This window comes from Alnus glutinosa, chromosome 4, assembly GCF_958979055.1.
Source record: "Alnus glutinosa chromosome 4, dhAlnGlut1.1, whole genome shotgun sequence".
NCBI classification, from domain to species: domain Eukaryota; kingdom Viridiplantae; phylum Streptophyta; class Magnoliopsida; order Fagales; family Betulaceae; genus Alnus; species Alnus glutinosa.
Window position 1 is genome coordinate 3,389,859 of NC_084889.1, and position 70,513 is coordinate 3,460,371.

The 70,513-nt window shown below is 36.5% G+C and overlaps 8 protein-coding genes across 9 annotated transcripts in view; 6 read left to right on the top strand and 2 right to left on the bottom strand.

Annotated features, from left to right (window-relative positions):
* The window catches only part of LOC133865663 (uncharacterized), a 1,485-nt gene extending 808 nt beyond the window's left edge, over positions 1–677 (top strand). Inside the window, exons 2-3 of the mRNA XM_062302085.1 lie at positions 1–152; positions 398–677. The exon at positions 1–152 is cut by the window's left edge and continues 240 nt beyond it. Coding sequence (XP_062158069.1) covers positions 1–152; positions 398–677 — 432 coding nt within the window. The remainder of the gene's footprint in view (positions 153–397) is intronic.
* Positions 678–2,490: 1,813 nt separating this feature from the next.
* On the bottom strand, positions 2,491–4,695 carry LOC133867460 (pollen-specific leucine-rich repeat extensin-like protein 3). The gene is made up of 3 exons (XM_062304232.1): positions 3,491–4,695; positions 2,982–3,331; positions 2,491–2,819 (listed from the first exon to the last, which is right to left on the bottom strand). Exons 1-3 carry the CDS (start codon positions 4,693–4,695, stop codon positions 2,491–2,493), a joined length of 1,884 nt encoding a protein of 627 aa, XP_062160216.1.
* Positions 4,696–14,679: 9,984 nt separating this feature from the next.
* LOC133865938 (uncharacterized) lies at positions 14,680–18,931 on the top strand. Its single transcript, XM_062302464.1, has 2 exons — positions 14,680–15,411; positions 15,554–18,931. The coding sequence occupies exon 2, from the start codon at positions 15,705–15,707 to the stop codon at positions 18,561–18,563; it is 2,859 nt and encodes a 952-aa protein (XP_062158448.1). The 5' UTR covers positions 14,680–15,411; positions 15,554–15,704; the 3' UTR covers positions 18,564–18,931.
* Positions 18,932–23,003: 4,072 nt separating this feature from the next.
* On the top strand, positions 23,004–28,047 carry LOC133867181 (B3 domain-containing protein Os03g0619600-like). The gene is made up of 6 exons (XM_062303888.1): positions 23,004–23,339; positions 24,571–25,159; positions 25,490–25,683; positions 26,301–26,787; positions 27,178–27,347; positions 27,465–28,047. The coding sequence occupies exons 1-6, from the start codon at positions 23,250–23,252 to the stop codon at positions 27,792–27,794; spliced, it is 1,860 nt and encodes a 619-aa protein (XP_062159872.1). The 5' UTR covers positions 23,004–23,249; the 3' UTR covers positions 27,795–28,047.
* A 1,217-nt stretch (positions 28,048–29,264) lies between these two features.
* Positions 29,265–30,126, top strand: LOC133866491 (uncharacterized). Of its 2 annotated transcripts, none has more exons than XM_062303031.1 (2): positions 29,265–29,400; positions 29,469–30,126. In XM_062303031.1, exon 2 carries the CDS (start codon positions 29,507–29,509, stop codon positions 29,870–29,872), a length of 366 nt encoding a protein of 121 aa, XP_062159015.1. In that variant the 5' UTR covers positions 29,265–29,400; positions 29,469–29,506; the 3' UTR covers positions 29,873–30,126. The 2 variants fall into 2 exon arrangements, with proteins under 2 accessions (XP_062159015.1, XP_062159014.1); XM_062303030.1 differs by having other exon boundaries at positions 29,281–29,400; positions 29,489–30,126.
* Positions 30,127–31,034: 908 nt separating this feature from the next.
* On the bottom strand, positions 31,035–37,045 carry LOC133867326 (uncharacterized). Its single transcript, XM_062304051.1, has 7 exons — positions 36,891–37,045; positions 36,585–36,654; positions 36,447–36,506; positions 35,648–35,762; positions 35,376–35,491; positions 34,937–35,061; positions 31,035–31,462 (listed from the first exon to the last, which is right to left on the bottom strand). The coding sequence occupies exons 1-7, from the start codon at positions 36,965–36,967 to the stop codon at positions 31,339–31,341; spliced, it is 687 nt and encodes a 228-aa protein (XP_062160035.1). The 5' UTR covers positions 36,968–37,045; the 3' UTR covers positions 31,035–31,338.
* Positions 37,046–48,095: 11,050 nt separating this feature from the next.
* On the top strand, positions 48,096–51,986 carry LOC133866669 (probable transcription factor KAN4). Its single transcript, XM_062303273.1, has 6 exons — positions 48,096–49,175; positions 49,308–49,384; positions 49,609–49,645; positions 49,881–49,998; positions 51,534–51,612; positions 51,737–51,986. Exons 1-6 carry the CDS (start codon positions 48,698–48,700, stop codon positions 51,887–51,889), a joined length of 942 nt encoding a protein of 313 aa, XP_062159257.1. The 5' UTR covers positions 48,096–48,697; the 3' UTR covers positions 51,890–51,986.
* Positions 51,987–58,475: 6,489 nt separating this feature from the next.
* Positions 58,476–61,468, top strand: LOC133867458 (xanthotoxin 5-hydroxylase CYP82C4-like). The gene is made up of 2 exons (XM_062304231.1): positions 58,476–59,427; positions 60,778–61,468. Exons 1-2 carry the CDS (start codon positions 58,486–58,488, stop codon positions 61,405–61,407), a joined length of 1,572 nt encoding a protein of 523 aa, XP_062160215.1. The 5' UTR covers positions 58,476–58,485; the 3' UTR covers positions 61,408–61,468.
* The last annotated feature ends 9,045 nt before the right edge of the window (positions 61,469–70,513 follow it).

Sequence of the window (70,513 nt, forward strand, 5' to 3'; positions counted from 1 at the left end):
ATCCTAGTTGATGAAGCTCATGATATATCTGTTAAAGAACAATTGACAATTATTTTGCGATATGTAGATAAGAAGGGCCATGTGATTGAACGTTTTTTAGGCATTACACATGTTAGCAATACCACGACTGCAGCATTGAAGATGACAATTGAGTCAGTACTTATCAAGCATCATTTAAGTATTAGCAGATTAAGAGGACAAGGATACGATGGAGTTAGCAATATGTTATGTGAGTTGAATGGACTTAAAACACTTATTTTGAATGAAAACTCATCTGCCTATTATGTTCATTGTTTTGCACATCAGCTTCAACTGACTTTAGTTGCTGTTGCTAAAAATCACATCCAAATTGCAACTTTTTTTTTAGCTTGGTTAATAGTGTTTTTAATGTTGTTAGAGCATCATGCAAGCGTCGTGACACATTTCGTGAAAAAAGAATTGCTGAAGTTGTTGAAGCACTACAAAATAATGAAATTTCTATTGGTCGTGGCTTGAATCAAGAAATGAATCTAAAGAGACCTGGAGATACACGTTGGAGTTCTCATTATGGTGCAATTATTAATCTTATTATCATGTTTTCTTCTATCATCGAGGCGGTTGAAGATATTGTGGAAGATGGTTTCTATTCTGAACAGATAGCAGAAGCAAATATATTGATTCACGCTACAGATTTTTGAATTTGCTTTCAATTTACATTTAATGAAAAGTGTTTTGGGGGTTACAAATGAGTTATCTCAAGCATTACAACGAAAAGATCAAAATATTCTAAATGCAATGAAGTTGGTTGAAGTTTCAAAGCAGGGTTTACAGGCTATGAGAGAAAAAGGGTGGAACTCTTTATTTGAAGAAATTTCTCTGTTTTGTGCCAAAAAAAAATATTGTTGTGCCCAATATGGATGATATGTTCTAATTTCGATCACGGAGAAAAGCTCAGAGCATGACAAATTTGCATCATTATCGTGTGGAGCTTTATTATACTGTATAGACATGCAACTCCAAGAACTTAACAGTCGCTTTACTGAGGCGAATTCTGAATTATTACTTTGTGTTGCGTGCTTGAGTCCAGATGACTTGTTTGTTGCCTTTAATAAGGATAATATACTTCGTTTTACTCAGTTTTATCCAAATGATTTTTCAGCAATTCAACTTATGACCTTGGACAACCAACTTGAAACATATATCAATGACATGCGTTCTAGTGAAGAATTTGCCACACTTAAAGGGATTGGACAACTTGCTGAGAAGATGGTGGAGATGAAAAAAGATATCACATATCCATTGGTTTATTCATTGGTGACATTGTCATTGATTAATTTGATTCTACCAGTTGCGACAGCAACTGTTGAAAGAGCATTTTCAGCAATGAATATTGTTAAAAATCGTTTACGTAATAGAATGGGATATCAGTAGATGAATGATTGTTTGGTCACGTACATTGAGAATGATATATTCAAGACTATCAACAATGAAAAAATTATGCAACGATTTCAAGGAATGAAGACTCGTCGAGGACAACTCAATTAAATTGTAAGTTACATTTATATGTTTTAAAATTAGTTTAATTTTGATAAATTATTTATTTATTGCGTTAGTTAAAATTTTTAATTAATTTTTGTTCAATTTTGGTTTTTTTTATTCATTAAAAAAAAAAAATTGACCCCCCTCACTCAAAATCTTGGCTCCGCCACTGCACGTAGGTTTCATAAATAATCTTTTACAATTACCTCCCAAATCTTTTTCAATCTAAACAAATAATTTGAGAGGATAAGATCTATGCCCATTTACCATTGTCAAGTAAGGAGACGGCCGGATGCAGGGGCGGAGGCCCCCCAAGCCAAAGAGTTTCCCAAAATTAAAAAAATAAAATAAAAAAAATAAATTTTTTTTTAAAATTTTACCCCTTATTTTTTTTATTTTCTTAGTTTTGGCCCCCCAAAGTTTTTTTTTCTCAATTTGACCCCCCAATGTTTGAAACCTGGCTCCGCCCCTGGCCGGATGGGAATCATATTGGTATCATATGGGTATCACATCGTACGTACTTGTAACGTCCGGCATAACTCAAATTTTGCATGCATGCAAATATGTGGATGTCTAGTGTTTAATGTTTATGACCCAGAAACAGAAAGGGCGGGCGATGATCGTCGATCATCACTTAACAAACACCAGCAATCGCTCCATACACACATCAAGCAGAAATAGTTAGTTCCAGAGAATAACAGAGCTAAAGAACGGATCAGAGCATTAATTACAAACAAATTCACTCTATTATGAGATTTACATTTCGAGGATGTATGGTGTCACGTAATAGTTGCTTTAAGGAGGCAATTGCAGAAGATAACGACTTCTTTTTTTGTTTTTTGTTTTTTCTAAGCAGCAGATCACGACTTCGTATCAAGCTATTAACTAACAAAAGTGGGCGTATGTTGTGAGACAGTAAAACTAGTAAAGAGAGTAAAAAAAAAGGGGGCCAAGTGATTAACGTTGCGCTATTTAGTACCCTGAGAACGTTGGTGGAGGCGGCGATTGGTAGTCGGAGCCAATGATCGGGGGTAGAGCCACGTCTCCCGTAGGAGGAGGAGGTGAAAGAGATGGGGAAGGTGGCGGTGGAGAGGGAACAGGTGGAGGTGGAGAACGGACCGGTGGTGGCGGTGGTGGTGAGTGGACTGGAGGTGGTGGTGGTGACTGGACTGGTGGAGGTGGAGAACGGACCGGTGGTGGTAATGATGGTGAGTGGACTGGTGGTGGTGGTGGAGAGTGAACCGGTGGTGGGGGTGAAAAGACTGGTGGTGGTGGTGGTGAGTGGACTGGAGGTGGTGGTGGTGGTGGTGACTGGACTGGTGGAGGTGGAGAACGGACCGGTGGTGGTGATGGTGGTGAGTGGACTGGTGGTGGTGGTGGTGGTGGTGGTGGTGGTGGTGGTGGTGGTGGTGGTGACGGGACTGGTGGAGGTGGAGAACGGACCGGTGGTGGTGATGGCAGTGAGTGGACTGGTGGTGGTGGAGAGTGAACCGGTGGTGGTGGTGAGTGAACCGGTAGTGGTGGCGGTGGTGAGTGGACTGGTGGTGGTGGAGAGTGAACTGGGGGTGGTGGTGTTGGTGGTGGAGAGTGAACTGGTGGTGGTGGTGAGTGAACTGGGGGTGGTGGTGGTGGAGAGTGAACCGGGGATGGGGGGGAGTGGACCGGTGGTGGTGGAGAGTAAACTGGAGGTGGTGGAGGAGAGTGAACAGGTGGGGGTGGTGGGGAGTGAACTGGCGGCGGTGGTGGGGGTGGTGGTGAAGGAGCAGTTTTAGGTGATGGGGTCGAGGGCTGAGCTGGTGGAGGAGGTCGATACCTAATAAAGGGTGATTCTCCGTGAGGATCAGGTGACAATGCCGGTCCTGGAGATGGTTTTGGAGGTGCTGAAACTGGCTCTGGGGATGGTTTAGGTTGGGGAGGTTGTGGCTTTTGCGTTGGTGGTGATGCCTTTGGAGAAGGAGACGGCTGTGGTTGCGGCTTTGGAGTCTTTGGTCCTCCACACTTGGCCTTGCTACAATCAACCGGTCGGCTCACCACCGGAGCGCAAACTCTTGGAGACTTCTGTTTCGGCCTTTCCGGTAAGCAGTTGCTCGTGTCATCCAACACAGCGTCCTTCCTAGACTGCGGCTCGCATTCTGGGGCCTCACCGTTGAAGTAATTGTAGGAGAAAGTGAAGTTGACCAAGCTAGGCAGACGGCAAATGTTCCCAGGAACAAACCCTGTTAGGGTATTGTGCGCAATATCGAGCTCCTCAACATTGGAAAGCCCTTTGAAAGACTTCGGCAAGATTCCAGTGAATGTGTTGGAGGCGATGTCCAAGACCGTCACGTTTCCAAGCAAGCCAATCTCGGCTGGCAAGCATCCGGTGAGGTCATTGTTCAGGAAAACAATCTCGTTCAATGTGCCGGCCATTTTTCCAATGCTGCTTGGAATGCAGCCCTTGAGATTGTTATTGGCAACCACCACAACAGAGGCAGGGGAGTTTCCGAGAGTGTCAGGAATGGTGGATGTGAACCGGTTATTGTTCAAGAACAAAGCATCGAAGTCCTTGTTGAAGAGCTCAGGAGGCAGCTCACCCTCAAAATCATTGAACCTAAGATCAAGGTATTTTAGATTTGGAATACCCATGACAACCGTAGGGAACAGACCCACGAACCGGTTGTTGCTGACATCAAGCTCGTGAAGAAGCGTAAGCCTCGAGAATGTCTTGGGAATGATCCCACAAAACCTGTTGGTGTTGATGTGGAACAAAGCAATTTCTGTCAACAAACCCAACTCGACCGGAATGTACCCGGCGATGTCAGCGTGGTTAAGATCAATGCCAGCCACAACAGTGAGCGTCGGGTCGTCAAGAGCCCGAGAGCAGAAAACACCATTGTAAGCACAAACGTTGAAACCAACCCAATTCCCCGTGATGTTAAAAGGGTCCGAGTAGATTGCCTCCTTCCATGCTTGGAGCGCAATGTATGCACGTCTAAGCCTGGTATTGGGAAAAGTTACATTCAAAACCACCTCAAATTCGTATTGATCGGGTAAATCGCCATCCTTGGGGAGCGATAAAAGCTGGCGACGGGCGATGAAGTTGGCTTCAGCATTCGACAGCGCTGAAGAGAATGATGAGAAGGAAGAGAATAGGAGGAGGGAGAGCAGTAAGCAGCAGCAGCAGCCCGAGGCCTCCATTTTGGAGAGGTTTTGCTGATCGCCGCCACCTTGGATGGGCCCAAGGCTGCTTATAGGAGTCAGGGATAAGAGGGTGAATGAAGAGGGTGTTATATTGAGAGGAAGAGCCGGCTGGCATGAAGCAATATGTGAGGCTCTGCAAGGATTTCTGTGCTGTTTTGGCCAAGAAAAGAAATGGCTTTCCTCAAAACACCACAGAATTGGTGGGTTGTTTGAACTTTATTTTTGTTAGAATTCTTGAAGGTGGCTCTAATTATAGCGTGTTTGGCAGCCTGAGTTGCCGTACTTGTGGCTATTTTTACATTTTGGATGATTGTTAGCTGCCGACGAGCGCAGACCAAGTCTTCTTCAGAACCATTAATTACACGACGACTCTCTTTCGCGTGGGAGGATAGGAGAAAGGACGTAAGAATACTACAACAGAGCATTGCTCTTATTCATTTACCCGCTTATCAAGGCCGAGTTGGCCGGCGCATGGATAATTAAGACGATGAATGTTTTTTACACAATTTTTTATATAATTTTTGTACATCTTTAATAATACCTTTTTAATATCAATAATTGAATATTTAGGGTTCACATGTAGTAGAAAAACAAATTTAATAATTGATCATAAAAAAAATAAAATAGTTAAAGTTGTGCAAGAAACATTAATTATTCAATTAAGATTTGCCATCCATAATTCTTACCATAACTTGGTGTTAATCAAACTCTAGCTAGCTTTCAACTAATGCTATTATTCCCACTAATTTAACATACTCATTTTACATAAGTAAATACATGTGAAATGTTTTAAATAATTTTTTTTAAAAAAAAAAAATAAAAGGTGATTGACATGAAGAATCACTTAAAATATATTATGTCAACCAATATAACATGAATATAATAAATAAATGTAAATAGTGACGTTACTCTACTTTTAGAAGTTTTAACGGCCAAAAAATTGAGTTCAAGAGTCCCTGAGTTGAAGGAATTTTTTTTAAAATTATTTTCTAGAGGGGCCTACATTTTGAGAAATTAAAGTATAATATCTAGCGTTTCTCTTTGTAACTTTATACACATTCTACTAGTTTGTTTGTGACTGAATTTGATGCATCATTTGATAAAGAGAACCTAACCCAGCAGCATGTCCTTAATTCCCTTTTCGATCTTATAACATAAATTTTGATGAAAAAAATGTTTGGGTATTACAACTCTTAATTACTATAGTTTCCATACAAGTTAGACGTAACAATCCACATGTAGAATCACATCAATCATGCACAACCAAATTTAGATGTTTAGTGACTACGTTATAAGCACGTGGACTTATAAAATCACGTAGCAATCTACATGCATGATACTGTCACATCACCTTTAATCAAATTTAATTGTTTAGTAATTAGTGTGAAAAGTACTGTCAAATGGACTGTTACACCAATTTGCAAGGAAGTCTTAATAAAAGTTTAACAGCACTCGGTTTGTTATTCTCAAAAGAAAACTTCTAATGTCCAAGTTTAATCGAGACCACGTAGCTCACTTCTTCAAACCAAATACCCAATGAGCATTTAGCTCTCTCCCTAAAAATGATGAAGTATTTTCCAATTTTTCTTAACTTCAAATCCTTTCAATTTTGGCGTCTCTTCCCTCTCTCTATTTCCGTATCATTTTGGGGGTGGGAATTACGAAGGCCCAACTATACACCTAAGGCCTAAGAAGTGGGCTAATGGGTTATGGGCTGAAAGTTGGACCTGGCCTGGCCCAATGTAGCTTCAACTACAAACTTTGTGTTTATGCTGAAAGATTGGGCTTGAGTTGGTTTTACCCCTGGGCCGAGTGCAATCCATATATTTGCAAATTGTTGGCAGATACATCGAACTATTTTGTTTATATATATTAAATAGTGTATTATTTTTAATGTGAAATATATTTACCTTTTTTTTTTATAAAAAATAAATAAATAAAACACTGGTAATATAGGAGAAATTAAGAAAATAAAAATAGCAATTTACACAAAAGAAAAGACATGCATTTTTGGACATTTAAATTGTGACATAATTAGGAGCAGATGTGTGCCTCACGTATTGATCAATTTGTGCAGCCTTTTTTTTTCTTTGCTTTGAAACATGCCCTGATAAAATATAATCATTAGTTATGACATTTAACGGGTATATATATATATATATCATGCATTTTTTTTCCTTGAATCATGAAAACATTCTTTTCATAATAACTTAGAGTTGATTAATTGGAATGATAATTGTTTCTATGTCAACTGCTTTGAGCAAGTCAATTCAACCATTTTCAAGTATGTTTTAAAAAACGTACTATTTTAAGATTAAATTACAATTTAAAGTGTTAAATTGTATTTTACTAAACATTTAACTGTATTTTTTAAATCGCATGTTTTGAAGCACAAATTCAAACGGAAAATAAATATAGGCTTTTTTTATAACATTTTTTTCCTTCTCTTTTGTGTGTATATATATATATACACACACAATCAATTAAAACTACTTTTACCAATATGCTATAACATCTTTTTTAAATATATATATATATATATATAGTTTGATAACGTTTATTAAGAGATTTTTTTTTTCTTTTCTGTTTTAGTTGAAATAAGTATTTAGGCGTGACATAAAAGTAAAAGCAGTTTTAAGTTTGTTAGAACATTCTTAGTAAACTTATCAAAATAGCTTTTTGGCTATTTCGATGAGTCAGTTTGCTGAAATTGTCCTCAGCAGCCTTACTAATTTGATGAAAAAAAAAAAAAATTGATAAGTGAATAGTAATCACCAACAATAATGAACACAGTTCACTCACCAAAATAATTAAAAAATTATTAAAATGTTATCTCTCTTCAATTTTTTTTTTTCCTCTTAAGCTTCACACATAGCTTATTTTTTGAAAAAGATTATTTAAATGAAATAGTGATTATTTAAAAAGTTGTGAACTAAAATAAAAAAAAAATAAAATAAAAAATTATTATTATTATTATTATTATTATTATTTTAATTAATAAAATTCGATAAAACTACTGATCGAGAAATGAGAATACTCTTCTTATGAATACTTTTGGGAACGACAAATGGCATGAGGCCGCTCCGCTCTGCTATGCAACATTAGCAGTATAATTGCAGAAAAGACGGTCAGGAAAAGACATCACCCACAGTAAAAAATTTGATAAATCATCCACAAAATTTTCATTTTCATTTTACTTCTCTCAAAAATATCAAATAAAAAACATTCTTACTTTTTTACACTTTTTACATCACATCAATAATTTTTTATTATTATTCAACCAAAAAAATTCACTACAAAACAAAACTTTTTCACTTTTCTATAAAACATTTTCAAATTTTCTATCACATCAATCATTTCTTATTATTATTCAAATAAATATTTCAATTCACAATTACTTACCAAACAAGTCCCATGACTGTCCCATCTCGTGCGTGGACCAAAGAGATGTTTTAAGCTTTGGTGGTAGCCCTCCACTGCCACTAGCCTGGCTCTCTCTCCTCCGCACCTTATAAATTGATGAACTTTTCAGCAAATTAAAGCAAAATTTGAATGGAATGAAACATCATGGGAAAAGTGATCCAGCAAAGACTATAAAAGACACAGCACCAAAGCCAGATAGACCCTATTTATTAGATCAAAAGCGACTGTTTATGCATGGTTGTAGTTGATCTTATAAACCCCACCAACCCATTGACACATGTGACGCTCTCCTTCTCCAAAACCCAAATTACAGACCACGACCATCTTTATTTTGAGTCATCGATCTCACCCATACATGGAGGCTGGAGCCATTTAGTTTGATATATGAGCACAAAGATCTTGATATAATTAACTTTATAATCTGTGACCACCAAAGGGTGGTGGTCGTTTAGTGGTCTTAGGTTTAATCTCTGAGTGGTTAGGTAAATATTAGGATATGGATTCGACTCCCGCAATAAAATTCCTCATTAATGTCATGGTGAAACTGTGAAATTGGGTCATATATGCTATGGATTGCAAATCGTAAAGGTCTATTATGTTGAGGTTCCAACGCATGGATGCAACTATGGTCTCCTCCAAGTAGATAAACAATTCTGATCACCCCCGTTTATCCTTCTAAAAAAAAACTTTATAATTCGCATGCATAACTTAAAATGTGTATTTTCTTTTGGCCATACATGATACATTCAAGTTTCTAAAGGTTGAACTAATCAGAATTATTTATATTTTAATTGAAATTGAGATGATGTAATTTACAGTCAAAATTTTTGTTTTATTGCATTTAACTGTGTACATAGTATCATGTTATTTAAACATGATGTCATATTATTTAAAATTTTAAATAACTTGGCAACATATACACCATTAAATCTATATCATAAAATGAACCCTTCTCATTTTACTTGAAATTTAGAATTTGCTAATTGTCAACCAACCAAATTATTTAATTTTGCTAATATAAGGGATGTTTAGGTGTGCGATTTTTTTGTATTCTTTTAAAATTTATTCAAAATCACGATTACAGAGGAAAAAAGAAAGTGTAACAATTATGTTTGGGAAGATGAATTAAATTAAATATATTTAAGAAAATAAAAAAAAATTATAAATTGTAAAAAAAAATAAAAAACTGGAAAAAAAATATATATTTTTGTTTATTATATATATATATATATATATATATAGACACACACATACATATTTTTTAATTGGGTTTAAAAAAAAATTGAGTTGGGTTGAAAAGTAGAGCCAAACATGATTTCTTACTTAAAAAAAATAAAAAGGTTGAGTTGAGAAAAGTTCCCAAATTGATTTGACATGAATTTCTTACAAACTGATTTGTCGAAAATTCTTACAAGCCGATCTAATAAATAGCCATGTGTCATCTAATATGTAAAAAACACATGTTTTTTTTTTTAATTAATTAATATAATAGAGATTTCAACTATTAATTCTCATTTCTTCTAATGTCAATCTCTCTTCTCCTAACATAATATTTCTCTCTCAAACCGGTAATATTTCTCTCTCAAACCGGTCATGGGAGTCCAAGAGTCTCAAACAGGTTTGAATAGATACGGATCTCTAAGCTCTGACTGATGCTCAATTCAATGGCTTCAAATCTCTCATTGTCTAATAGTTCTATATCATAGGTATAGAGAGGGACATAGTTACAATTATAAGTGTCCTACATGACTTAAGTATAATCTTAATTATGTGTATATAAACTTCATGGTGAGTTTTATTAGAGCCGTCACCAGGTCGAGTATAAGATCGAACGCAGCCAGGGACGGAAGGAGGGGGGGTTGGTAGGGGCCATGGCCCCTCTAATTTCTTTTAAAAAAAAATTATAAGGTTGGGATTTTTTTTAAAATAAAAATAAAAAAAAATTTAGCCGACTAGCTCCTACCAAAAAAATATTTTGGCCACTGGCCCCTACCCATAAGAGATCGAATTGATTGCGACTTTGTAATCAAGTTACGAAGATGACGACCTATAATAAGTTGTATTCAAATGTCTTTATATATATATACATGCATACCAGACACCCTCCTCTCGGCTCTTACAAATGAATTTTTAAAATTGAGTTTTCCTTAAAATTTGTAAGAGAGAGAGAGAGAGAGAGTGATTTTTTTGGTTCGAGAAATAGTACATGTACTTATAAACTTTTACAAAAAAAGTTTACAAACTGACATGGCATGCATATGACATTTTATTTACTAAAAAAGTTAGAAACGTAGGATTCCACTTTCACACTAAATCCAGGTGGAAGCTTCCATGGGCAGAGCTTCCATGGACGACTGGCGATGGGAGCTTGGTATAGATGGACAGCCGGCGAGAGGGGAGAGGTCCCGGGAGAGGACGGCGTGCGGGCAGCCTTATGGTTAGGGTCGGGCACATCGGCCGGAGATGAGATCTAACAAACCCACATCGGCGTGGGTTTGGTTGGTCCTGCCGAAAACCCACCATTGTCGCCATTCCCTTGCTTTGTCCTCGCTGACTGTTCTCCGTTCTCACCAGTGAATCTAGGTTCAACTGGATCTACTGGTCGGGCTTCCACCGAGCTGGTCGGTGTCGTGGTCGGCCGATGTGTTGGATTTTCGATGGTGTCTGGGTTCAATCGGCCGAAGAGAAGGACATTTTTGTATTTTAACATTTATTCCACGTAGAATGCCAAATCAGTTCATAAACTTTCCTCCGTAAAAGTTTGTAAGTACCCATACAAATTTCTTTTTTAAAAAAAAAAAAAAAAAAATCGAGAGAGAGATGGTTGCATGATGTGGGCAACAAGGATCCGTAGCACAATTCAAGGACTTATTTCTGCGTATGGGAAATTCCAATAACGAAGCAATAAACTAAAGAATCTGATCCTGGAGAAGGACAAAATAGATTGGGTAAAAGCCAAACAAACAACAAGGGTGCGTAGCACAATTCAAGGACGTATTTCTGCATATGGGAAATTCAAATAACGAAGCAATAAACTAGAGAATCTGATCCTGGAGAATGGCAAAATAGATTGGGTAAAAGTCAAACGTTTCGCTAGGCCGTTTTTTATTCTCTTTTTCCATTAATGATTCAAGCTGTGACTTTGGAGTAAAGAAAGGACAGCTGACGGTTCAAACTAAGTAATCAAGAAAATTAATTAGTAATAAAAAAAACACGTTTCACATATTAAATTGAATGTGCTCGTTCAAATAAAAATATTAAGTTGTAAGGGTATTGGTATTACTGTCCATAACAATGATGGAATATGAAATAAAAAGAAAAAATAATAATAAAAATTTAAGATACAAATTGTTTATGAGGTCCAACTATGTATTTACGTCCACATAAATACGGCTATATTCAATAATAATTTAAGGTTAAAGCATAATATATTTATAACAAAATTCTACTGAACGGACATATATAAAAAATTTCAAAATACTTTATACTAACTGGCACTATAATGTACTCTCGTATTACTCTTTATGCTAAAAAAAAAATATGAGCCACTTATTCTAACAAGAACCAACTAATAAAATTTGTTGCTAAGAGAACTTCGACAACATATTACTATTCGGAGATTAAAGTAATGAAAAAACAAAAAAAAATTGATGAAGCTTTGAAGGTAAGAAATAGGAAATAAAATATTGAAAACAGAAAAAAAAAAAAAAAAAAAAAGAAAATTATTTGCAGTTTATGAACTTTTTTTACGCTATTTGAAACCTGGGATTTTTTATTTTTTTGGTCTTTGTATTTTTTGGTTCAATGGTGATAGTGAGTCATGCGATGAGACGTTAATTCTTTTCTTTCTCTAAATTTCCATTTTCTTTTAAGTTTAACCCAAACCTTCTCTTATTTTAGAAATGGGTAGATAACTTTTGCAAACTAAAAATGTGTCTTTAGATAACTGATTGTCTGATTCCATCGTCAACCATTATCGACCTGTCTGCGTTTTGTAATGACAGGCTAATTATGGTGACAAATTATCGAGAAAAAAAAAAAGCCTTAATTTGGAAAACCGATTATGTCTTTATGTAGAAAATTTAAGATCTTTTAAAAATTTGTGATGGATATATGATATATATCATGAGAACAAAATATAAAAAGTTGGTTTGTTTTAAAAATTAGAATATAACCACATAAATAAAGTCATTAACAAGCTGATAACGTTTTTTCCATCTTCCTTTTGTTTTTTTTTTTTTTTGTTTTAGAAAAAAATTCTAAACAAAAATATTAATAAACAACCCAAAATACAAAACATTCACAAATTACTAAAACATATTTTAATCCTTGTGTTATATCAAAATACTCTTTAAATGAAAAATAAAAAAATAAAAAAAAAAATCATCCAACACAATTAACAATAGAATCGTAATTTTGACGTAAACTCGTAGGATTCTGAAGCAGTCGAAAAGGATCTAATTGAGGAATGCAAACAAATAGTCAAATTTCAAGCGTTATAAAAAGACATATAGGATTTTGAAGCTTGTCACTGTCTTTTTTTTTTTATTATTATTATTATTTTTTATTTTTAATCTAGTGAGAGTAACCAAACAGGTCCAAATATAATTTACAAGAATTCATTTTAAATTGACAAAAACATCATCATTTGATTCTTTTTGGGCATGAAAGGACGCTGCTAATTCATGGTGCAGAATCTTCAAAGCTTTTTTTTAATTTTTTTTTTTCTTATTTAATCTTCAAAACTTTGAAACAACAGTAAAATCAATGTTCTTACAATTTCGTTTATTTTTAAATTCTGGGAATGAGGCGATTTATAAACGATAAAGGGCATTTTTAGTCTATCTAGGTGACTGTTTACCTAGACGGTTTTAATGTATGTTTGTTAAGAGACATAAAATTTTATAATTAGCATAAAATAACTCTTAATTTAACCAATCATTAAATTCTGATAATTTTTCAACAGATACTTAGTGTTGACCATTATAGCACATTTATAATTAATAGTTATTTAATTTTAACCGTTAGATCATAATTGATAATAATGATTACTTTATCTCAATCGTTAGATCAAATTTGTTTAAGCAGTCAAGTAAATCTAACCGTTGAATCTTACTTTTAAGCATTTTAGGATCTAAACCAAATTACCATATCATACCGATCACACTCATCCTAAAATTAATTATCATAATATGACCGTTTTGAGCTCCGAGACATTGTGCTAAGTGTGCCATCGAGGTGCCACAAAAACACCACCGAAGGCCCCGCTGTCCAAAGGCATGCTTACCATGCATAACAAATGGTTAAAGGCAATAGCTTGAAGTGAGTTAACACTAACAAATGCCTTCATTTTCTTCTCATTTTCTTAAATAGGATCCTCTTCTTTCTAGACTCGTCAGTACCCTTTTTTTGTGAAATATTTCCAAAATAAAAACATACATATATACTCATAAAATTTTTAAAACATTATGAAACTAATTTATATATATAAAAAAGTAATTGTATTAGGAGTCTATTTTTTTTTTTTTGTTAACAAAATAGTTGTTCTTATTGATAAAATAGAACAAGATAATCCAAATCAGGATCTAGGGACAACAAGTTTCCTCGTTACAGTACCACATATGCTATCTGGGATATATTCCAACCATACATAATTTATTACGTTGGTGGTTACAGCCTTTGCCAAGGTATGAGCTGCTGAATTTGCTTCCCTTCGCACATGTATAACAATAGATAATTTGAAAGTGCCTAATTCTTGTTTGACTCATTCTATGAAATAACCACGGCTATTCAGGGATGATTTTGCAATATTAATCTCTTTAACTATATGCAAAGCATCACCTTCAAATATTACGTAAAGAAAGCCCACTTCCTTGCTGAACATCACTGCAGATGCTATTGCTTTCGCTCCATGTGGATCTACCATAATGTTTTCGGTAAAACTACGGGCTCCCAGAAAAAACCCCTGACAGTCCCAAACTAAAAATTCAATACCCGATACAACCCTTCTTTTTGTTTATTGCCGCATCTCAATTTGTTATTCACTCCGGGGTAAGGAGGTTGCCATGATATGTTGCTCAAATTTGTAACTTGTCCCTTCAGTGGGATACTGTTTGTTATATACACTCTTACTTCTATACTTTTTAGCATAATTTTTAAAATTATTCGATCAAAATATAATAATGATAAATTTAATTAAATAATAATTTTAAAAACAAATCATAAAAGTGAGCGTACGTAGCCTTATTAATTAAAATCATTTTATCCATGGAAAGATATAACAAATTTGATGAACCTTGCATTCCATAGACTGGAAAAGGAAAAATAAAAACAAATGGATCTGTTTCATGTCAATCTCAACAAGACTTGAGAGACATTCAAAAGAAATTTCGGTTCTGTTTTTAATTTTGGTTGGAGGTAGATGGACGGGTCTCGTCCACCTGGAACCAACCTTTTCAATCATTGGTAAAGTAAATGAGATTCATTTTCGATAAGTCTTATTTTACTGTCCTAAAACACCACTAATCAAAGTAGTTAAGCATATTTATCTCCGTTAACAAAAAGATCCTTATGAAGAATATGTTGGAGGTCTCAAGTCAAAGGAGCTCCCTAAACTTTTTTCAAACATTCTGCTTCTTTATTGAAGAGCATACTGCTACGTCCACTCCACTTTCCGCTGCTTGCACTCAATCTCTGGTTCACTGGTCAAACAAAAGTACGGTGTGCTCATAGCCTTAACCAGGTGGGGACAGGGAAGGGGCTAAATCGGAAATTGAAAAGAGAGAGAGAGAGAGGGGGGGGGGAAGGTGGTAGTGTAATAATGGTGGGGAAGTGTGAGAAACAGAGAGCATTCAATGCAGACATGTTTGTATTGACTGGGAGAGTAAATGAGGAATTGATGGGTTGCAAAGGATTTGCCTTTATTATGCCCTACCACCACTCCTAGCTCAGAGGGGGAAGGGAAGAGAGAAAAAGGAAAAGAGTGGTTGGTGTGGTAGTATAATAGTGGGGGAGGAGTAGTTGGAGCCTATTTTTTGCTGCTGCTGCTGTGCTTCTTCCATTGCCCAGGTTGTGTTTTACCTTTGGGATAGTTGGGGGAATATTTATTTATTTCTTTTTATTGTCTATTTTGTGGGCTCAGCAGAAGTTAATGGGAACGGGTTTAGGATTTAGTAAGATCTTTTGCTCATAAGATTTTAAAAAGATGGGTGTTGGGTTTGAATCGAGAGGCTTAATTATGGGTCCTCGGAGGATTCCAAAGCTGGGATTTTTTCTGATCGCAATTTAAAGGTTTGTTCATAATCAGATGACCCTTTTGTTTCTTTTTCTTTTTCTCTTCTTTAAGACCGAGCCTGGCTGATCTCACTAAAGTTCTGGGTCTTATAAATGGAAGAATAATCTTTGTTTTTTTGCTTCTTTGAATGTTTGCTAGGTGTTAAAGGTAAAGGGCAGTGGACTTAAAGTTTGAAATGTATGTGACTGAGAGACTCGACCTCTGCGGCTAAAGATTTCATCTTGAAAACCCCATTTGCTTTCCGTTTGAGTTTGAAATATTGGCCGTGGGAAAGAGAGGAAGACCAGGCATGCATATGTCACTATGGAAGCCTATCACCCAATGTGCCGCTATAATCATGGACAAGAAGAGCAGGAGGAGAGATGGTTCTGGTTTGACTGAGGAAGGGAAGCGAAGGCCCTCGATTCTCAGGCAATTGCAGGAGAACAAGCTCAGGGAGGCTCTTGAGGAAGCGTCCGAAGCTGGGTCTCTTTCAAAATCCCAAGATGTTGATCCTTCAGAGGCTTCGAACCAAGAGGGTGGTGGTGGTGGTGGTCTTGGGCGCTCCAGATCCCTTGCCCGCCTTCATGCCCAGAAAGAGTTCTTGCGTGCCACGGCTCTCGCGGCTGAGCGAAGCTTTAGCTCGGAGGAGCTCATTCCTAGCTACCAAGATGCCTTCAACAAGTTCCTCACAGCGTACCCCAAGTTTCAATCCACGGAAAAGATTGACCAGTTGAGGTTGAACGAGTACGGCCACCTGACGGAGTCGTCTGCAAAGGTATGCCTTGATTACTGTGGCTTTGGCCTGTTCTCTTACCTTCAAACTCAGCAATATTGGGAATCATCGGCATTTAGTTTGTCTGAGATAACTGCGAATTTGAGCAACCATGCCCTTTATGGAGGTGCCGAGGAAGGGACCACAGAAGATGATATTAAGAGTAGGATTATGGATTATTTGAACATTCCTGAGAATGAATATGGCCTTGTTTTTACTGTTAGTAGGGGTTCTGCATTTAAATTGCTTGCTGAATCTTACCCTTTCCAAACGAACAAGAAGTTGTTGACCATGTTTGATCATGAGAGCCAGTCTGTGAATTGGATGGCTCAGAGTGCCAAGGAAAAAGGTGCTAAGGTTTACAGTGCCTGGTTTAAGTGGCCTACTATGAAACTCTGCTCCAGGGAGTTGAGAAAGAAAATTGCAAATAAGAAGAGGAGGAAGAAGGATTCTGCTGGGCTTTTTGTATTTCCTGTTCAGTCTAGGGTAACTGGGGCCAAGTATTCTTACCAGTGGATGGCACTTGCTCAGCAAAACAATTGGCATGTTTTGCTTGATGCGGGGTCATTGGGTCCTAAGGACATGGATTCTCTTGGGTTATCCCTCTTTAGGCCGGATTTTATTATCACATCGTTTTACAGGGTATTTGGGTCTGACCCAACTGGATTTGGATGCCTTCTGATAAAGAAATCTGTGATTGGAAGTCTGCAAAGCCAATCTGGGCATACTGGGTCTGGAATGGTGAGGATCGTCCCAGTGTTCCCACAGTACCTTAGCGATTCTGTGGATGGTCTTGATGTTTTGGCTGGAATTGAAGATGATGCATTAAATAGCAATGAAGAATCAATGCCTGAAACACATGGGGGGTCGCAGATGCCAGCCTTTTCAGGTGTATTTACTTCCAACCAGGTGAGGGATGTCTTTGAGGCTGAGATCGAACAAGATAACAGCTCAGACAGGGATGGGGCTAGCACAATATTTGAGGAGGCTGAGAGCTTTACAGTCGGAGAGGTTATGAAAAGTCCGGTTTTCAGTGAGGATGAATCATCAGACTATTCATACTGGATTGATTTGGGTCAGAGTCCACTGGGGTCTGATAATTCTGGCCAATTGACAAAACAGAAAACAGGCTCACCGTTGCCGCCATCATGGTTTTCTGGCGGGAGAAGCAGTAAGCGACTCTCACCAAAACCAAGATCAAAAATATCTCAGAGCCCGGTATATGGTGACAGGAGTGTAAATCTCAAACTGCATGAAGATCCTGTGTTATCCTTTGATGCAGCTGTCTTGTCAGTGTCACAGGAGCTGGACCGGGTTAAGGGAATTCCTGAAGAACAGTTAGCCAAAGCAGATGCGTCTGCAGGTAGTGAATATTATGCAGATTCCCAGCAAGTTGAGGAGATTCAAGAAGAACCTGAAATCAGAGGAGATTCAGTGCGTAATGATACTAAGTTGAGCTCTTCTGTAGATGAATTCAGACACAAGAACCAGAATACTGACCTTCGGCATGGCAATCGCGAGAGTTCCTCAACCTCTAAAGTAGGTCAAGAAGTGAAAGAAAGTGCTATAAGGAGAGAGACAGAAGGTGAGTATAGACTACTTGGAAGGAGAGAAGGGAACCGATTTGCTGGCAGTAGATTTTTTGGTGTTGAAGATGGTGACAGAGTTGCGAGCATGGGCCGAAGGGTGTCTTTTAGCATAGAAGACAACCACAAAGAGGGTTTGAGCCACTTGTTTGAGCCTGGAGAAGTATCTAGGACTACCCTCGGTGATGATGAGTCCACAAGTGATGGAGAATATGGTGATGAGCAAGAGTGGGGAAGGAGGGAGCCCGAGATAATTTGTCGGCATCTTGATCATGTCAATATGTTGGGTTTGAATAAAACTACCCTCAGGCTGCGATATATGATCAATTGGCTTGTTACCTCATTACTTCAACTTCGGTTACCCGGTTCAGATGAAGGTGAGGGAGTGTCTCTTGTACAAATATATGGCCCGAAGATTAAATATGAAAGGGGTGCATCTGTAGCTTTCAATGTGAGAGAGAGCAGTGGAAGAGGGCTTGTTCACCCAGAAATTGTACAAAAGTTGGCTGAGAAAAATGGCATTTCTCTTGGCATTGGTATCCTAAGTCACGTTCGGATGGTGGACGGTCCAAAACAGCATTGTGGGGCATTTGATCTTGAAGATACAGCCTTGTGCAAGCCAATGGCTAATGGCTGCCAGGATGGTAAAAATATGTTCTTCCGAGTTGAGGTTGTTACTGCATCGCTCGGTTTTCTAACCAACTTTGAAGATATTTATAAGATGTGGGCTTTTGTGGCAAAGTTTCTTAATCCATCATTTGTTGAAGAGGATGAATTATCTACAATTCCAGAAAATTCAGAAACATAGGACTGGGAGCTTGTGTCATGTTTTTGTTTTCATTTTGAAGATAATGGACCCTGCCGATGCCTGTAGCAATCTCCCTATAGGGGCGGACATAGTCAGGCTTGAACTTTCTCAGTTGAAATCTGAGACTCAGAATCAGTGGGAGATGTTGAAGCAAGGAGGAAAGGTTGCAAAGGTACGGTTTTGTGTGGTCTGTTTCTTTTGCTTCTCCACAGGAGCTTTTCCTTGAGAGCAGATGAATTTTTTCATTCTTCTTGTTTATCTAAGAATGTATTTTTTGTACTCTGTTTCATGTAGAGTTTGCTCGAAAGTCATATATGATCTCAGGAAGTAATATGGAATTTTAATAAAATTGATAGTTGGTCTGAAAACAGCTTCCAGTATGTGAAATATATATGTTATATAACTATATTCATATGTACTCTTGGCAAAGAAGTTCAAACACTTTGTTATCTTCTGTTGTCTTTCTTTTTCTCTGCATGTTAAATATCAATTCTTTTTGGCAACCATGTTAAATATCGAGATCACTGCTGTGAAATCTTGTAGGAGTCTGCACATTTAGTTGTGAAATCTTGTAGGAATTTGCACATTCGGTTACTCTAGTATGTATTATTGTTACCAAACTCTAATAAACTATTGTTTTGGAGTAAGACATCAAAGCCGTTTTCTGCAACCATGGGGGAGATTAACCTCTTGTTCTCTTCCTTGCAAATCTCTCGTGGCTTTAACATACTCCGTGGGGAAGAGTAGCTTTTGAAGTTGTCTGCAAATGGGTTGGTTAATGGTTAGGCTGGTTTGTCCATAAAGACAATAGTTGGGGGATGGTCTCTGACTCCAATTTTGTCAGATCATGTGGGCTTCTGGAGGTAGGTGGGTGGTTCGGCTTGTCTAGACTCTCGTCCAAGAATCTCTTTCCAATCAACGACGACTCCTTAGCCTACAAACAAATTTGGAATCCCTCTCCTTGTTTTGCTTTGGCTTTTGTCTTGATTGTGTAGTGTTGTTCAAGGATAATAGATTGTTGAAAATTGATTGATTCCTTATTAAACTCGTATCTGCCTTTTTCATGGAAGGTCACAAAATATGATGGTGTCTTTTGGCATTGATTGTTCACATTTTTTTAAGAACTAGGGGTCTACCTATTTTGTTGTACATCAGGTCAAGAGCTTAAATCTGGATTTATTTCATTTTTGGTAGCTTTTCTTTGCAACCCGTTAACCCCATATTAGCTATGCATAGCATTAAGAAAATAGACTAGTATTCTACTTTACATGACAGCCCAGCCAGTAGCCTCCACAAAATGAGCCTAAACATAGGGGGACTAGAGCAAAGGAAAAACCACTCAAATTCCTCTCAAGTTAAAAAGAAAATGCCCATCAAGTGTTGTTGGACCATGTAAAATGCTAGAGATCCTCCACTTTTACTCCCACCCCATTTACTCAACAAATTTATTGACACGACTACTCCAACCAAACCTCTGTGGTTGATCGCACCACCCCGGTGCCCTCAGGACCACCTCCAAGGAGCCCTTGTGATATGGTGGTTGCAGCCATAGTTAATTTGGTGGTTGCGACCACCCCCCATATGCCTGGAGAGGGAGTACAAATATCTTATCTGCATCGGCAGGGAGTAAGGGGGGGGTCGGAGTCAAATGGGAGTGTCTGAACGGTAAGGTAAAAGGATTCATTTACAGTAGTAGCCCAGGCCCCAGCCGGATTAGACTGGTCTTCAGAAATGTAAGACTAAAAGCAGGTTTGGGTCCTGGTTGTCCATGATAAAGGAGACTGGTGGTGTGGTCCCGGTGGCTCAGAGAGAGCGTTGGGCCGGTTGGAAGCTTTAAAGTCTGTTAAATCCAACCGAACACTCTGGTTCTTAGAAAACTTGTCTATTTAATAATTAATACAAAGATGGCCTTAAACACAATGGTCGTTTTCCCTTGTGTGTCTATGCTGCTTGTAGAATCGGTTACCTCGTGTTGTGATTCTAACGTCTTACCAAACACAAGGGGAAAATACAGTCACTAACGACTGAGCTCTGCGTCTGTTTTCAGAGAAGATGATATGGAGGTGCGCGTCACACGTCAAGAAAATTGTTCACGGAAAAGGGTAATGGACCCACTTTTATAGTTTTATGCGATGGTGTATGGGCTTTCCTGTGTTGAAATGGACCTCTTGATGTTGCTAATTGATCATCTGGTACCCCCAGATGGCAAGCAAGTAAGAAGGGATTGAGGTTTTCAGAAAAATACTGCAATTATCAAATTTTCTTCTCAAAAGTTGGTTCACGTCGTGTTTTTTTTTTTTTTTTTTTTTTTTTTTTTTTTTTTTTTTTTTTTTTTTTTTTTTAATTTGAATTCACCAATAAAACCAAAAAAAAAAAAAAAAAAAAAAAAAAAAGCAAAACAAAAGAAGTTAAGGGATGACCTGGTCATCCCTTAAGATGGTTGAGCCCCACCGTCCCTTCATCCTTTGAGGGGGAGTGGTTGGCCACCTTAAGAGAGTACTTAGGGACTAGGGTAGGCAGACCATCCCCAAGTGAGTGGTTTGGGTGACCCGACTACTACCAAAAAGTGTGTCAGGGACACTTTTATAACCGGCTTGGAGACTCGACCACTTCCTAAAGCATTTCTTTTTTGGGTGGCCAACCACCTCTCACTCTTTTAAAGAGGTGGTCGACCACCCTCATAACTGGTTTGGGGATGGTTGACCACCCCTTAATGTCTGTCCGACTACTCACAAACCAATCATTTTTATTTTTTTTTCAAAATTTGATTCTCGAATAATGTGTTAATCATGGATGAAATTTACTATTTTGAAAAAGTGTCACCATCTTATAGAATGGTGACACATCATTTGGGAACCACTTTTGAGGATGAAAATTTGAGAAGTAGAGCATTTCCCTTATAGGTTAGGTGATCACCTTAAGAAATAGTTCGACTACCCCTTAACTCTTTTGCTTTTTGTTTTTGTTTTTTTATTTTTAGTGTTTATGTTCTTTAATTCAAGTTGTTCATTCATAATGAACAACTTGAATTGAGAGAATTGCAAGAGATTTTAATCCAGTACGAGGGTTAATAGTAGGTGATATGAAAAAAGATGACATTGATAGAGTTTGTAATAATATAATTTTTCTCTATATTTTGAACTGGGAGTTTGAATACTGGGGAATGTTAGGTTTAAAATTTCAAGAGTTTCTGAAATTACTCTTTTGTAAACACAAACAAGAAAATGAACATTGAAAATTTTCAAAGTTAAATCTTATATTAAAACCCCTCATTCAATCTTAGATTATGAGTCATATAATTTGTTTTAAGTAATATGACCGAAGGTGAGAATTTATAGAAAAATGGTTTAATTTGATAATTTCACAAAGTGTTGTAGAATAATGTTCTTTGAAAAATGGAAAAATTCACAAGTATCCTACATATTAGATATTTGAGTGATGTTAAGGATATTACAGTTTTGATTATAAGGTCCTTTATAAACTCATGTAGTAGAATATTCATTTATCACGTCAATTATTAAAATGTGAGCTGCCACATGGCCGTCCACATTATATTTATTATTTTTACAAATTGACCTGAAAGTTTGTGTGGTATTTATCACGTCAACTCTATTCAAATGTGGACTCTTAGACACACATTTCTATAAACAATCAATATAACAAATTATAGTAAAAATTGTATTACTTCAAGCATTTTTTGATTAAGTTACCTAAATTAATTAAAAGGCTAAAAATAATAATAAAAAAAAGGCCCATAGCCATGGTGGAGATAGCAATAATATAACATTACATTTATTAAGCCTTAATACATTATTTGAAACACTTACGATCTTTAAAACTATATATTTTTCTTAAAATGGCTTAAAGACAGACATTCTTAGAATTATTTCTTAGAGTTCACTTCCCTTGTCAAATAACATAAACAACTGGAGCTTACAAATCATAGCAATTTATCCAAAGTCAAAGATAAAATGGCAATCAATCATTCTCTGTAATCTATAAGAAATCCTGTTATATAAAATACTTTAAATCTCCCCCATTATATATATATATATATATATATATATATATATATATATATATATATATATATATATATATATATATATATATATTGGTTTTTCTAACGCTTTAGAATTAATTTTAAGTTATTTATTTATTCTTTATTTTTATGAGAAAGAGAGATGAAAGAATTACATATGAACCATTAAAAAAGTTACAAAAAAATTCTCCTTTATTTTTTTTTATTTTTTTTTACGGCAAGCCAAATCCTATATTAATTTGTTAAGTTAATATGTACTAATTGAATTGGGGCTTAAATTTGATCCAATGGGTGAATCAGACGTGGCAGTGCTATCATCCAGCGTGTAAACACGCCCAGCAAAACACAACGATTCGGGCCACCTGGCGAAAAGAGGACACATCCGACGTGCGAATCACACGCTCCAAATCTGACACGAGCGGTGGCCCCTCACCCACACCGGCATCTCCCAAGATCAGCTGCACACACCACACTGCACTCCAAACCGCTTCGATTCGACCATCACCATCAGACGCTCTAACTCTCTCTCTCTCTCTCTCTCCTTTTATATCTCATTTTTCTTTCCTTTTCCGAGAAAATCTCGGAATGCTGTTTGGTTCCTAAGAAAATCACTCAGAAACTATTCGGTGTAAGAAAGTGGTTTGATGGAAAAAGGAGCTCTCCAGGAGTTGCCGAATGCCAGGCGGCCTTACTTCTTTGACGTTTACTCCTCTGTTATAAGCTCACAAAGACTGGTATTCCTCTTTCTTTCTTTCTTTTCTTTTCTTTTCTTTTTTTTTTTTTTTTTTTTTTTTTTTTTTTTTTTAATATATATTATATATTATTTATATTGTGCACATGTATATTAGATGGATTACCGTGTTTTCATAATTTCTTGAGCAAGTAGGGTTAGTGCAAAAATTTGCTGTTAATTTGTGTGTAGAGGTTAGGAATTTTTATTTGAGAATAGCTTCTTGCTTGTCAGGGTCTACTGTTAGTCTTAAACCCTAATTGCTTGTTGTAATCTTACAGTAAAGTATGTGATGCACAAGTAATGTTAACGTAATGGGATTTCAGAGAAGGAAAAGGAAAAATGCATTGGACGTTGAAACTCGTTTTCAGCTTCTTTTTCCCCCGTGTTCTGCTCATTTTCTTAGTGTAATGGTAGCATGTGAAATAAGTTTTGGCCTTAGAAATATTGCTCAAATATATGGGTGCCAAGTCAAACACATTAAAAAAAGTTCAACTCCAAGAATCCCAAACTAGCTGTGGCGCACATTTCTTGTTTCAGTGTCTATTTATAAGATTATGAGGCCATATGCTAATGTCATGATTCTAAGGATAAAGATATGTGAACATGATAAGGTTGGCCCTTACTTTCCATACAAGTTGGGTGCTTATTTCTTGAAATATTGCATTCTGGTAGTTGTTTGCTATAATTTCATCCCAGAGTCTTTAATGGTGGCCATCAAAATCATTCTTTCTTCCTCGAATATGTTCTTTTCGGTTGCTAGGAAAGAAGGAAGAAAAATTGAATAAATGAAAGCTATAATAGTCCATGCTCTTGTACTATTCCAAATTTTCGTCTCCCATGCTCCATCTCTTGTGCATTACGTTGAGCTTTGGAAAAGTTAAAAAGCATTATTATATCCGGGTAATTCATTTTCCTTGGTAAGTAATGTGGCATGCCATATTACTTACTGCAGGATGGCAAAGGAACCAATTTCGTAGATAGGCTACCCAGTCAGGCTAAAGATCGTTGGGAGTCATTCATCAATGAATTGCATCTAAAAGTACCCCAAAATATGCTAAATATGAGAATGTGTTGTTCGTATCTAATTCCAGTATGCTAAGAGATGTTGGGTTGCTTTACATCCAGTCAGGGGCATAATAGACATTGTGAATTTTTTTTTTTTTTTTTTGTTTGCTATTTCATGGAATTTGTGTTGCATAGTTGGATGGTGACACAATTCAAATCTGTCACAGAAAATTCCTGTACGGTTTGTCAGACATATGAAAGGCAGAACATCTGGATTAGTGACGTTGGTCGGTCCTAGCGGGAAAACTTGGCATGTTGAGTTAATTCAGCAGAATGATGATTTATTCCTCTGCCATGGGTGGCCAGCATTTGTGAAGGATCATTTTATAGAATGTGGTGATCTTTTGGTTTTCAGATATAATGGTGAGTTGCATTTCACTGTGCAAGTTTTTGATCAAAGTGCATGTGAGAAAGAAGCTGCATTTCATTCTGAATGCAGTCAAGATCCTAGTAACCTTGATATAAGTATGGGACAGAAAAGAGAAAGAGAGGAGGCTGCGTCCTGTTCGGAAAAGATTTTTGAAGGTGTGCCTAAGAAATTGAGAGGTAGCGCTTCACAACTCTATTTAGAATGCACAGGCAAGAACCAGGAAAGCAAGGTGGTTATGTCTGATGGGGAAGGATACCGGCATGAGGTCACAGTTGCGGCTAAACCATGTCAAGAAGAAATTTACTCCAAAAAACCAAAGCATTGTGGTAGTCCACTGAAGAATTCTGCTTTGTACTCTCAATCAAAAGGTTGCAAAGAAAAGCGAGGTAAGGAAGCCAACTGTATATTTAATGGGTTTTGAGGACAAGAATCTGCCTTCCACAACAGAAAGAATCAAGTGGCTTAAGGACCTGAGAATTCTGCTACTTTTTCCATGTTTCCTGAGTAGTCTGCTTGTAAAATAAAGCGTGGGACCTCATCATTTTGTTATTAAATTAAAAGCATAAAAGAATAAGTTTGCATATTAATAGTATACCAATATCTGTGCAGAAAGCATAATTTACATAGTTTAATACTCAAATTTTAACCATGTAGAATAGCACTTCTATATTTATGTATAGAGACAGTTCATGAAAGTATAAAATTCTTGCTTGCAGTGTTGGATATTGTTCCACTCAGTACAAAGCCCTCCATCCATAATAGAGCCAGCAAAGAGGATGATGTGTACATGCGTGGTAGAGGTTGTACATCAATGTTGTCGGTGCATGAAGTAGCCCAATCATTTACTTCTTCTTTCCCTTATTTCATGAGAATCATGAAAAGCTTCAATGTCAGTGGTTCATATACTCTGGTGGGTTGTTTCCTTTGTTTTTGTTATTTTAGATTTTTCAAATGAATTATCTTTTTCATAAAAGTTTATGTCTTGTCCATCAAAGTACCTTCATAATGTACGATGCCCATCATAAACTAGATCAAGGTTTAAAAAATTGTATTTGTATGATATGTTGTATCACTGAAGGTCTTTTCTTGGCCAGGTAATCTTTTCTTTCGCATCCACATCTTGAAGACTACCTTGACTCCAATATTTTGGCCTAACTGTTGCTCAACAAATCTCACAACCCATCAACCATCTGATTTTGCATTATAATGAGAAACTTGCTGCTCTCCTGAGGAAATTACAGTTCTTTCTTGGTTACCTATTAAATCTGGCACCATTGATCCCTGGCACCATTGATCCCTATGGTTGTTACAAATAATTTCCTCCTTGTTCAGATGTGGGTTTGGATGGCATTTAACAGCAATTACCTTTTTCTATTGCTTATGCAACTTCTTCAGGCAGTTGAGGGGGTTTATTAAGGGCTTTCGTCCAGCTGGCATTATCTAATATGCTTACAGCTTATTGTTGCTTTCTTCTGCAAGATGGCCTTTTCATCAATTTCTCTTTTCTAACTGCTTTCTGTCATGCAGAATATTCCATATAAATTTTCAATGGCACATCTTCCAAACAGCAAAACTAAGATTGTCCTTCAGAATTTGAAAGGAGAAAGTTGGACTGTGAATTCTGTGCCCACTACAAGAGTAAATACAAGTCATACTCTTTGTGGTGGATGGATGGCTTTTGTGCGTGGTAATGACATCAAGATTGGAGATATCTGCATTTTTGAACTTGTACGCGAGTGTGAATTAACCGTTCACGTTTTTGGGGTTGGAAGGGAAGAGCAAGACTGCCAAAATGGAAAAGTTGCTAGTAGTAGGCCAAGTGCTGGACGTGTTGTCACTTCACATAAGAGTCTTAAAGGTTTGTCAAAGAAAACAAGGGGGAAATCTCCTAAACCGTCAAAGAGACGTCAAGAATCGCCTTTCTCTATTGATGTAAAAAAACAATCTGGCGCATCAAAGACTTATACCAAAGTTCCAGTTTGCTCTCAGTCAAAAACTGCCAACAAAAAGTTGGGTAAGGATCTAACTATATCTCTATTGGCATTTGTAGTTAAGAATTGATTTCAATAGCAGGATCAGTGTCTTCCCCAAAGATTTTGACTTCCTCCTTCTCTCAGTCAATTGCTTGCTATGATGGGCCACGGATGCTATCTATTTTCTGGTCAATGATTAAGCTTGGAATTCATCGAAGTTTTCATTGTGTATATTCAATCTTATATATTGGTTTTTAGTGTGTTTAGATTTTCACTATGTTTAGAAGCGATTCCTTGTATTATATTGTTTGCAATCATACACCCAAAAAAATCTGAATAGTTTCCATCTACAATATTCATTCAGAAAACCATTTTCTTCTTTTGTTCTTTTTTCTATTCTAAGTCAGTTTTTGAACTCTAAATGGAGACAGTTGTTCGGAGTAAAAAAGGCATAGAAGATGAAGTAGGCTCACAAAATAGAGGCAGCATGAGAATGCTGTTAGCAATTGATGAAGAAAGAGCAGCTCGTTCTTTTTCTTCTTGTTTTCCAAATTTTGTGAGGATCATGAAACAGTTCAACATCAGTGGTTCATATACTTTGGTGAGTCTTCTAAATCCATGATTGCACATTTTCTTATAATTTTTTTTTTTTTTTTTTTTCTGAAAAATGTTTTTGGCATCAATTTGTACTTACCACCAAATGGTTATTATCTTGCAGAAAATCCCATACCAGTTTTCTACAGCGTTTCTCCCTGACTGCAAAACTGAGATTGTGCTTCGAAATTTAAAAGGGAAATGTTGGACAGTGAACTCCGTCCCGGATTCGAAAGGGCGAATGGGGCATACCTTTTGTGGAGGGTGGATGGCCTTTGTTCGTGGGAATGATGTTAAGATTGGAGATATCTGCATTTTTGAACTTGTTGGCAAATGTGAAATGCTCGTACATATATCCTGGAATGGAAAAAAAGGGCTCGACCATCAGAGTGGAGCAGCTACACCTAATGAGTTAGCTATTGTGTCATGTAACGGCAATAAGCCTTCTTCGTGACGCATGTAAAAAAGATCAAAACTTTGGTTAATATAAATTAGGGGACGGTGTTGCTATGTGTAACTTTTTTTCTCTTTTAATTTGTGTGCATGTGCAAATTTAAATTTAGTTTAGTTTCTGCATAACTCACAGCTTTTGCTTGCTAAAATTATCTGTGTTGTGCTGGACGATGATGGAAGCCTCCTTCCAATTTCCTTTTTTCTTTTTGGAGGAAAAACTTGTCAAATTTGTATGGTAGAACTCTTTTATGCTGTTGGATGTGGGTCCTTATCATTATGATTTTAATATTTTAAGATTTATTGAGGAATTTGCACAGAATGGGCAGTGAGAATGAACACTTGCCCATTTCATGCATACTTGCATTCAATTAAAGGAGTTGTGTATACCAAGTCCAAGTTTATGGTTGTCATAGGTGAAACGATCTTTTTCTTGTCTGCAAACACAACGATGTTGGGGTTTTATTGCCATTTTTGTTAGACTGCTTTTTGCATACCTCAAAACAGAAATGCTAAATCACATTTTTGTCTCACTTGGCTAATGTTATTGGATCAATTCTTGTTAAAGATAAAAAAATAAAGAATTTTAAGAGTCATTGACATTGTCATATTAGCAAAATGGAATAAAAGTAGTGTATACTTTATAGCATTACTTTCAAAACAGAGTTAACATGATTTTATGAGTAACACTAGCAATTGTTCTTTTATCTTATCACTTTTCAATTATGCTGATGTAGCAATGTCGGTTAGTCTTTGAATTCATTTATTTTTAACAATGATTGATTGGCTCTACCACGTCAGCATAATAGAATAGTAGTGAAATACAAGTGTGGTTTTTAACCTTACTCTAATTTTATTTTATATATATATATATATATATATATATATATATATATATATATATATATATATATATATATATAGATGATACCTCAAGAAAAAAAAAATAAAAAGAAAGAAAGATATATGATAATAGTAGGTTCAAGTCAAGTGGTAAGGGTCTTGGTCTTTGTGGTAGTCCTATAAGGTCAGGTTCGAATCCCTTTAAGTGCAAACAATTCTTTGGAGCTAGTCCGCCGGCAAAATTAGAGTACTATCCGATTTGTGTGGATGAGGCGCTTTACATAGATTCGAAGTTTACCTGATAAGGGTGGGTACACGAAATAATCCTGCTTTGAGCTTAGAGGGGTTCCTCGTAATTTTTTTTTTTTTTTTTTAAAAAAAGAGAGAAGAAGAAGAAGAAGTACTAGAGTCCACAATGATTGGTACTATCTGAATCACATAAAATAATTTGTTTTGTGTTTTTTTTTTTTTTTTTAGCAATATTGGCACTATTAAACCTCTCGGGAATCAATTTGGTCTGATTATGCTGCTCGTTCCCAAATAGGAACTATGCCTACGTGCTGAAGCTTGAATAGATGCTCATATCCATCGGATGTTGCCCATTGTAGAGGATCAGCAAAAAGCCACGTAAGTAGGCGGCTTCTTGTCAGCCAACCAAAATTCGTCCCACCTTATCCAAACTCATTTTATATCCTTCGGACGAAAAAGTGACGTTTTGATCTCCCTCCTCCCTCCTCTTCCTTTTCCCAATCCAATCCCATAAACAGGTAATCGATAAAAACCTCCAATTTAATTACTTTGCGTACATAATTTTTCCTAATCAAGTTCTGTATAGCACTGTTTTTTGACTTCTAGATTGTGGGAGGCTTAGCAATGGCCATAGCAACAGCTGCCCTCGCTTCAGCAACGGCCACCGGAGCTATGATGAGCTCCGGCGGGAAGACCCAGAAGAGAATGAACAAGGTGGCGTACATAGGAGCGCTGAATTGTTATGGAGGTCTTAAAGCTCACAACAGTTTGGTATCTCTTGGCTTGCCCGTATGCACTGAGCAGTGCTTTGCTAAGGTGGTCGGCTCATTGAGAGCGAGGAGAGGTGGAGGAGCACTCTCCTCTACGTGCAATGCTGCGGATGAGATATTCAAGATTGCTGCCATAATCAACGTTCTTACACTCATTGGGGTTGCGGTTGGATTCATTCTTCTCAAAATTGAAGCATTTGTTGAGGAGTCTGAAGAGTAAAACGTTTGCTGGAGAAAGATGGAAGACGGAATACTAGCCAGTAGCCACACCGTTGCTGATAATCGTCGAATGTCTCTCTCTCTCTAGCTGTATGATCATGCTTAGTAGTTCTTTGAAGCTTTATTAGGCTGCTATATATATTTTACGCAGAGTAGCCTTGTATCTATCAAATTTTGACGTGTAAGAGTACCGACATTAGCTTTCCTAAATTTTTATCTAAATAAAGGGCAACCAAGTTACTCTTTTCTATTTTAGCTAAGGCTTTTTAAATGAACTTTCACATCTGATTAAATATTCTTTGTCAAAAATTGTAAATTCAAGAAAGAGAGAGAAATGAATAAAAAACTTTTAGGGGGAGTTAGAGTGCTACTCAATGTTCGTTTAGATTGAGAATAGCTAATCTAATGCACGTAAGTTTTAGTTAATTCTATTCAAATTTAAGATAGAAATGGAGAATAGGGAAGCCAATGCAGTGCCCTAGCTTATGATGCAACATGGATGGGATTGGTGCTGGTGTATGATGTCTCTGATAATTTTTTCAACTAATCCTGGGAAGATATTTGGCATCAATTAGGTATACAAAATGTACTTATATGTCAATTCCCTACCTTTGTATTTTAGGGCCTGATGCCAATTCCTGCTGACCATGAACATATGTTAAGGCAGCCTCGAGGTTAAGGTCCTCTCCTTTTCAAGTGAAATGGAAAAGATCTATTTTATGATTTCGATCAAATTTCAAAGATCTAATAGTGACATAACATCATTAGAAATCTTGACTATTAAATAAATTCGTTCACTTTCCCTCTTGAAATGGAAAAGATCCTATTCCTCTCATTTATGGTTTGCAGGTTCTAGATTCAAATTTTAGGCAGTTTAATTCATATAGAGCAAGCTTTCAAGTTGATTTTCTTATACTTTAATTGGATCATCTACACCGTTTGATATAACACTAAATGTTGACTATGAAATGGCTCCTCTCCATTTCACTTCAAATGGAGAGGAGGATCCTATTCCTAATTGCATAGTGCTCCGCTGTTAATTTCACTTCAGGTTGCTTTTGAAGTTGTCAGGTTTGTGCAACAAAACACAGCTAGAAGTTCAATATCTTATGTCGATTGTGCAGCTGTCAGAGATGCAAGGTCCACAAAAGCTGGAACGCATGGAACATAAAGCCTACTTACCTCAATTTTCATCCAAAATCTTGATGAGTTCTATCTGAACAGATTTATCTGAGGTTACACTGCAGAAACTCTGTATCCGTGAATCTACTCTCGAGTGTCATAATAAGGAGAAACATAGATCAATAAATTTCTCAAGACCACATAAAAAACAACGTGAAATTCAAGCAAAACAGTGAAGCCACCTTAAGCGCTATAATTGAGAATGGGTCCTGTGAGAAATTAAGCTGCCTTGACGACCTTTCTTTGCCTTACAGACCGCAGTATCTGGAGGAACGACAGGCTTACTTAGGCAGATGGTCTCTGACATGCGGCAAAGAGCTGCCAACTAATAAAAGCCATCACCAATGACGTGAACAGTTCAAACCCTACCACCTTTGGAAGGTGCCAGCCCAAACCACGCCTTAGATAGCTGCAAGTGAAAAAAAGAAAAAGAAAAAAAGATCATAATTTAGCATAATCAGAATGAATGACTCAAGTCAATAGAGTTTATATAACAGAAATGAAAGCTATTCTGGCCTGCTCTCCCGTGGAGCCCCTCCTAGAGACCTGTTCTCTTCACCCTTACTTTCCCCTTTCTCTGCCCCCCTTCCCATCTTTCACCCACGTTCTTCATCCTTCACTGACCAGCCTTCCCTCCAGCTGGATGGACCCAACAAACTAAGACCTTACCTCCATCTATCCCAGACTGTAGCTTTAAGCTGGAAAGAACACTGCCCTCACCTTGAGCCAGAGTCTGAAGAACAAACACTCCACTTCAGCTTATCCCTTATTGGCAAATTAATCTCCCTTAAAACCTTCACAAAGCAAATGAAGCGAGCTACTCTTTAATCGGTCTGGAACTGTCTCCTACTTATCCATAAAAGACCTAGCCACCAACCAATTTCTCTTTACCTTTGCCTCAAAACACTGAAGTTCAACGCATCTCAAAGCAAAGGCCATGGAATGTTCGAGGAAGCCTTCTTATCCTAAAACCCTAGTCCCCTGATGAAACTTGTTACAATCCTAAGTGTCTCACATGACTTAAGTGCAATCTTAACAATTTGTATATAAGCTCTTGAATATCCTCCCCTTGCAAGCCAATTTTTAATGGCAAGTTCTACATTGGGTTTGTATCATTTGGTATCAGAGTCGGACAACACGTCATGGGTTCGAGTCACAGAAGGGACAACCTATAGGATATAGTGGGCCACCAGGGATGTCAAATTCAGATGCGTGGTGGTATGAATATGGGTCCCATTTGAGGGCTGATCCACCATCGTCGCAAAGTATTGAATTCTATTGAGAGCTCTCTATCTCAAATCGAGTTCAAAGCAAAGGAGGACCATCCTTATCCTTTGTTGAGTGTGCACCTAACTCAAAATCCTTGGAAGTCAACCTCCCACTGAAGCAACCACCCCTGTCAGTCAAACACCTATCTCAAAGCCATCCACCCCGCGCCCAAAACCAAGGACCCATCTCGACCTTACACATAGCCCATCTTCTGATCACAACCACCCGATCTCCCCAAACTCTCATCTAGCTCACCAATTTCCCAGGCCTACGACCCCCGCCATCCTATCAATCCCAACCCAATTTAATACTTGTAGACAAACTCCCTTTCATGTCACCTCTTATTTCCCATATTCACTACCATGCACCAGCCTAGACTAGGTAGGTTCTCTCCACGATTGCTAAAATCTAGGAAGTTTTTGAGTCGGAAAACCCAAACACCCTCTCCAGCATTAAACCTCAAGCCCAACTTGCCCATGACCACTCCAAGACAATCTCTCTATGCCCACCCTTAAGGATTAGTTGCCCCCGTCCATGCCCAAACCCAACCCAATTTGTCTCGACAACCTTCTAGCCCATTACACCCCACCAGCTCACCCTCCTTCATGCCAATATATTTTTTTTTTTGATAAGTAAATTTATTGTCCCCCCTCCCACACTTTCCATTCATCTAGAATACCTCTCAACATACGCTTCCCTTGAAACTAGGCACAAGCGACCTCTCACCGCATCATATGATCTTGTTGACCACCCCAGCCCCTCTCAAAGGCAATCAGAACTGCCCAGGCCAAACTTGTTTGATGCCACACGCCTGATATTTCTCCATCTTAGGCTATGAAAGAAGCGCTGTGGCCAGAAGACAACTCCACACCTTGCTCTCACTCGGCCGAGAAGGCGGGCCTTATCATGACCCCCCCTTCGTCATGAAGCTGTTGGCATGGAACTGCCAAGGGCTCACCCGACCCTCGGCATCCTGATCCCTTTGGGCATTAGTTCGGGAAAAAAATATCCTGACCTAATTTTTTGTTTGAATCCGAAGCTTCAGAATCTCAAGCAGTTTCTTTGGAGAACAACACTTACCCCCCTCAAAGTGACACCTGATTTGCACTAATCCCACCAAACTTGGCAAAGTGATAATCGACCCCCTCAAACTACCCAACACTTTCAGCTACAGAAAATAGAATATGTGACCCATACGTTGTCTGAAATTGTCCATTATACCCCTTTCACATGCATGAAAATACAATTATACCCTTAGATTATTATTATTTTTCTTCAAAAAAAGAAAAAGAAAGCCTCCACTGGCTATGGAGACCCACGGCTAGATTGTGGGTCTCTGGCCATTGAGACCCAAGCTTTTAATAACATGTGGCTTGCAGACGTGATCCTTAACATCCCTATTCTCTCTTCATCCTTTGAAGAATGAATTATGCAGATGCTTGAGGCCTTGGGCAAATTTTCCATTCAATTAGCTTATACCTCAAGCTTGGCCACTCCAAAATAGGCTAGCCCACAGCACAACTCAGCTTGGAAGGCCCTCTGGAGATTAAACCTCCATGAACACCTTAAACTCCTATGAAAAATAAGGTGGAACATCTTGCCATCTTTGGGAAAAATCGCCAACATTTTGAACCTTACTGATTAAGCTTATTGATAGTTTTAAGTTTTCTTCTTGCTCATTGTGGAACGAATTCGGGTTATTCTTCACCCTTAACCTCTCTGGGGTATTGATTAGGCAGAAGTTCTTCACTTTTAGATTTTGGATTCTGTTGCTTTAGATTTCCTATGGCACACTAGGAATAGAGCTATCAATTAAGGGGTTACTCCTAATACAATTCATCTCTGTTGGCAAGTTAAAAATTCCATCTTAGACACCTTAAAGCTTGGAATTCTCTTCCCAATCTCTCTCTCAGCCTCAGCGGTGGACACTCCCTCCTGAGGGTTTTCTTAAAATAAACTATGATCCAGTCATCAGTGACCATATCTCAATGACAGCAGTGGTCTGCCGAAACTCATACGTGGACTTTCTTCATGCCTGGACCCAAATCCAACCCCCGTGTGATCCAACTATGGCTGAAGCAGGCTGTTCTCTTAGTGGCAAGCAAGCCCTTCTTTTAGACCTCAACAACCTGATCTTAGAAGGGAACTCCTCGGCGATTATCAATACCCTGCAGCAGCCTTCTCTCTCATCTGACTGGCACACTCATCCAGTGATATCATATATTTCTCATCTTCTCTCCTCTATTTCTCGGTATGCTTCTAAGAACCCTCGTAGTGCAAATTCTTGCGCCCACTTGTGTGCCAAATGGGCTGCCTCCATGATGGATTCTAGATGCATTCCCATCCCCTTCCCCTCTCCCCCTAGAGTACTAGATTTTTAGCGGGAATGCTCCCCTGTTATCCTTGCTTTCTTTGCTGTCTTCTTACCCAGAAAAAAGAATGGACTCAAAATAGTAAATCTTGCAATAGTAGCCATACTAATCAGTAGTTGTTATGGAAGCCAGGAGCATAAAAGTTTCAAGTTTTAATGTGTTAAGAGCAATGCCTCAATTTTCAGTAATGCAAATTAGACAAACTTTTAAGAGGCTATGACGAGGGATGTTGTGGAGCATACCTTGTGATGGATGGCATGGTTGCCACAATCCCTGCACATGCATATATTATGGGAATCAGAGTCCTGGGTTTGTTTTTCCGGAGCCACATCAAAGATCCCAATGCAGCTAGAGATATACTCAACACCTGAACTCAGAAAAGGAAGCCAGGAAAAACAAAAAAGTAAAGAAAAGAAAAGAAAAAAGAAGGAAAGATAAAAGACAGGGAAAAGTAACCAACAAAGATAGAAAATTAACTCAACATTCACATAACAAAATAACACACACACATATATATATATATATAACAGCCGAATGACTAAATGTAATATCCTGGAATCTGACTACTTAGAATATCAAACTAGATATTATTTGTCCAAAACCACTAGCCTAGAACTAAGGATATTGTCTGAAGCTGCAGCTACAAAACAATACACTAGATACAAGAAGAAATAAATGTACCAGATTTGCATTTGCTTCAAGGCCTTGCAAAATGTAATCCCATGTAAATTCTAGTCCTCTAGCGCCCACCCAAAGAGGTGCCAATCTATGCAGAACAGAATCAGCAAAAGCCCACCCTACCAACAGGTAAAAAGGTGTCATAGCCCTTATAAAGTCAATAAATATGCAGTTACAGAAAAGAATTTTCAAAGACAACAAGTGCTTGAAAGTTGATCTAGAATAAAAGAATAAGCCACTGATTTTTGAAATAAATTAAGTAATCTTTGACTCACCAAGTCCAACTGCTTGAAATTTATGATTCTGAGAAATGTTCCTGTGAGTCAACTGAGTCAAGGCAAAGTAAAGCCCAGCAACATCTATAAAACCAATTAGAGCTTTCAACAGTTCCTGTAAATGAAAGCCATTAATTATTTAAACTTAACGACTCATAACTCATATTCAATAGGGAAATTAATGTTCTAATGCAAAAATAATAACATATACTGGAGCTTTATTTCACTCCAACTTGCCCAAAGAGCAATCAAGAGCTGCGTACCATCCAAGAATCTGACAGAAGGCCTCCAAAGTCACTCACCACCAGCAATCACTTTTCTTGGATTTTGTAATTATTAGAAGACAGAAAACTCAAGAGATGCACAAAGAACCAATTGCATATATAACAAATATGTGGTATGGGACCCTATCATTTTATCCAATTAGCAAGTGACAAAAGCAGTGCATCGTTCGGGCGAAGTATCACATTCAATTTATACTATAATTCAAAAGGCTCATTACATTTACGAACTCTCCCTCTTTCCCACCCTTCCAAACACACTTAGACATAGAGAATTATATCCTTTTTATCCATTCACTTTTAACAAATATAAATAGCAAACTTGCAAACTTCTTGATTCTACGGAAGATCGCTCCATATTCGCATCAATAAGCGATCCTAGCATACTAAGAACATATACATACAGACACACAGATTCGACGCAGGAAAGGATGGGAGGGAAATCTATAAGCCATAGATTGAATAAACAAAACCATTAGTATTCCCTAAAGCAATTCATAAGGGAAAGATGAAACTACCTGATACGGATCGAAGCTATCATTCTCCGATACCTTCAAAAAGGTTGCCAGGCAAACAAGCTGCCAACACAACATAAGTCATAAGTATGAATCTAAATTGAAGACACCGAGTAATACAGGAATACGAAGTCGACGAACCTTCACCAAAGCCGTCCCGAGATAGACAAGAGCTGCTTTAACAGAGGTACCAAGCGTGTCGTACTCGGACCTGCACACGCAAACTTATTACAGCAACAACAATTTGCATATCGACACAACAGCAACAGACCGATTTTCTGAAATTTAAACAAACCTCCAAATTCATAGAGATTATGAAACATCCAACGTTGAATAAAAAATCAGATCGGGATCCGAGTAAAGTTAGGGTTTCCATTCCAACAAAGTTTTACCAAATTCGTGACATGGAATTGAGCTTCGAATGAAATAAAGAGAAGCGAAACTCACAATGGCGTGGCGGAGTAGTAAACGGCGTGGGGGCCGAATGTGAGGATTGCGCAGTTGAAGAAATGAAACACCGTCATTCTCTGTGTTTCTGCGTCTCAAATCTCTTTCTCGGAAGTCCGGTGCAACCAGTGAGGACCAGATGATATGCGGTTATAGAAGAAACCATGGTTGTTTGATAATTAACGAAATAACCACTTTGAGCGGGCTAGTGCGATGGGCTTGAAGTCCACTTGATCTGATTAGCGTATATTGGGGCTGATTTTGGACAAATGACTGGGCCCAATTATGAATTGGTTCTAGGATTGTTGGGCTTAGGAAAGAATGCCAAACATGACCAATGAATAAAATGAATCATTTTTCCTCCGATCTAGTCTTTTAAATTGGGAGTAACGTTAAAAACTACATGTTTTATCTTACGACTATCTCACAATGTTGATGCGACGGCAGTCTCAACCAATCATTTGATCAGCCTTTGTTAAAAAAAAAATAATAATAATAATAGATAGTTAAGATTGTCATGTTACTATTGTGGGATAGTTGTGGAATAAAAATGTGGTATATTACATTACGTACCAATATCCCATCACCATCTCACTATGCTGACTTATCAGTGTTAATCTACCCTTGGATGAACCCTTGCTTAAAACAAGAAAAAATAAATAAAATTAATGCTGGATTGACACTGCCACATTAACAAAATATGATACTTGTGGGATATTTGCGTGGTACATAACATTAAGCAGTAAACTAACATGTGTCTTTAGAACATCTAATTCTCACATACATTTTTAATATGATTAACAAATCATATGCATTCTCACTACGTATTTAAGACATATATATAGATAGATGTAAATTTCATATACTTGATGAAACGAATTTTTTCCACCCTAATTTGGAGAAAACTTTGTGAGAATAAAACACATACATACATTGGTTATGATTGGCTATTGATCTCTTCTGCCTGGCCTCACATGATATCTCATTATTCTACTACTTGTTTTTAGGTAACAATCTGATATTGTCATGTGTCTTCCATTTCCCATTTTTCAAAGTTTCTTGTTGATATATTCTCTTTTACTAATCCACCAAATGGAAATGACATAAAGAAATTCACATTAATTCCATGCCATCCAAGCCGGTCTGATATTTTAACTAGTACTGCAACATTCAAAATAATGATATTTGACTTTTTTAAGCTTCTTTAAGTAAAGATTATTCTATCTGTTTAATTTTTAATCCTAGGAACTTCACCAGATAGCCTAGACAAGGCCATTTTATTCCCTTTGCTACTCTTCATGTCATTTTCATTATTATCAATCCACAATTAGACAGTTAACAAAAAAAAAAAAAAAAAAAAAAATTATTAAAAGGGGCCATCAAAATAAACTCGGAATATGCTAAAACAAATTTTAACCAAATTGTTTTTTGGGAGGGGCGTGGCCGCTAGCTCCTAATTTAACCAAATTGTTTTTTAGTTAGAATTAAAATATGTGTCATTTGAATCTTGTTATAGAATACCCATCTCAATCGGGACATATTCCATGGAATTAATACTCAACCCCAAGTCAAGTCCCAATAATTTTAACATATTTAGTATGAAGTTCAAACCACATACGTCATGGAAGCAGGTTATTCCTCCTGAAAAGCAAATAGGGAATTATTTTGCCGATGTTGACAATTTAAGGTTTGGTTTCCTCATATCTTTATTGATGAGAAGGGAGACATTTGACAGCATAAAGTGCATGCCATTCTTTATTGAAAAAAAAAAAAAAAAAAAAAAAAGAAAGAAGAAAAGAAAGAAAGAGTCAAATGAAGGAAAGTGAGAAACATTGATTAGCCCTGGACCAAGTATAAAATAGTACCTTTGTATGGTCCATGTGACAACAGTGGGAAAATGATAGGAAGATGTGAGAACGCAAGCGATGAGGTAATCAATTAAGTCTCCGGTGAAAGCCAACTATACACCCTGTAATTGGTTTCCACCAGGTATAGAGTAATGCTGTAAGTTTTTCTTCGTATTCTTTTAAAAAATTATGTTATTTTTAAAATTATGATTTGATTTGTAATAAATTATTATTAAATTTTGATTAAATTGTAATTTTAAAAGTTACATCATTTTTAAATAATTAAACACAAAAAGGACAGAATGAAGTCTTTTAGAATTACTTCAAGAAGATATGACTGTGCTACCTGCTAAGTTGGAAGTTTGGGAAAATGGCGTGAAAGTTGATGGGAAACAAGAAATAAATAGGACTTTTAAATATCCTAAAAGTTTAAGATATAAAAAATAGTATATTTAATTATTTAATTAATAACTTAATATTACGTTACGTAGGCTCAAATTCTTAGTCAATAAGTAAGGTTCAGTACGTGAAATATTTAACTAAAATTGTGAAATTATGATTCAAATTCAAATATTTGCTCTGATAATACGTTAAATCATTACTTATCCGAAAAAAAATAAATTAAATAACAATATGAATGAAAGCATATATTATGAGCTACAAATTTTAATGGAAATTACCATCGTAATTAATCTAAAGTTTTACCTTCTCTTTCAATGCTCTGATGATTGGGGCAGCTGTGAAAACCAAAAATGACCGGACCAAACTTTCAGTGGCCATTCTGAATTCCCCAATAAGACCTGGTTATGCCTACACGATGATCCTCCTTTATATGGGCCCCGCGACAAAGGAACAGTCCAACTTCTATTATATATCAAGTTATCAACGGATATTAATAAATAAATAAATAAATAACGGAAAACTATAGGGTAGTAATCCGTAATCACCTCTCAAGTTTGCACGGTCGGATTGAAGTATGAATATAAAATTATATAAATTAATTTTAACTTTACTTAATTAAATATGTTAGATCCTTTAACGTCAATTTATTAATTTTGTGTTGAGCTCAAATTTTGAGGTCACTTAAAAAAAATTGTCTTCCACAAATGTAAACTAGTTTGTTGTTTGTCCTATGTATTAATTGGAAACCGTTTACTCTTCATGGCACTATATATAGTGATATTTTGTAATCTAATGTCTCTACTAAACTTAGTAGCATGTAAGCCAGATAGGGCCTCCATGGCAACAGGTTCAAGACTTGCCAATTTGATAATTTTGAGCTACAATTACACATCCTTCATTGTCCGATCCCTCACAATAACACCTATTGCCATACACGCAATTAGGTTGTCTAAAACCACATCCCAATTTACCTTCTAAACAAATCTATACGTTGGCGGCACCGGTTCGAGATTTGCCAATTTGAACAGACTTCGAGTTGCATTTACACATCTTTTACGGCCCCTTGCAATAACACCGATTCCGATAACGCCAAGTTACGGTGTCCAAAGCCACAACCCAATTTACCTTCTGAACACACTTGTTAATTTGATGAGCTTTCCATCTTATTTGACCCTCACGTGTAGTTTGAATAATTTGATTACTATACTTTACCTGCGCCTTCTTATATTCCTCCAGGGTGGGTATAAACTATCCCTCATGAATTACCACAAAGTCCAAACCGTTCATAACTTGAGCCAATCCATGCCATTGGGGGTTAATAAGGTTGTTTTATTGCATTAGATCAACCTATGTGACAGTTTGTTCGAATTCAACACCCATATTTTTAGGTGAGTAACCTATCTTTACAAACAGGAGCTGACCTATCTTATGGGTTGGGGGATCTAGTTTTGACAACTCCAATTTTTTTAAAAAATACATATAAAAATATTATTTTCTATACTATGTCTCTGTCCATAATGACTTTTTCACCCCTAAATTACAAGATAATTTAGCTTTATATTCTACTACTTTTTGTATCTACATATTTATTTATTTACACGGGTTTAAAAAAAAAAAATAATTCTTGTTCCAGTACTCCTGTATTCGAAAGGGTGGATCTCTTGCAAGCGACGTGGAGGATTTTAAATTTCCTTCTTTTTTAAAAGGGATAAATACCCTATTGGTACCTGAGTTTTACGTGTTTTTAAATTTAATACCTCAGTTTTGTTTAGTATCATAGGTGATACCTGAATTAAGGGTAAAAACCCATTTGGTACCTCTGTTAGATTTTCCGTCCAAATTTTAACGCCTCGCCACGTGTCAACCGCTGAGGTTGACACGTGGCACTACATAAAAAAAAATTAAAAATTAAAAATTAAAAATTTAAAAAAATGATTAAAAATAATAAAATTTTAAAAAAGAAAATTAAAAAAAGAAAAAAAGAAAATTAAAAAAAGAAAATTAAAATTAAACCATGGGGGTGGCCGGCCACCCCCATTTTGGCCAAGGAGGTGGCCCAGCCACCCCCTTGGCCGGTCTGACCGGTGTGGGGTGGCCGAACCACCCCATAGGGGGTGGTTCGGCCATCCCACAGTTGAAAAAAAAAAAAAAAAAAAAAATTTTTGAAGGGTTTTGGCCCTAGGGGGTGGCCGAACCACCCCCTAGGGCCAAAACTCTTCAAAAAAAAATTTGAGGGTTTGCCCATGGGGGTGGCCGAACCACCCCCTAGGGCCACGGGGGTGGTTCGGCCACCCCCTAGGGCCAAAACCCTTCAAATTTTTTTTTTTTTTTTTTTTTTTTTTTTTTTTTTTTTTTTAACTGTGGGGTGGCCGAACCACCCCCTATGGGGTGGTTCGGCCACCCCAGACCGGCCAAGGGGGTGGCTCAGCCACCCCTCTTCTTTTTTCTTTTTTTAATTTTTTTTTTAAAATTTTATTATTTTTAATCATTTTCTAAATATTTTAATTTTTAATTTTTTTTTATGTAGTGCCACGTGTCAACCTCAGCGGTTGACACGTGGCGAGACGTTAAAATTTGGACGGAAAATCTAACAGAGGTACCAAATGGGTTTTTACCCTTAATTCAGGTACCACCTATAATACTAAAAAAAACTGAGGTACTAAATTTAAAAACACGTAAAACTCAGGTACCAATGGGGTATTTATCCCTTTTTAAAAATGAGGAAAAATATATAAACTAAAAACGAAATACTCTGATCGAGTTAAAAAGAAAAGAAAAGAGAGGAAGGTTTGACAAATATCTTCGCATGAGACAGACACTTAAACCCAATACTATAATGTTCACGCTTTGTTGACTTCATTATGGCTGTGGACAACGTGACATATATATTAAGGATATTTAAGGATCTGAGTCTATCTAATTAATTCTGTATTCAACTAATTCTACTCTCCTCATCAAGTTATATATATATAATGAAAAAGAACAAAAAAAAAAAAAAAAAAAGGTTTCAAAAGTCAGCATAATTAAGAACATTTATATAATTAATTTAAAGTAATTTCTTTGATCAATCTCCTAACTAGGTTGGCATCAATTGACGACAGCAAACAATGAGGGTTTTGCCGCATAGGACGGCCGATGGTATCCCACAATAGAAAAAAATTTGAATCTTCAAAACAACAAGGTTGAGGTTTGTTTCTCAATTATATATATATAAACCAATTTTCTGAGCTTTGCTTACGGTCTGACTTCAAGCACAATTTTATTTATTTATTTTTTAATTAATCATTGTTGGTTAATTATTATCATGAGTCATAATCATTAATCACGATCACTTTAATTTGCTCGATCGGTGCTCCTCATCTATCGAGCTAGCTGGCTACGTGGTCGTGAGCGAAGAAAATTAATGAACCCACTTAATTCTCTTAATTAAGGGAGATAGTAGTGTTTCTGAGGATCGATCGTGTTATTCTATGACAAAAAAAAGTGTTGAAGAACCTGCCTTTAACTTTCAAGTCATAGCTAGCTATTGATTTCGTCGAAAAAAGAAAGTCATAGCTATTGATGAATGATGAACCTTTAGAAACAGAGTCCTCGATCACCGCGCGTGTTGTTAATGTTATACACATGCATAAGCTCTATTCATCACTATGATTTGTTAGGTAATCACTATTTACAGCCTTGAGCTTCTGTTAAAATAAGTGTTGAAGAACCTACTTTCAACTCATATCTATTCAACCTTTAAATGCGTGTCTTTACTGTGCATGCAGCTCATGTTAGAAGCGTACATACAAGTGAATATTAACCGTTCGCATATGTTATCTGCACATGCGAATGTGGATAATAATAATTATTATGCACATGCACGGATGTAGATAATTAATAACCGTATCCGCATAGTACTCTTTATTTATATATATATAGTCCACTTATGAATATATAATATTTAGACAATTTATATTTTTTATGTTATGAATTTGTAATATTACTTTTTTATGTTGAATTTATAATTTATGTTTTTTTATTTGCTGGCTTGATTGATAACTTATGCACATTGAATCATTGATAAAATAAAATAAAATAAAATAAAAACAAAAATGTGTTTCTTGTGAGCATTGATTATCATGAATATTTTGAAATTGTATCCATCATCTCATTTTTTTTCTTCAATTCTACATATTTTTGGTGTAGCATTATATTTTCAAAATAAACCTAAAAGATTAAAAATCTGTCAAAATTATTTTTAAAAGTATTTAAAATAAGCTTATTACCTATTTGCAAATATCGAATAATAATATTACTTAATAACCGTAAAAACATGCAAATGCAAATAGTAAAAAGAATATGATTATTGTAAATAATCTTTGGAAGAAGAAAGAAAGAAGTGCTGAAGAACCTACTTTCAACTCATAGCTATAAGCTATTGAACCTTTAGAATTGATTCTTCACCGTGTTTAATGTTACACAAGCTCTAATCACTATGCATGATTTGATAATCACTATTATTGTCAGCCTTGATCTTCGATTTCTTTTTTTTGAATTTGATCTTCGATTTCTTAAATCTGAGGACATAATTCATATCGTCTCGAAAAGATAAAAATAGTGGTATAATTATACGTACACGACATGACGAAATTTTGGCTGGAAGTAGTAGTAACTAGAATTTGTTCCAGTAGAATATATATATATATATATATATATATATATATATATATATATATATATATATATATGCTGTAATGTCGTGGTGCACGTAAGCCTAAACGGCGTTGATTTCGGTGATTCCTTCCTTTCGTTTTTGTCTTTTCACTGATACTCAAAGGAGAGGGAGTAGAGATCGAAAGCTAGATTCAAATTTCAAAGCCACACATGCTTGTTTAGCTAGCTGTATCCTAATCTCACGAATAACCATGCCATTCTTCGGATTAGGTGGAAAAATAAATAAAATAAATAAAAAGATTGCTGCCAGAAAAATTACACCTTTTAATATAAGTTTTTACAAATTGATTTGATAATTTATGTACGTAGTAATATTTATCACGTTAATTAGCACTAAACTAATACTGCTAGGTTCTTTTTTTTAAAAAAAAAAATCAAATAAAGAAAAACACTTGCTTATGGTCACGAAGTTGGACTTTCCTTTTACATTTTAAATCCCAAACCAACAAAGATAAGTAAAAAAATTACTGCTAGAAAATTGATGAAATCGATCTCCAGATCTTACTAAAGAATCAAGCTTAGAGATATTTTAGTAGAATGTAAAAATTTGTTAATTCAAGCCACTTGCCATGCACGTGATCAGAGATGAACTCAGCAGTATCAACGAACCATATGTTTTGCTGGGTGAAGCATCTCCCCGACATTCAATAGTAAAACACAAGCATGCAGCAGAAATGTTAAATCATTACTTGTTTTAAGTATAGTATAAAACGATGTACTAAATCATATTTAATTAATATTTTTTTACTCCTAGCCTCTTCATGTGTGATAAGTGGAATTCAACATGTGAAATATTTAATTGAAATGAAAAGCGAATGACAAAAATAATGTTCGAACTCAGGACATTTGTTTTGATACGATGTTTAATCACCACTTATATATCATAATAGTTTAAGCTGATAGAAAATAATAAATTTAATTATTCAATTAATATTCTAACAATATACATTACAAGAAAATACTTAATTACGTAATTTACAACATAAAATATGTTTGTTCTTGCTTGATCTGCACTAAACTGAGAGAGTCAAGGGTTAATACAAAATATATCAGTATTGTTAAGGTACTATAACTTTTATTACAAATTTCTTACAAATTAATGTGACAGTTATCATATTAACCACTGAACAATTAAATTTACTTGTCAAATTTTATTACTTAATTTTTTTCACCATTAAGATACTGCCATATGAACCTGTAAAGAGATGATCATAAACCTTATATTTATAACATGAATTTTTGTCTTTCCTCCTCACATTAAATTAAGAGGAAAACGGTAACTAAGCTACATGCATGTTCTTTGTTAAGATGCCCTATATATATATATATGAAAACAACACGTAAGATAGCTTCAAGGAGAACCAAATTAAAGGAAAAAAGATAGCTAAAAAACAAAAAAAAAAAAAAAAAAAACTAGCTAGTAGTAATTAAATAAATCCAAAATAGGGAAGAGAGAAGGAAGTCAGGAAGTTTTCTTATAAGACAAACACATGGAATATGGAATATAGCCCAAAGCATTTGACAAACTTTGCAAGTGGAACCATACAGAGACATGTTGACCGGATAATCCCCACCTGCAAACTTAATTAATACTAATCCAACGTGAGAGAAAGAGAGGGTTGGGAATAAGAAAAACATTTCTCATTTCCCGGAGAATCTAGAGCGGATCAGGCGCTGACCGCAGCTTCGGAAAGTATTAACAAATGATTAAACAAATGATTATCAGCATATAAACAAATGGAATGGAGATTAGCAAAGCATGGGGTTCCGAGCATAATTAGACAGAGAAGGCAAGGCAGCATACAAAACGGGGGGGTTTTGAGAAAGTAGTAAGAACAAAGGAAGAGAACAAAGAAGAGCCTATCGCCTAGACAAGGTCACGTCCACAAGTCACGTGATGGGAGCCATCAGCCATGTTGACGCCGTGGAATATGGTCTTTTTGTTGAGGATTTCCACGCGCGGGTGGGGCTCGACAGATGGGTAGAGCCAAGGGGAATAATTGGACACGGAGAGGGAATATTGGTGAAGATAGAGGATAGATTGTAGATTGGACAAACACTAGTTGTCGTTGAATTGAAACCTTTGAGGTTATTACACTTGCTTCTCCCACTCCCACGTGCTCCGAAGATGACTCCACCTCACGCGCCAATTATACACCACTTTCGGACAATTATGGCACTTATATATAATGATATATACCGGCAATGGCATCATACACGTACAGTACAATTATCAACGATCGAGTATAAAAGCCAATATAACCATTTATAACCTAGTCTAATATATATATATATATATATATATATATTCCATATTAATTATATTTAGATTCTTATCTATCTCGTCCTTTTCACGAACGTGTCTATATTGATAATGGGTTAAACCCGTTCTAACATAACCCCTTCTTGATTTTTTATTTTGTTTTGCTTTGTTTTATTAAAATATTTGCTATACAGACAAAAAAAAACACATATCAAGGAAGCTCACACTTAAACAATTTTTTTTTTTTTTAGCCTTTTTTTTAAAAAAAATTTCTTAAATGACTCCGATAGGATTAATCTTTTCATTTTCTTGTGAAATAGAAATGAGATATTAAATTTTACATATTGTTATATGGGGTATATACTGAATACAACAAAATAAAAGTTAAATCTTAATTATAAAATACATTCTCCCTATTTTATTTGAAAGTGAAGAAAATTAAGAGGTAAGGCAGAGAACGTAATAAAGCATTAAGCAAGCACTTCAAGAGAGTGGAAAAGCGCGTGGGTCAGAGAGCTAGAGTTGCATGTGGGTCTGCGACCCTGGTGTCGCCGGACACCCTAGCCGCTCCGACGGTTCCTCGATCGATCTATCGTCTATATTCCTTCGTCTCCTTATATCCCACGAGGCCAGTTTGACTGATATTTCTGGTTTGGCATCGCACGTGTACAGCTCGATATCTATTGGGACTTAGACCAGAGTAGGTCCTGTTCATGTAGAAAGAGAGACACTAACCTAGAGCTGGCAATGGTCGGTTTAGCTTGAGTTAGAGTTTGACAGACTCACAATTAAGAGGTTTTTTTTTTTTTTTTTTTTTCCTTCAAATAATACTCTATAATACAAATTTATTATTGGTTCACATGTCTTACATTTCTATATTAGTTTCTTCAGTTTTATTTTTTTGGGTTTTTCTTCTTCTTCTTTTTTGTTTTTTCTTTGGGGGGGGGGGGGGGGGGGGGGGGGGGGGGTTGGGGTGGTTTGATACTTTGATGGTGTTCCTTATTTGAGATTGGTCACAAACACATAAAAAAAAAAAAAACAGTATTTCTTAAGCTTAATTAGGGTCCATTTGTTTTGATGTAAAATGTTTTATGTTGAAAAATATTTGTAACAAACTAAATAAATATATATATATTTATGAAAAGGTTTTTAAGTGTTTGGCTCGTACGGAAAATAAGCAACGACAGAAAACGATTGGCAACTTCCAGTGATTTAAGAAGGAAAAACTCAAATTCAGAAAATAGTTTATGGTTTTAAAAGGTGAAACAATTTTATGAAAATTTCAAAAGCTTTTTTATCAAATTGAAAATGTTTTTGGTTACACTACTATTTTTCGTCGCATCAAACAAAAAAAATATGTTATATTCTTTTAAAATTATTTTACACCAAAATAGATGGAGCAAATCAAGCCACGAAACAAAGAGTTTAGCTTGGTTCCTGTTATTCAATAATAGAACATATCTACTGTTATATATTGAATATGGACAATCAGGACATTTCAAAGAATTGAGTTTGTGCTAAAAAAAAAGAAAGTGAGTTTTAATTTTGACTCTTCAGTTTCAATAACAAGTCATCTAAGAAGATACAAGCCAAACTCAGTATCATAATAATAAAAAAAGAAAGAAAAAATCCCTAAATTTCCAATTAACATAACAGCATTAAGAGCAATATATATATAGCTTCATAAGTCGTCATAAGTTCATAACCTTTAATTAAGTTGATTTTTTTCACATTAAAAGACCCTAAATTCTCAATCTGCCACGTCCGCAAGAATGAAACCAACGAGGGCAGCTTTGAACAGGGATATTTTAGCCTGCCAGTCAATCCTCTTTAATGAAAAGAAATGGGAATATTCTAGTTCAAGAAAATCCTCTAAAAAAAAAAAGAAAAAAAAAAGTAGAATCTGATAGAAACATGAAGAATAGGTAATTTATATATGGGTCGCGATCCATCAACGTAATGTGTGTGTGTGAGAGAGAGAGAGAGAGAGGGACTCCGTTATTCCGTAGAACAGTACCCCTTTTGTTTTCTCGGTTTCCAACCATTCCCCGCAGGAACCACCACTATTACAAAGGAAGATAAGGAGAAAAACAGACCTCTCTCTCTCTCTCTCTCTCTCTCTCTCTGTGTGGAAAGGTCTCTGATGCCTTTCTGCAATCATAAATACAGAACTTCTCCTTTTCACTAACTTTTCCTTCAAACCTTCATCCCAAAAAACTCTCTGCTTCCTTTCTCTTTTCCTGCATTTTTCTATCTGACTAGGAGCCTCTGCTATTTTTTTAACCTCTATCTATATTTTGCTCTTCCATCAAACCTAGTAGGATCCTACTAAAAAGCCTATCTTACCCCCCCTCCTCCCCCCTCTTCCTCTTCCTCTCTCTCTCTCTGAATATATATATGCCAATGCAAATCATGAGGTACTCATGATATAATCACAACTGATAACCTTCCAAGTTTCAGCCCATAATTTCTTGTTCTCTATTTTTCTTTCTTCATTTGCTCACACTGAAGCCTCTCCTTTTCTTGTTTTCTCAATTTGAGAACTCGGGGGGTGTTTGAGTAGAAGCCAGATCTCCATCATGTTCCTCAGCTCAAACCCTATAATGATACCTCCATCAACCTTTCCTGACCTTTCCTTACAGATCAGCCCACCTTCGGTTTCGGATTTTGAAACTAAGGAGCTTCAGAGCTGTGATGGATTTACAAGAAAACCACTCTTCAGCAATAGGAGCCAAACCACCGAATCTGGAAGCAGCGGAAGCGATTTAAGCCATGAAAATGGCTTCCACCACCCAGAGAGGACTTATAATCTTGGTCTTAGTGATCAGCCCACGTTAAGCTTAGGGTTTGAAATGGCAGATTTAAGTGTACAACAACCGAGAAACCATCCTCACCACCACCACGATCATCAGCCACAAATCTACGGCCGGGAGTTCAAAAGAAGTGCAAGGTTTATTAGTGGAGTGAAAAGAAGCGTCAGAGCTCCCAGAATGAGATGGACTACGACCCTCCATGCCCATTTCGTTCACGCAGTTGAACTTCTCGGTGGCCATGAAAGTAATATAGGACAACCCATGTTAATTTGTTTTGAGGTTTTTTTTTTTTTTTTGTTTCCTTATTCAACATAAAAAGTGATTATCTTTTGTTTTATCCTTGACAAGTTTACCTTTTTTTTCTCCTTGTCAACAGGAGCAACGCCGAAGTCTGTCTTAGAGTTGATGAATGTGAAGGATCTAACCCTAGCTCACGTGAAGAGTCACTTGCAGGTGGGTGTGCTGTGTTCAATCTCCGTGTCTTTGAACTTATAGATAGACTTGTTAATTTCTTGCTCTTCTAGCTACCATAATTCTATACTCATGTCATGTTGACAAGATCCATTTGTAGTGAGGGATGGAGAACAAAGGGTAAGGACAAAAGGGCATCTAGAGGGTATTAACTCTTAACAATGTGGACCATTTTTCTCATTTTTTTCTCCATGGTGTTCATGCAGATGTATAGAACAGTGAAGAGCACTGACAAAGGATCAGGTAATTGATTCCCTCCTCCCTTCCCCCTCCCCCCAAAGGTCTATTTCTTCTTCTATTATTCTCTTTGTTGGCGAGCTTGGTTATCCAAGTGCGACAAAAAACTGTATCATTTGATCCACTGTTTCCCAACTAAAACAAAAATAGTTGGGCTAGGACTGACCTTTGTACATGTGAATTATTGGATGTGTGTCTGATAAAGCTAGAGCAATGGCTCTATCTATAATGAATGTTGCAGGTCAGGGGCAGACAGATATTGGTCCGAACCAAAGGCCAAGGGTGGTTGATGTGGAAGCAGGTGCATCACCGTATGAGAAAGTTAACCCACTCACCACTACACCACAGAAATGCCAAAGGTGAGTGCATTTTCAGCCGCTGAACCGCTTATTTTCGTGCTTTCTTATGCTGATCATAATAAGCTGCATCGATTCTCCTCTTTGCAAAATCAATTAAATATCACTGAAATGATGTTATTGTGGAGCATACATGCATGACTATTCACAACTGCCGGACGGACTTTTTTTGGTCCAACAAGGTCTGCGTCTTTGTCGATGATGGTGTAAATAGCGGGAACTTGTTAGCGAGAATCTCAAGTTATCATAGATTTTGGTGAATTGTGTCCTAGCTAGTGGTTCTATAGGTGAGGTAGGGGTGATTGAATGTGAGCCCTCGATCCTCTTTAACAAAATAGACATCCCAGATCCGTTCGATTTGAAAGGCCTGATCCCAAAACTCCCTAAAAGTCAAGGGTTTGGTTCAAACCTCAATGCTGTTGTAATCTAATGTGTATTCGGGATAACCCACAGGACAAGGTTCCTCTCAAGAAATGGATATCCATTTTATTTACGGATCATGATTATTTAAAGATGATATATTTAACCGTGTATATAATATAATATTATTTTATTTAAAAAAAAAACGTATCAATATATATAAACATTATAAACACAATTTCACCAATTTTACATTTTCAAAGTTCACACCATCCATTTGAAAATGGGGAGGATCTGTTCCTAACCCACAAGGGGCAGTACTACTGGTTGGCCTTTTGTTGACTTCATTATCGCTCTGCAGATTCTGACAAGAACGCAGGGGATTAATTTCTGAATATGAACATTGGCCAAGTATGTCAATATATACCACACTTTGCTTGACATGTACAACAAGCATTACTTATAGTTGATAATAGCTGCACCCATAAATCCATAATGCCCTTTGGCATTTTGTTGACTTCATTATTTCTGTGGACACTCTGACAAAATGTCGCCGGAATAGTGATTTATGCTTTAATTAATGCTGTACGTATTAGCTTCTGAATATGAGCAAGGAGTGATCACACCTTGATATTAGCTGCATATATGTTAATCAAGGAGTACTAAAATTCTATAGCTGATAATTAAGCATGATCCGATGGGATCAATATTCTCTAGCTATTGATGATGTAGCATGTCAATATATACCATAGCTCAACTATTACTTAATAATATACCCGGAGCCAGGACGGAAACGAGGCATAACTGCCTTCGCTTTGAAATTTTCTCTTATTTGCTCTAGAGATTTCATGTGCTTAATGTATAGTAGGTGGATTATCGTACCAAAAGCCATAACCTAAGAAACCTTTTGGTTCCGTTTCTGCAGCCGGCAGAATAGGTTTTCAATTTGTGCTTCCCAGAATTCTTTTTTATTTGTCAATCTTAATTATTTTCTTGGGGAATTGAATAAACTTGTTTATAAATAATAATAATAATATATAAAAATATATATATATATATATATATATATATATATATATATATATATTAATGCCTACCGTATACATTTGTTTGTCTTTGTGTTAATGTTTTCATGCCTGATATATTAATTTTGATCTTCTCAATAAAATTATGAGCAGAATGGAGAGAAGCAGTAGGAGCAGATCAAATGATGAATCTGCTTTGACATATTCTCATATCAAGGCAAACGATACCAATGTATGTATATATATATTTGTGTCATAAAAAAGGAGACCAAACATGCATGTTGAATTTTTCGTACTAATAATTAATATTGTTTCCTTTGTAATTGAAATAATTATTAATTTTACTTTTCAAATAGGAGGACGGACACAAAGCAGCCCCCCATGTTTCTGGTAGCTCCAATCCACCATCGAATCCGCTGCTTAATCTGGAGTTCACCCTTGGAAGGCCAAATTGGCAAATGGACTATCTTGAAGTACCTTCAAATGAGTTAACCCTTCTCAAATGTTAAACAAACTATGAGACATTTTATGTAATGTTCTTTCGTCTTCGTTAATATGGGGGAAATATCTAATCTGCATGTTTTAGTTCCATATTATTTGAACGGTCTCGATTGGAGAAAAAAAAAAAAAAGTGATAAGAAGAGATGAATTTAATCACTTAATCAGTACTTTAACACTTTTCATCATGTGTAGGTTCAAACTAACTTTTAATAGATAAAACCTAATACGTGACGTATAATTGAAAATGGAGTAAATGATGGAGTTAAGGTTCAAATTTAAGATCTTTGACTTTGATATTATATTAAATCACCACTTATTTCAAAAGTTTAAACTAGCGTGAAAAAATAAATTTAATCACTTAATTAATATTTTACCATAACAAACGTTGCGAGTTCCAAGACATCCCCCTGGATGATTTTATATTAGAAGGACCTCAAAATTTCGTACTATTCATGATAATTTTCAGGCTGGGGACCGTGGGCCGTACTCAGTCCATGGCAGGCCCGTAAAAGGGTCCTCGTTAAGGACAGGTGGGTCAAGTAATAGTGAAGTGTTATCAGACTAAAATCATTGGAACATTAATTGATTTCAAAATAATAATAATAATAATTGAATATTGTTTTCCTAATTTAATTACAATTTCAATTAGATATTTCCTTTGAATGCAATTTAAAAGGATGTTTTAGCCTTCTACCTAATCATAGATGATCGTGGATTTGAATCTAAATTAGAGTTGTGGCACTGCCAAATGCACTTTAATTAAATAGTTGCAAACACCTTGGATAAATGAGATGGTTAACGGAGTAATGCCTCGATTGATTTTGAGTTTTCAATATTAGTCAATTTTAGAACTATATATTGACATAAAATTTTATTATTCAATTTAAAACTAAGATATATCAAACTCTAAAGTCTATTATGTAATTATATATATATATATATTGTTAAGCCAGCCAGTCATTGAAAAATAACTAAATAAGTATAGGATTTTCCTTCAAAGTCAGTTTGGAACTTTGGAGGCCAGGATTCACATGCTTTAAAAGCATATAAATTTAATAAACTGAATTAATTTTTTTTTTCTCTAACCCAATTCTAAATAAAATTGGACTAAAAATAAGTATACAAAACAATTCCTTAGGCGGTAAGCATCTTTCTTTTTCCTCGTCAGGATAGTAAATAAAATAAGAATAATCCTAAAAGCACACCCTCATACCACCCTATCTTCTTTTTCTTTTCTTTTTTTCTTTTCCTCTTTCTCTCTTTTTTTTTTTTTTTTTTTTTTTTAAAAAAAAAATTTTTTTAACATATCCACACAAGAGGGGTAATATCACATATTAATGTAATAATGTTAATTAGTCATTGTTAAAAAAAACTCACATCCAATAAGTGTTATCATACTAAAATCATTGGAACATTTATTGATTTCAAAAAATAATAATAATAATCCTCGTACCACCCTATCTTATTAGGTTGACATGTCAACCACCTTTGTTAAAAGAGTAAAGAGACCTATAAACATTTTATCTTACAATCATCTTGCCCTATTGATATGATAGCTAGCGCCAATTCACCGTAGTTAAAATTAAAAAAAAAAAGAAAAAAAAGAAAAGGTAACTTCAATATATGGTTAATTGATATTACCACAGTAATAGGATGTGAGTTTTTTTTTTTAACAATGACTAATTAACATTATTACATTAAGGTGCGATAATTATAAGGGTTAAACACATTTTTGTCCCTATGGTTTGATTTTTTATTTTTTTTTGCCTCCTGTGCTTAATTTTTCATCACAGATACATAGTATTTGGGTTATGAAAAAAGACGGAGATGGTATCTCCGTCTAAATTTCCGTCAAAAAACTAACGGTAGTCCATGTGTCTACTCTCAGGTATTGACACGTGTCATATGCATTAAAAAAACAAATAACTTTAAAAATTAATTAAAAATAATTAAAAATAATAAAACTTCAAAAAAAAAAAAAAGGTATTAAAAACCTTAAAAGAAAAAAATTGAAAAAAAAGAGGAGGGGTGGCTCAACGAACCCCTTGCCCGGTCTAGGGGTGGTGGCCACCCCCATGGACCAAAAAAAAAATAAAAAAATAAAAAATTAAGGGGTTTTGGTTCTTGGGGTGGCCATGTGGCCGGTCCGACTAGTCAGGTCATGGGGGTGGTTCGCTTTGGCTCTTGGGGGTGGCCGAACCACCCCCAAGGGCCACCGAGGTGGGTTCGGCCACACCAGATCAGTTGCCAAACGCTCTTAATTTATTTATTTATTTTGTTCTTTGGTCATTTGGGGTGGCTCCTCCTCTTTTTCTTTTTTCATTTTTTTAAAAAAGTTTTTAGTACTCTTTTTTTTTTTTTTTTTTAATGTATCTGACACATGTCAACACTTGAGAGTAGACACGTGAATTACTGTTAGTTTTTGAATGGAGATACTATCTCCGTGTTTTCCCATAGCCTAAGTATTATTTATGATAAAAATTGAAGTACAAGAAAAAAAAAAAAAGAAAAAAAAAAGAGGTTAAACCACAAGTATTAATACTCTATTTAACCCTAATTAAATAAATAAGATGCGATGAGAGTAAGATTTTTTACCTCTCGCATAAACTAAATATTCAAAACTTTTTCTTCTTTTTTCTCTTGTGTTTTTTGGTGGGGGGTCAGATTCTGTACTAGTACTAAGAGCTAGACATAGTTTGGTCTGTCGGGCCCGGCCGACATTGGGTAGTTTACAGAGGGCGTCAGAATAAGGACCACAACCAAGTTAGAGGCCTCGTGCTCATCACGCGGCCCACAGAGCCAGCCTAGCGCTTTCAACTTTCAAGGCGTTAGGGGCTTTGACCACTGCGCCTATCAGCAAGAGAAAATAGCTATTTCATGGAAAAATTAGGCACAGCCACTAAGAGATCGTTCCATGTATTCATCATGTCGGGTTGTCCTTTGCGTAGAAAATATGATTTCGCAAGATTTCCTGTTGTTCATCATTACAGACACGTGTATATATATATATATATATATATATATATATATATATATATATATATATATATATATATATATATATATATATATATATATATATATATATATATATATATATATATATATATATATATCTCTATGTTCATGTTTGCGTGAAAGAAGATTCTGCCACAAAAGTTTCTCCATCATCATCTCACTATCCCATTTGTCCCTGATCTTCCACTACTTTTGGTTGGTCTACTTTTCTTTTCTTCTTTTTTGCCTTTGCTAGGGTATTTTGGGGTTTTAATAATTCTACCTTTTTCTTTTGAGTGTTGTTAAAGTCTTAAAAGATATATCTTATATAACTTTTGTTATAAGTTTTCTTATAATTTAATTTAATGTGGTGGTTCACGTTACACTAATTAAAAAATAGTTTATATAATACTTATCACATTAATCATTAAAATATAATATTTCTTGTCATTTTATAAAAAAAAATTATAATAAAAGCTATAACACTTTAAGTATTTTCGCATAATATTCTTGAGATCTCCATAAATCTAAGTTAATTTATATATTTTGTATTAGAGAACGTCAATGGGAGAGGAATATCTTGAAATAGAAATTCTCTTTCTAATATTCCCCATGCCTGCTCCCAAATTTCAATTTTTGTCGCACGTGTATATACGTGAGAGTAATATTTTTTGCACACTTATGTACACACTTTGTGTTAGTAGATTTTTTAAAAATAAATAAAAATTCATACACTTTGTGTACAAAGTGTGTACATAAAATGTACAAGAAACATTTCCCTATATATAAAAGAGATGCGACACATTTACAATTCTTTTATAATTTCAACAAATTTATTTATTTATTTATTTTTTAAATAAAAATAAAAATGAACCATTGAATAAAGTGGCATAAGAGCATTTTCATTGGACTAGCTGTAGCAAAAAAATGGCAAAAAAGTAGCCACATCTTGCAAGCCAATTTTTCTAAAATAAAAGCCTAGCTACTACTCTATTCAGCAAATTTAAAGCATGTATATCCAGCTTAGCATTTTAGCCATACATTTTCATTTTTCTATATATTTAAAATATTACTTCTTTATCTACTTTTACTATTCCCTAAAGAGAGGCAATATCGGATTGATTTTCTGTTTTTATTAATATAAATTATGCCTTGTTAGCTCAGAAAATTCATGACAAGAATGTCGGAGTATTACTCATGTTAGAGATGTTATTTTCACACATTTTGTACACAATTATCCGCACAATGCCTTTTGGCTGTGTTTTATTTTATTTTATTTTTCTAAATAAAAAAAATATTACCAAAAGATATTGTGTGTACAATTTGTATACAAAATGTGTGCAAATAACATATTATTATTATAATGTACGATAACGCTTGTTGTACTGTTTTTTATTTTCATAATTAGTGGAAATCAATTTTACGACGAGACAAAGGATGTTTCTATTAGGAAATTGTAACCCCAATTCGTGTGGTTAATTTAATTGACAATTTACCTTCCCCTTTATTTTTTTTTTTTATTGTTGTCACTATAATTTTTCCCGTGTCTTCAATCTGATCATTCATCGTCGTTTGGTCAAATGTAGAATTTGCACATGCATATTGCAGCCTTTTCTTTTTCTTCTTTCGATCAACAAAAACATGTATTCAGAGTAATGACGTGTGCGCGCTATATATATATATAGTTGATGCTGTTCCGGTCTCGTGACGTGGCGGTCTCAGATTCATTCTCCATCTGACTCCTTGTTGAAGACCTGCAACATAGCAAAGATCTATTGAGGGATGGCCAACGGAACTTCCTTTGACGCCTAAGTTAGTAAGAAGTCATGAGAAAGTGAAGAGGGAGAAAGCAGATAATATGAGATAGGATAGATCCCTTTTATTGATATCACACATATATACATAAGCCCCTTTCCCTGGTTGGGGTACGGAGAAGTCTTATTTTAATAATGACCGGTCATGCATGTTCTTCTGACGCCTTGTCGGTACAGGGCTCGATGTTGACATCTAATATGATTTTTGACTTAATTTAACTAGACTGATAAGTACTAAAGATTCTGATAAATGCAAAGAATTTTAGCCATTTCTGACCTGTATAATTCTAAGGTATTCCACATGTATACAACCTGTGCCCCACCAACCTAGGGGTAGGTACCGGGCACACCTACGGGGGGGTAGATCCCGGGCGCACATATTGGGTCCACCTGTCATAGGGGTTAATAATTCCTGTCCCAACATTTATATAAGCACCATGGCGTTGAATTTGGAAACATATTCTAGATTGCAAGTTCGGAGGGGTTTGAATTATTCATCTTTTTCATGCTCTTTTTCAGTTTGGAACCTAAACCTGTACGAGGTTTCTCGACCTTTCACAGCTCCACCAACCTTAATCGTTAGTGTGCACGTAACAGAAAAGAATTTTGAATTGGTTGCTGGAAAGATGTTGAACTCTGTACTGATCGAATTGATCAACCATCCAGATATACTTCTTTTAACAGTTCCACCATATAATCATATATATATATATATATATATATATATATATATATATATATATATATATATGTTATCATCAGTGATAAGCCATGTTGAAGAACCCACACAAGGACGTTGTTGTGTGTATGTATGCAATGCAACTGTTATTTGGTTATTGGGTTGATCATAGGAAAATTACAGAGTCAGGTTTTGAACTGTGGTGGCCGGATGGACGAGGTGACACATGAACATGTCACAAACAGTTGAAGATGACAATTTGACAAAGTCAAAGTGGCATGAAATTTGCTCCAAGAATAAGTGATGTTTCGTTCATTTCCAAAGTAGTCAGTACTCTTAAGCACAAGGAATCTAAAACGTTTTAAATATGAACGGTCAACTAACCTATATATTCCCAATTATCATATAGAAGTATGTAGAAGTTTATGTGTTCTTTGATGAATATATTACTAGACAGTTTGTTTCATGCAGGAAAATGAGTTGCCTGACCTGGTCCATCCCTCTTTTAACAATTAATATGAATTTGATGTATACTTTTTTTGAGAAGTAAGTAGAGATATTATACTTTGATAAAATATTAATTAATGATTAAATTACAATTTTTTAATAGTTTAAATTTGTAAAATAAGTGATACGTAGTTCAACATAGTATTAGAGTAAATGTAATATAAGTTATTACATCAATCTTTACAATTTACTTTAATTTTCAGTTAAATTTTACATGTGTTGGACCTCATTTAATTGAGCCAATTAAAAATTGTTAAAGCATTAATTAAATAAATAATTATTTTTTTAATTTTATTTACTTAAACTTTTTGTGTTTTAATACAATGTGACAATAAACTAGATAGATGAGTCAACATTCTCGTACTCAGGAGCGAAGGCTGATACGGCCAATTTACGAAAATGGATAATGTATACGTGGAACGGTATGTATGTTTCTTGGCAGCATAGTCGTTGAGGGAAGCCATGTTTCATGCCAGAAACTTCAAGACTTTGGTATGCATGTACGTTTCATGCATGCCACTTCGGTGAAACTACTGTCGCAGTGGACTTATAAATTGACTGGAGTCTGGAGATTCATTTCCATATATGTGTATCTTACTGTTGAACCATGGATCCTTATCTACAATTAACAGCCATTGTTGCGTTCGTTTCTTTAATCTTTTTCTTCTGTTCATTGCTTGAAATGAAAAAGAGCGCTGCTCCTGAACCAGCTGGTGCATGGCCAATTATTGGCCACCTTCACCTTCTAGGCGGCCGCGATCAGCTTCTCTACCGAACCCTTGGAGCAATGGCTGATAAGTACGGCTCAGCATTTAGCATCCGCCTTGGCAGTCGCCGTGCTTTTGTTGTGAGTAGCTGGGAAGTAGCAAAAGAATGCTTCACCGTAAATGACAAGGCGCTTGCTTCACGTCCTACTACAGTAGCTGCAAAGCACATGGGCTACAACTATGCCGTGTTTGGATTTGCGCCCTACAGCCCCTTCTGGCGTGAGATGCGAAAGATTGCAACGCTTGAACTTCTTTCCAACCGTCGGCTTGAGATCCTCAAGCACGTTAGGGATTCTGAAGTTGACATGGGGATACGGGAGCTGTACAGTTCATGGGCCCAAAATAGCTCCGGCCGTCCTTTGCTTGTGGAGCTTAACCGGTGGCTTGATGAGTTGACACTTAATGTGGTGGTCAGAATGGTGGCAGGAAAACGTTACTTTGGGGCCTCGGCTGCCTGCAGTGACGATGGCGAGGCCAGGAGGTGTCAAAAAGCGATCAGTCAATTCTTTCATTTGATAGGCATTTTTGTGGTCTCCGACGCACTTCCGTTTCTATGGTGGTTGGATTTGCAGGGGCATGAAAGGGCGATGAAGAAGACGGCTAAGGAGTTGGATTCCATACTTGGAGGCTGGGTGGAGGAGCATCGTCAAAGGAGAGTTTCTGGTGAAGTTAAGGGTGAGGGTGAGCAGGACTTCATTGATGTGATGTTGTCACTTCAGGAGGAAGGTCACCTCTCAAATTTTCAATATGATGCAGATACTAGCATCAAGTCTACCTGCCTGGTATGTTGATTATCAAGGAAGAATTTGAATTTGTAGTTAAATTAGCTGGAAAAACTATTCTTGGGCCTATTGATCCTACAGTCTAGCCGTGAAATCGGCCACCCACATAGTTTCTAGGTTGACACCTTAGGAACAAGAGGCCCAATTGTTGGCCCAATTCTTGGGCGGGCATGCCTCTGATATTAATTTTTTTGACATGCTCTCATATTAATTAACATATGTACAAATCCCACGAAGGGATAAGGATTTTAGAGTCCTTTTGAAATTGCATTCGGTAGTCTAAAAAATACTTTTAGTAAATAGAAAGTTGTGCAAAGCAAAAATGAGTTTGTTTGGCAAAAATCTCAAAAAATACTTCTTTGACTCTTTTGCTCTAAAAAATTTTAAACTAAAATGCACTTTTGGAAAAAACTTGAAAATGAAGCTTTTTCTCATAAACTATTTTTGACTATAAAAGCTCTATTTTCAAACACAATCCCAAACAAACCCTTAAAAGTTTCAAATAGGGGTTGCGAGCCTACCTACTTCGGATAGCCTAAAATACGAGATTGTTCGAATTTTTGTGTTTTTCAAGCAACTTTAATAATATAGGGGATGACAATCTCTCGTGAAGAGTTTTAAGGATTTTAGTTGTAACGTATCATTCTCATTTCTAACATTTTGAGGAGTCTGTTCGAATAACATAAAAATTTGAGTAGTTTGAGAATAACATAAAAATGATTAGGATGTTTGAATAATACAAAAATTTTGAGAAGTCTAAGCGAGGGAGCTACGAGGTCCACTTTTTTCAAGCAGCTTAAAATGTTAGACCATCCTCTCTTAGGCTAGTCCAAATTTCTGTGTTATTCAAACATCTTTTTAACAAGGGATTGAAGAGTAGGTTTAAGAATTTGAGTTGGAACCGATCATTCTTTGAAAAAATTATACCCTTTAGTTTGTAGACAATATTGTGCACATGCAAATATGATAGTATTATAATATATATATATATATATGTGTGTGTTAAATCACTACTTAATCCAAATGCTTAATCTTTTGGGATAAGCTGTAAGTTAACATGGTATCAAAGTTAATGGTTATGACTTTGAACCTTAACTCCATCATTTACCTCTCATTTTAATTAACTATTTGTGTTGGCCTCATTTATTAAAAAAAGTGTTTAAGCTCACATGTGAGTGAAAGTATTAAAAAATATTGACTAACTAAATGATTAAATTTACCTCTTCTTATAAGCTTAAACTTGAATTTTGAGATAATTGGAAATAATTTAACATTATATGTGCATTATTAATACTATTTTGGATTACTTAAATTATTAATTATCATCATTATCTTTAAAATTTTATGCAGGCGCTTATCCTTGGTGGCAGTGACACTACAGCAGGGACACTAACATGGGCGATCTCATTACTCCTGAACAATCGACATGCGTTGAAGAGGGCACAAGAAGAATTAGACCTTCACGTTGGTATGGACAGACAGGTTGATGATTCCGACATAAGAAACCTCGCTTATCTTCAAGCCATTATCAAGGAAACCCTCCGCCTATACCCAGCCGGTCCGCTCTTAGGTCCGCGGGAAGCATTGGAAGATTGCACCATTGCTGGCTATCGTGTGCCTGCTGGCACCCGCCTGGTGGTAAACGTATGGAAGATTCAAAGGGATCCAAGGGTTTGGACCGATCCGTCTGCTTTCCAACCGGAGAGATTTCTCGCAGGCCATGTGAGTGTTGATGTCAGAGGTCAACACTTTGAACTTATTCCCTTTGGCTCCGGCAGACGGTCATGCCCGGGTGTATCCTTTGCGCTCCAAGTCCTTAACTTGACACTTGCTCGACTCCTTCATGCCTTTGACTTGGCAACCCCTTTGGATGATCAGCCTGTTGATATGACTGAAAGCCCCGGTTTAACTATTCCGAAAGCAACTCCATTAGAGATTCTCCTTTCACCACGCCTTCCTGCCAAACTCTATGGCTATTAAAGTGTTTGTTGGCGGAGGTTGAGTTATTGATGAATAAAATAATATGAAGTGTTGTTTGCAAGAGGGGATCGTTGAATCTGGGGTATTGGATGCAGGGCAGAGCCCGCCTCTCCAACTTGGGGTCAAATATAATTGAAAATAAAAATAAAAATTGAGAGGCCAAAATTAAAAAATAAAAGAGTAATTCCTTTTTTTCTCATTAATTACCGGTCATTATGAACTGACACTTCGACCAAAAAAGAGCATCAAACTACTATCTTTATATACTTTGGCTCTTTTCATCAGTCTAATTCATACAAAGACTTAAAATGCCCTAACTCAATTTAAAAAATGACCTAAATACCCTCATCTTAAAAAAATAAAAATAAAAACTAATGCCGCCACCCTAGAAAAGAGGCCACCCCCTTAGGTTCTTTTTTTTCTTTTGTTTTTTTTTTTAAAAAAAAAATATTAATTTTAATATTTTTTTTATTAATTACTGTAGAGGGCATTTTGGTCTTTAAACCAAAATTAACGGTAAAAAATGGCATATTTCATCCAAGTTAACGGGATTTCCTGACGGAAGGGGCCAAAGTATGTAAAAATGGTAATTTGATGCTCTTTTTTGGTCGAAGTGTCAGTTTATGGGGGCATGTTAACAATGCTGGTAATTGATGGGAAAAAAAAGTAATTACCCAAAAATAAATTAAAAAAATTAGGGGTAATTTTTTTTTTTTTTTTGGAAGACCCTTGGCCTCCCCAAGCTTCTTTGTTTGGCTCTGCCACTGATTGGATGTTTATATATATATATATATATATATATGAGAATCTCCCACTTATTCTCTCGTTTATGTGCCTACTGCTTATATAAAAAAGCTTCATCAATTAACAACCAATTTTAAAATAGCTTAATAAACTTTTAAGTGAAGGATTAAACACATTATTGGTATCTGTGGATTGAAAACTTTATTTTTTACCTCATGTGCTTTCATTCGTATTACAGATGATACATGTGGTTTGGAAAAAGACGAAATTGATACTTCCGTTAGTTTTTTTCTTCTAAAAACTAACGATTTGACACATGTCAACTCTTAAGAGTAGACACATGTCATAATGTAAAAAAAAAAAAAAAAAAAATTTAAAAATTAATAAAAAAAATTGAAAAATTGAAAAAAATAGAACTAAAAAAAAAATATTAAAAACTTTTTTAAAAACATTGAAAAAAAGGAAAAGAAAGTAAAGCCACCCCTTTGGCCACCATGGGGTGGCTGGACACCCCTTTTCTTTTTTTCAATTTTTCTTTTTTAAGTTTTAGGGGTAATTACCTTTTCCCCCCATGAACTACCAAAAAATGTGCGATGCTCCCATGAACTACCAACTCGACCAAAATAGAGCATTCAACTACCAAAGATAACCATTTTCCCCCCTTCCGTCAGTCACACGCCGTTTTACCCTCATTTTCTTCCTCTTTTCCCCCTATGAACTACCACCATCTTCCTCTTTTTCCCCCATGAACTACTATCATTTTCCAACATGCCCCCATATAAAACGGCACATGACCCGTTGACCGTTTGTTTGAACCCCTTTGACTGACGGAAGGGAGGAAAATGGTTGTCTTTGGTAGTTGAATGCTCTATTTTGGTCGAGTTGGTAGTTCATGGGGGCATTGCGTATTTTTTGGTAGTTCATGGGGGAAAAAGGTAATTACCCCTAAGTTTTATATATATATATATATTTTTATGTTTTATATTTTCGATTTTTTTTAATTTTTTTTTTACATTATGACACGTGTCTACTCTCAGGAGTTGACACGTTTTCAATCGTTAGTTTTTGGACGGAAAAACTAACGGATGTACCAATTCCGTCCACAAGTACCATTTGTGATACGAATGAAAGCACAGAGGGCAAAAAATAAAATTTTCAAATCACAGGTACTAATAAAGTGTTTAACCCTTAAGTGAATTGTCAAACACTCTCTAACTAAAAATTACCCCAGTGACAAAAAAGCTCTACAACAGTTATTTCTAGGAGAGAGGGCAACGCGATTAGCTTTGTTTGAGGTAGAAGGAAGCTTTATGCTTTCCTCCTTCCATGGTGATTTGTGTTTGTATTTTTAGTTTTTGGTAATTTTTGTCTCTTTTTTTTTTTGGGATGGAGTTCTAGAGCCTGTTTGGTTGCTGTTTTGAAAACAGGTTTTATTACTATAGCTAAGCGTTTGGCTAATTGTTTTGAAAACAAAAACACTGAAAAAGACGAAAATTGAAAACAATTTAGACTTGTTTTCAAAAATAGTTCTCATTTGGATGTTTGCGAAACAACTAAACGCGCCTTATTTTAAGCGCACAGTAACGAGGGAAGAAGTGTTGATATGGGGTTCGATTCGTGGGAATGATGAGGTAATTGAAGCTCAAATCCAGCGAGACCAGCTGAGAACAATTGTGCAAACTCGCGGGAATCGACCCAATAAACATAAAGCTCTTCCTAAGGGGAATTTCGCCCTGGAATCCGTTTTCGGCGAGGTAGAGGAGGCGCAGATTCTCCATCAGGAGCGCTAGAACAGGAACTGGTTGTTGGAGATGTCCAAGCAATTGCCGAAAGAGGGAATAGCCACAGAGAAATTGTTGGACAATTGTTGGAGGTGAGGTCCGCCACTTGTGATTTCCCTTCCGTCACTGCCTTTCGGTACCTACCACTGTCTTTCTTTTCTTTTTTTCTTTGTCATTTCATTTAATGGGTTTTGTAGGTGAGAAATCTGATTCTTCGAATTTATGGGATAGTTTGTTGGTAATTGGGTACTGGGTCTCATGGGGATTATTACATTGTTCCATTTCTTTGGGTTAGTAAGACCACTACTCATTACAAATTATTCCTTGACTATCGCATTTGGATCATTGGGTGTTCATCATGTTCTTGAGACGGTATTTATTTTTTGTTAGTTTGAAGAAATTGGATGTATTTATAGGAGGAAGATGGGGACGAGACATTGTGGAAGTTGGACTTGAGGTTGTAGAATCTGTAGTTGACATGAGAAAGGGTAGGGAAGGTGTTTGAAGAAAAACCTCAATGAAACAGATGAAGAAAATAGAGGACGTCTAGTCGTATAACTATGATACCATACTGAATTTTAAAAAAATGATTGGATTGAATTGTTTTCCCGTGTGTTTTGAGATCTCTTTAAGTATTGATATTTATAGAAAGTTATCCTTCTGATTTTTAGAAGTGGACTGATTTTTATTATTGTTTTTTGACTGTTAGATGTTGTGAAGGCCTGGAAAAATTGTGTTGGGCTATATTCAAGGAAATTATGATGAAATTGATCAGTTAGATACCTTATGGAGAGTATGATAAGGAAGATGAAGAACCGTATACAATTGATAACATATTGGATGGTGATGAGAAGCTACATAATAGAGATATAGAGGGTGAAAATATGGTTGATGTTGGAGTTGAGGTACACGTTAAAAATGGTGAATCCCCACGATGGACAAGTTAATGTTTTTGGACGATGGCATCCAAATAAGAGACATTGTATGCGACATGAAGTTTTATTCTGTGTCTTGGCATGATTTCTACGGTCTGATTCATCAAGTTGTATGTGAGTATTGTAATCTCCCACTATGTAAATTATGTATCTGCACTTAAAGCTTCATTATCAAATGTTTGGAGTATGATATGAGGCAGAAAATTTGTAGTTTTATTATTAAATATTGGAGTCATAGACTCATAGGGACCAAGCTTTTTGTATCAAAACTGTTAGAAAAAAATAGACTTTACTTTTATTGCTTGGTTTGATTTCTTTCTAAGTAGAAACTGTTTTGAAAATAGTTTGCCAAACGTTTTTTCAATGAAAAAACAACAGAAAATGGTTTTCGGTTTTTTTTTTTTAAAACAGTTCAAACATAAACCAATTTGCCAAACAAGCTCCTAGTTTTTCTGTATCTTTTGTGGCTCTTCTCTGGGGATGGTCACCATATTTGGGATGAATGTATTTACCGTGGTCCTGTGTGAAATTAGTTTATGTTCCAGGGTGGTGTTGTAAGCCATGTTCCCTTAGTGAAGAAGGTAGTTTTTTTGTCTTGCCCTTTTCTGGGATTGAGATGTAGATTTATGTTGTTGTTTTTTCTCCGTTGGAGTAGGGTTTGGTTGTCTGTACAGTGGGTGGCGGCTGGAGGAGGGCGAAGGATCAGCATGGATGTGGCTAGACAGGAAGCGCTTTTGCAGTATTGTTTTCAGAATTGGGTCAAGGGGAACCAGCAGGATATCATGCCGCCAGTGAAGGGTTTAGAAACTTTTCTGGTTTCTCCGCTTCATCCCTGTAGTGGTGGCGGCAAGTGCAAAAGGCTGAAAGATAGCGGGAGTATGGGTGGCTCTGAGACATAGCAGTTCTGCGGCAAACGAACCGTCAAAGCAATAGGACGAGAATGGGGACGTGTCATAGCAGGAACCGCCTCCAACGCATTTCGGGGGAGAATTGAGGACGTGGTCGAGCAGTTATGCAGCAAGTGCAGTTATGCGGCTTGTGCAGGAGTTGCGACAAGTGTAGGAGTTGCTTGGTTCGTGTTTGCTGGCATAGAAATAGGAATTAACGTGGGTGCTTTGGAGACTCCTTTTCACCTGTTTTTAGAACGTGTTGTAGTGGATCCGCCACAGTTATAGGATGTGCATATGTTCAATTTTATGCAGTTTGTAGTAGCCTTCCATGCGATCCTTAAGTGTTACAGTGCGGTCCAAAACTGTCAACGTTACAGGACCATGCTAGAGCCAACCATCTGATTCGCCGGCCAATGATGTTAACCTTTTATTTTCTAGTTTGTTTGTTTGTATTTTGGTAGTCTTCTTATACAGTCTGTTCTGTGTTTTTAAATCAAACCTGGTCTATAATAGCTATTTTATAGCACATATTGTGTGCCCTCTCCTAGATCAAGTATAGGTTCATGAATTGTAGAGGGATCTTCTGTTGTCTAGGTTATTTTGTAGCAGCAGTAGTCTGTTATGGTCTGAGTCTGACTTTGCCTAAGTGGAGGTAACTTTACCCCCTGTGCCTCTGACTTAGTTTATTAGGGAGTCTTTGTAATCCTGAACATTAGACCGTTTGGTCTATTTTATATCTATTGGAAGAGATCTTTGAATAAAAAAAAAAAACCCCTTAAAAGTGAATTGAAGTAATGCATCAAACTACTAAGGTGTGCCTAAAATAACATTTTTTTTTCTTCGATTATACCTTTATTCTCTTAAAAACTATTTTTTTTAATAAAAAAAAAAGAAATCTAAATAGTTAAAGAACTTAAAAACTTTAAAAGTTATTTTTTTTAATTAAATAAAAAAGAAAAAAAGAAAAAAGAAGAAGAAAAGAGCAAGGGGTAGCTCAACAACCACCCCTTTGGCTGGGAGTGGCCTGCGAGCCACCTACATGGTGATTGGGGGTGGCCGCACGCCCACCCCCAGGGGTTGGAAGTGGTGGCAACTCGCCTTCAGCCACCTCTAGGGCTGGTTGTCGAGCCACCTCTTGGTTTTTTCTTCTTATTTTTTTATTTTTAATTACAAAAAATTAAAATTTTTAATTTCTTTAACTTTTTCGTTTTATATATATATATATATATATATATATATATATATATATATATATATATATATATTTATTAATTGTGACGTGTCATCATTTTATTGGCGCTGACATGGCACACTAACAGAATGCGTCAAATCTCTTGACGAAATTTGATTGGAGAGAGTAATTTGACTGACGGAAGGGGGGTAAAGGTTACCACTACCTTACATGCACGTTTGTTGCCTGTTTCTTGTTAGATTATATTATGTGTACGTATGTACCTTGTCCCACATGGGTTATTTGTGTATATATTTGTGTTAGTGGCCTATATATATAGGCCACTCATGTACAATATTATGCGTGATACAATATACAACCTTATTCTCAGCATGGTATCAGAGCACATGTTCTGAATCATCTTTATTTATTTAATTTTTTTCGGCTTCTTCCCCAAACTTTTCCGACGCCGCCTTTTGCTTCTGCCAAATCTCCTCACTCTATCCTCCTCGGTTCTTCCTCTTCTAGTCCTCGTCTCAAGCTGGTGACTATAGCACTCGAAACCTTGGGAGACGACCGTGCCAGAGCCTCCTCATCGGAGTCATCATGCGCCGTCTGAAGATTCTACCGTTCTACGAGTGCTAGTACCGTCAGCCAATCACTTCGGTTGACGCTCAGATTAATAGATCCACCGCCGAGCTGTCCAGAACAACCCGGAACGTCGCCTTCGAAGCTTTGATGCACCGCTACACGCCGATAGAAGATTCTGCCACCAGAGGAAACTGTCATCCCGCCTAGCCCTGCTCCTGTCAGTCGATCAACCCGGTTGTAACCCCACTCCATAGATCTGCTGCTAAGCTATCCAGTGACATCCGGAACGTCACCATCAGAAGTCTGACGTGCCGATCTACGCTTTCGAATTTCTGCTTCACTCGCCGCCACTTGCTGCGCGTCTACCCCACGCACCCAAAGTGTTCCTTAGTTGCGCCACGTCAGTAGATTTGCCACCTCAACAGAGCTTGTCACGTCAACCCTAGTTCCACGTCAACATTCTGTCAAAGTTGACCATTGACTTTGACCATTGCAGCAGTTGACCAAGTGTTCCCTACTTATTTTTTCATTCTGATTTCATATTTCTGGCCTATTTCTGTATTTGACATCTCCAGATGGCACAAAATGAGATTCTTGCTCATATTCATGTTGTGTTGGATGACATCAACTACACTATTTGGTCTTAATCTATGCGTAGTTTTCTAAAGGCTGCAAGCTCTGGCTTTATTTGACTGGGAATGTGATGTCCCACATCGCTTGGGAATGACGACGTGCTTATATGTATAAACGCATCATTCTTGACACAACGCGTTTTAAAGCTGTGATGGCCATGAACCTATCAGAACTCCGCAGTTAAGCGTGCTTTTGCGAGAGTAGTATCTTGATGAGTGACCTACTGGGAAGTCTGGTATGGGGAAGCCAAAAGCAAATAATATTGTGTCATTTGGGGTGGGCCGTTACAAATGGTATCAGAGTCATTGCCCAGCCTGAGATGGGGGGAAGCGTGCACTAGCTCATGAGGGTCGCTAGCGGGCACTCGTTGGGACGCCAAGAATGGGGTGATCCTATGAGAGTCGACAGTAGGGACGCTGGGTTTCAAGATGAGGTGATTGTGACATCCCATATCGCCTGGGTATGAGAATGGGGATCTGCTTATATGTATATTCGCACCATTTTTGACACAACGCGTTTTAAAACTGTGATGACGATGAGCCTATCAGAACTCTGCAGTTAAGCGTGCTTCTACGAGAATAGTATGAGGATGTGTGATCCTTGGGAAGTCCAGTTTGCGGGAGCCAAAACCGGACAATATTGTGTCGTTAGGGGTGTGTCGTTACAAATCGTGACATCCCATATCGCTTAGGTATGAGAATGAGGATGTGCTTATAAGTATATTTGTACAATTCATGATACAATGAGTTTTAAAGCCGTGATGACTATGAACCTATCAGAACTCTGCAGTTAAGCATGCTTCTGCAAGAGTATTACTTGGATGGGTGACCTCCTAGGAAGTCTGGTCTAGAGGAGCTAAAAGCGGACAATATTGTTTTATTAGGGGCGCGTCATTATAGTGGATATCCCCAAGCCAGCTAAAGTCATTGCCGAAATTGATGACGCTTTTCGCACTTGTCTCATTGATTGGGACAACAAACATCATCAGATTCTTACGTGGTTTCGTAACACCACCATTCCTTTTATTGCCGCACTATTTGGTAGTTTTGATGACACTGAGGGTGCTTGAGATTTGCTTACTTTTTGCTACTATTCTGTTGATGGTTCTAGAGAGTATCAGCTTATTCTTAATCTCTATTGTTTGAAGCAAGAACGAGACCAGATTATCACTGATTTTTTTGCTCGCATACAATTCTTATGGGACCAGCTGGTTCTTTCTAATCTTGCTTGGAATGATCCTACCAATGCTCAGATGTTTGTTGAACGTAAGGATTAACATCGTCTTTATCAGTTTCTGATAGCTCTGCGTGATGATTTTGAGCCTGTTCACGGGCAACTTTTGCATCGCACTCATCTTTCTGCTTTGGACAAGGTTATCTATGATCTTGTTCGAGAGGAGACTAGATTGCATACTTTGCGCTCTCAGCACACTCAGCCTACTCATCCAATATTAGCTACTCGCTTCTCTATTGCTTCATTTTCTCCGCCCAAGCGCTTTGACAGGTCAGGCTGTGGACCTCCTTCCAAGAATCGTGACAACAATCATTATCACTATTGTCATCGTCGTGAGCATACTATTGACAAATGTTGGCGCATGGCCAAATCTAATGCATCTGCTGTAGCTGTTACCATTATTGAGAGTACTCCTTCTCCGGCTACTACCTCTGAAGAGGCTCCAGGATCTGCTTTCACCTTATCTCCAGCTGACATTGAGGCAATTGTCAACCAGGTCCTCTCTCGTTTTGGTAATGCATATCCTCTCTGTTTTGCCAGGTAAATCTCCCTATTAGCTTTTTGATTCTGCCTATTGCAATCACAAGACACCCTATGCCTCCTCGTTTGCCACCTCTACCCTTCCACCACATATCTCCTTATTTCACATAGCTAATGGCTCTACTATGACTGTTCAAACCATTGGCATTGTCCATACACCTTCCCTTTTTGTTCATGATGTTTTTCATGTGCCAAAATTGTCATTTAACCTTCTATTTGTTGAGCAACTGTGTGAATTGGGTTATAGACTTGTTTTTTACTTTTCTAATGTGTATGTGCAAGATCCTCGGATGAGCCAGACACTTGGGATCGGGCGTAGAGTTGGGCAACTGTTTGAGCTTTCATTCTTACATCTTTCCATCTCTAGAGTCTCTAATGTTGCCTCTTCGTCGCCACCATCTCTTGCTCTTTGGCATTCGCGTCTTGGTTATGCATTTGTGCCTCGAGTACAAGTTTTAGCCTCTAAGGGTTTATTAGGTTCAGTGTCCAATGGTTCTTTTGATTGTATTTCTTGTAAACTTGGGAAACAACTAGCTTTGCCTTTTAATAATAGTGAGTCTATTGTATCTGCTTCTTTTGATTTAATTC

Bases quoted from the DNA above. Each gene is read 5' to 3' on its own strand.
- LOC133866669 (XM_062303273.1), top strand. From the start codon at position 48,698: ATGTTCCTCAGCTCAAACCCTATAATGATACCTCCATCAACCTTTCCT. The intron at 49,385-49,608 runs GTGGGTGTGCTG...GTGTTCATGCAG, and splicing joins ACGTGAAGAGTCACTTGCAG to ATGTATAGAACAGTGAAGAG. The intron at 51,613-51,736 runs GTATGTATATAT...CTTTTCAAATAG, and splicing joins TCAAGGCAAACGATACCAAT to GAGGACGGACACAAAGCAGC.
- LOC133867181 (XM_062303888.1), top strand. From the start codon at position 23,250: ATGGAAAAAGGAGCTCTCCAGGAGTTGCCGAATGCCAGGCGGCCTTAC. The intron at 23,340-24,570 runs GTATTCCTCTTT...AATCTGTCACAG, and splicing joins TTATAAGCTCACAAAGACTG to AAAATTCCTGTACGGTTTGT. The intron at 25,684-26,300 runs GTGGGTTGTTTC...TCTGTCATGCAG, and splicing joins TCAGTGGTTCATATACTCTG to AATATTCCATATAAATTTTC.
- LOC133867460 (XM_062304232.1), bottom strand. From the start codon at position 4,695: ATGGAGGCCTCGGGCTGCTGCTGCTGCTTACTGCTCTCCCTCCTCCTA. The intron at 3,332-3,490 runs GCAACCACAGCC...ACCCTTTATTAG, and splicing joins GGACCAAAGACTCCAAAGCC to GTATCGACCTCCTCCACCAG. The intron at 2,820-2,981 runs CACTGCCATCAC...AGTCACCACCAC, and splicing joins TCCACCACCACCAGTCCACT to CACCACCACCTCCAGTCCAC.
- LOC133865938 (XM_062302464.1), top strand. From the start codon at position 15,705: ATGCATATGTCACTATGGAAGCCTATCACCCAATGTGCCGCTATAATC.
- LOC133867458 (XM_062304231.1), top strand. From the start codon at position 58,486: ATGGATCCTTATCTACAATTAACAGCCATTGTTGCGTTCGTTTCTTTA. The intron at 59,428-60,777 runs GTATGTTGATTA...AATTTTATGCAG, and splicing joins GCATCAAGTCTACCTGCCTG to GCGCTTATCCTTGGTGGCAG.
- LOC133866491 (XM_062303031.1), top strand. From the start codon at position 29,507: ATGGCCATAGCAACAGCTGCCCTCGCTTCAGCAACGGCCACCGGAGCT.
- LOC133867326 (XM_062304051.1), bottom strand. From the start codon at position 36,967: ATGACGGTGTTTCATTTCTTCAACTGCGCAATCCTCACATTCGGCCCC. The intron at 36,655-36,890 runs GTGAGTTTCGCT...TTGCGTGTGCAG, and splicing joins TACTACTCCGCCACGCCATT to GTCCGAGTACGACACGCTTG. The intron at 36,507-36,584 runs GTTCGTCGACTT...TTGTGTTGGCAG, and splicing joins TCGGGACGGCTTTGGTGAAG to CTTGTTTGCCTGGCAACCTT.